Source organism: Bos indicus, chromosome 8 (assembly GCF_029378745.1).
Source record: "Bos indicus isolate NIAB-ARS_2022 breed Sahiwal x Tharparkar chromosome 8, NIAB-ARS_B.indTharparkar_mat_pri_1.0, whole genome shotgun sequence".
NCBI lineage: Eukaryota > Metazoa > Chordata > Mammalia > Artiodactyla > Bovidae > Bos > Bos indicus.
The window spans coordinates 67,679,038-67,748,060 of record NC_091767.1 but is presented as its reverse complement, the minus strand read 5'-3'; the positions used below and the strand labels follow the sequence as shown (position 1 = coordinate 67,748,060).

Genomic DNA, 69,023 nt, shown 5'->3' with positions numbered 1-69,023 from the left:
TTAGAACCCTAAGTTATGAGAACTTATGAGTATATCATTAGAAGTGGCTCCTGGGACTGTTTGGTGCCCATACTTCAGAGGTGGATAAAACATAGACTAATGGGGGCATAAACTTGAGCAAACTCTGGGAGGTAGTGAAGGACAGGGGTGTCTTGCATGTTGCAGTCCATAGGCTCACAAAGAGTCAGACATGACTTAGCGACTGAACAACAACAACAATAGGGGGTCCCTCTGGTGGCCCAGTGGTTAACATATGGTGCAGTGGTCCATATGGTTAATCCATATGTCTGATGCAGGGGACATGGGTTGTATCCCTGGCTGGGAAACTAAGACCCCACATGCCATGAGGCACAACCAAAATTTTTTTAAATATTTAAAAAAATTTAAAAACCTTAGACTAATAGGCCCAGAGGTAGTCTCAGCCATATCTATTCCTAGCAGATAGAATTTTGGTATCTTCTGCAACTGCCTTCCTGCCTGGTGGTCTCTGTTTCTCTAAAAAGCAAGATGTGCATGTCCACCCCAGTCAGAACCTTTGGGCCATGTGGCTGTGGCAGCTTGTAGGTTTACTTGGGAGAGACATCATGTCAACAGATGACCTGCAGGAAAGCCAGGTCTTATAGAAGATCAACCACTAGTCTAGACCCACCACTGTCTCAGTTCTTCCTCCTGGGCTCCAAAATCTCTGACCAGACTTCAGTCTGCCTACCTAGTGTCATTTATCACCCACTGTTCCCTTCATTGCTAACTAACCTCTGCCCTTCACTGTCCCCTCTTACCCATTTCTATGTCTGCTCCCTCCCTCACTCAAACCCCATCCTGAGTGCCTGCCTCTCTCCCTTCTTTCTCTAATCCTTTTTGAACTTCTAGGTAGACATGATGAATGGAGGAAAATAAACAACATCCCACCCTAAAACCGGTTGAACCTAACCACAATAACAAAGGATCGCTGTCAGCAACAAGAAATAAATAGACATGACCTCACGTCATACAATTTTTAAAAGTGGTCCCCAAGAAAATCGATAAAGGAAATACTTGTCCATGGCTCATCATAAGTCCTTCCTCTCCCATACACACCTCCAACAAATGATATGAGACAAATGTAATAAGTTAATAAAATCCCAAGAAAGCAACCCCATTTAGAAAGAGGCAAAATTAGTGAGTGACTGAGTACCCAGCTCAGGACAAAAGGAAAGAGATGCTCTCTGGAAGGAAATTTTCATATTTTACTGCAATAAAATAACCATATCTAACATGTTTTGAGCAAGTGTGGCAAGATGTACATGCTCAGTCACTTCAGTCACATCTAATTCTTTGCAACCCCATGGACTGTAGCCCATTGGGCTCCTCTGTCCATGGGATTCTCCAGGAAAGAATACTAGAGTGGGTCGCCATGCCCTCTTGCAGGGTATCTTCCCTACCCAGGGATCAAACATGCATGTCCTATATTTCTTCCATTGCAGGCAGATTCTTTACCGCTGAGCCACTGGGGAAGCCTGTGACATGATGATACACCAGTATATGCAACATTCTATTTGAGACTCATAAGAATCTTATGATATTACTAGCTGCATGATTTACAGAAAAAAATTAGGACCAGTTGATCCTAAGCATTATACTGTCTCAATAGAGGCAGAAAAGCTACCCCTTGGATTCACCATTTATCAGAATTCCAGTCTAAGTCACAAGAATGATCTAAAACACAAGGGTGTTTCCCCACAAGAGTAGAATATATCCTTGATCCATACAGGGTGATCTATAACAGAGTATTTTTTTTGTCTCAGAAGAAAGACTAGGCTTCTAGTTTTCCAAAGAACCTTCACCCACTCCAGCTGAACTTTTTGATTTGACTAAGCCACCAAGGTAATGAAAAGCAGTAAGAAAATGATATTTCTCAAATTTGGCTCAGAAGGGAAGTCAAAAAATGTATCAATAAGATTAAGGGGGGACTTCTCTGATGGTCCAGTGGTTAAGAATCTACCTTACAATGCAGGGGATGAGGGTTCAACCCCTGGATGAGGAACTAAGATCCCACATGCCATGAGGTAACTGAGCCCATGAGTTGCAACTAGAGAGAAACCTATGCACCACAATGAAAGATCCTGTATGCCACAACTAAGACTTGAGGCAGCAAAATAAATAAATATAGTTTAAAAATAAAAATAGAGGGAAGTGGAGTTGCATTTAAAAAAAAAATATGGGCAACATGTTAAGAAGAATTTACCCCCACTTCTCCATGACTGTCAGAGTTTCCCATACTTGGCATGAGCACAGGAGCAAAGTGAACATGTCATGGTGACTGTGAAAATCTATCACACAAAAACCAAGAAAGAAAGCAAGGCTACAGGGGACAGAAAAATAACTCAAGTGACAGAAAATATAACCTAAGGAACAGAAGAAGATTCCCTGCAAGGGCTGCAGGCTATGGAATAATTTGATAATAACATGAATTCTATTTCTTACAAAGGAGTAAAAGACAAGATGTCAAAAGAACAGAAGGACATTAAAAGAGGGATTGCAGAACTAAGGGGACAGAGCACCCAAACAATATCATTACAGAACTAATAATTAGAGCAGCCAAAACAGAATAGACATGGCTGAAAATTTAATTAAAGTCTTGAAATGAAAGTCCTTCCAGAGAGAATGTAAAAGGAAGGAAAGGAAAAGATAAAATGAGTACAGATAAAGCTACAGATATCAAGGGCAGGCAGAAATGATACAACATATGGATGAAAGGTATTCCTGAAATAGAGAACCCAAAAATTGCAGCAAAAATTATTCCAAGATATTTTTAAAGCTAAATGTCCTTAAATGAAGGAAGAAAATCCAGGCTTCCTTTGGACGTCTCCAGAGCACTATCCAGTGCCAGAAAATAAAGGGATAGTTCCATTTTTAGCAGTAAAATCACCAACCAAATCACAAAAAGGCGGAAAAGGTAGCACAAAATAGACCACAAAAAGGACATTTATTTACAGTATGAGAGTTGAACCAAGAAGGAAGCCAGTTGCCTTGCTCAGCTTCAGTTGGGAATGTGAACACTAGGTGACTCAAATTTTTCAGTGCTCAGTGCATTGTCTTCGAATTACTGCAAGTATGCCATGAACATGAATTTGGGGGTTACAAATGTATTTTAGCTAGTAGTGAATTTGCAAATTCAGAACGTGTGAATTATATAGGTCAACTGTATTCATTGAGTACTTCTTGTGTGCTCATTTGCTCAGTCTGTCTGACTCTTTGCAACCCCACAGGCTGTAACCCTCTAGGCTCCTCTGTCCAAGGGATTTCCCAGACAGGAATACTGCAGTGGGTTGCTATTTCCTCCCCCAGGAGATTGTCCTGACCCAGGGATCAAACTCACGTCTCCTGCATTGGCAGGCAGATTCTTTACCATTGAGCTACCTGAGAAGCCTGAATACTTCTTACTTCCAGGTAATCCTCAAGGCCCTTAAGTTACAAGAATGAACAAAAACAAGTCAAAAACAAAAAAACCCTTCTCTCATTGAGCATATATTCTAGGAAGGGAGAGACCATGAATAGAATAAACACAATAATTACAGCAGAAAAAATAAGCAGGGTAAGGGGAGTGCAATTTTAAATTGGTAGTCAGAGTAGATCTTAGTGATTGATGCCTGAACAAACATTTGAAAGAAAAGAGGGAATGGGCCTTGCAGATACCTGGAGGAGTGTTTCAAGTAAAAGAAACAGCCACTGCAAATGTCCAGTGACTGCATGCTAAGTCACTTGAGTCATATCCAACTCTTTGCAACCTCTGGACTGCAGCTGGCCAGGCTCCTCTGCCCATGAAATTCTCCAGGCAAGAATACTACAGTGGGTTGCCATGCTCTCCTCCAGGGGATCTTCCCAATCCAGGGATCAAACCCTCATCTCTTGTATCTCCTGCATTGGCAGGCATGTTCTTTACCATTAGTGCCACCTGGGAAGCCCTCAAATGTCCAGAGGTGGGGACTATTTGAGGCACAACTATGAAGAGGCCAGTGGGGCTAGAGCAGAATGAGAGGAAAGTCATAGAAGGTAAATTCAGAGAGATAATGAGGTCAGAGTGTTGGTCCCTGCAGGCCATTGTAAGCATACTGGCTCTTACCTGGAGTGAGCCGAGGAGCCGCTAAAGGGTTTTGAGCCTTTGAGCACAGGAAGGCTCACTCTGGATGCTGTATTGAGAACAGGTGGTAGGTGGGAAGACAAAACAGTGAGTAAAGGACCATTAGGAGTCTATTACAAAAGTCCAGGCAAGATTAGGATAGTGACAGAAATGGTGAGAAGGGGCCAGATGCTGGATGTATTGTAAAGGAAGGGCTAAGGTGATTTCAGGACAAGTGGGATTTGGATTGCGAGAGTCGGAATCAAGGATGACATCCAGGTTCTTCTTCTGTTCAAATGGAAGGATGACGTTGTTCTGAGCTTTGATGGAGAACCATGTGAAGAAGGGTTTGGGGAGTTAAGATCATTTGGACATGATAATTCTGTTATTGCTATTTGGTATCACTGATGATTAGCCATTGGATGGAATCAGGAGTAAAGGGGAAAAGTCTGTGGTGGAGATACAAGTCATCAAGGCAGAGCTGGACTGTGAAACCACAGATGGGATGAAATCACCTAAGAAGGCATTGTAATAGAGAGGAAACGAGGTCTAAGAACTGAACCTTGATGCACTCCAACAATAAGAGATAAAGGAGAAGAAGAGCAAATAGAAAAACAAATTGAAATATTACCAGTAAATTCAGAGTAAAACTAAAAGTGTGCAGAGCTTAGGAAGCCAAGGGACAAAAGCATTTTCAGGAAAAGGAAATGAATAGCCATGAAGTGGTTACTAAAAGGTCAAATACTATTAGCTTTAAGAATTGGTTATGGATTTAGTAACAGTGAAGTCATTGTTACCTTAAACAAACAAGAGTCATTTTATTGGAGTAGTTGAGGGCAAAAATCTTGTTGGGCATGAGATTAAAGAAAACGGAAGCTCAAGAATTGAAGATAGTGAATAGAGAGAAATACTGCTAGGAGTTTTGAATTCTTATAGGCTAAAAGTCACTTGATAATATATTATTAATAATTATTTTTTAGTGTTCAGTTGACTGACACTGTTTACTAACAGTTTAATTAGGTTCTTCTGCACTTTTGCTGAAAGCAAAGGATTGGAAACCACCTTCTATAAAAATGAATAGGGGTGTGTGTATATGTATGAATTTTTATATATTTACTTTTAATTTCTGAATGTATTAGATGCATTCCCTTTTTCAATTTCTGGGAAGAATACCAAAAAGACTGTTAAATTTTATTAAAAGACCAGTAATTGTACCCATTGCTTTTTTCCCCCATTTTGTTATTTAGCATGATATACACAGATAAAATTGGGAAAATTAAAATTGTTGCTAATGTCAAGACAGCTCTGACCATACAATATTTTTTTATAAACTGCTTCTATTTCATCCCATTCTTTAAGTTTAAATTTTGCTTACTCAGACTAGGGGGAACTGTCTGCCTCATAACCTAATTGGAAACGTCAGTCATCACTGTCAAACCACCAGGCCAATCAGACTCGCTTTCTGTCATAAAATATCTGACTTCATTTATCAATTCAAAATTAATGAATAGATTAATATACATTTCAGGAATATTATTGGAAATCACTGAGTAATATATTACAGGACTTGGGCTTTTTATGAGAGATTACTAAAAGCAGTCAAATCAAGATTAAACTGATATAAAACTAATATAGTCTGTTTTTATAATTTATGAAAACAATAATAAATCTACATGCTGTTGCTCACTACTTAGTTTGAAACAATGCTGTGTAATTTGTAGCCAAAGAAACATGTTATTTATGAAGCAAGAAAAATAAAACTCCTGGTAGTCCTTTGGTAAATGTACGTGCATGCATGCATTGAATCTTTCAGCTCTTGAAAATCATTAAGTAAGAAATATGTATATAACTTTAGAAATAATGTCATTAATATTGTGAAGTGTGATCAAGATTTTCCCCACGTATTTCATGAAAGAGAAAAAATCTACATACTGGTAATGACAAAATGGTGCAGCAGCTAAAATATCATTTTCTTTTATTAATCAGAGTTAGAAAATAGTAAGAAAAAAATAAGCAGAGAACTGACTAAATGGAATAAATATTTCATGATACAGTTTGATAACCTAGATTTTAACTAACTTGTTGAAGGATACACACACATTGAATTTAAAAGAAACCAGGGAAAGCTTTTTCCCCAGGTTTTATCATTTGGTAGCCTTGGAAAACATTCCCATTACATTTAATAGAATCCGTGTCACTAACCTCAACTGTTTCAGCTGTTCCAAGGTGCTTTTCTTTCCAGATAATGACACTTCCCAAAGATGAGTACTGAGAACAGCTGAACATAATTGCTTGTGATTAAATTTGTGGAAAAAAGAGACATTTTTAGCATTCAATATTTCTTACCAATTTTCTCCTCTGCTCTGCTCTCACCATTTTCTCCTACAACAGCAAAGCATTATTTGACAAAAGCCAGACTTGGGAGAAGTGAGGTCATTAAACAGAACTGCCATCACTCTCATTGTCTCAACCCTCCCCAAAGGGGCTAACATACTCCATTTCTATCACTATGCTTCATCCTTAACAGGAAAAATGTATAGAATCAGTAAAAAGAGGAAACTGTCCCATGAGTTTCTAGTGCTTTCATTAATACAGGAGGTTTGGCTTCCGGGAGGTGTTTATATCCTAGAACAATCAATCAGAGTAAAATTGGGGAAGGATGCATGCCTTGGTTTTGTAAAATGGAAAAGGGCTATTTTTGAAAGGAGCAGTAGGTAGAGAGAGCAGAGAGGACCTACCTGATCCAGGAAACTGTGGCGGTTGAAGATGTGGGAATTAATTCCCTAAAACAATCAGTAGAGTCACCCCTGGAATAAAAGCTTAGAGCTCCTGATATCACAAGTTCACTCTGACTCCTCAGAGGATGACTGAAAAGTGGCTTATGCAGAAGAGATAGATAAAGAAATGAGTACATGGTCCTAGGAATTTGCAGTCTTTAGGGTATGACTTTGAGCTTCCCCGATGGCTCAGCTGGTAAAGAATCCACCTGCAATTCAGGAGACAGAGGAGACCTGGGTTTGATCCCTGGGTCAGGAAGATCTCCTGGAGGAAGAAATGGTAACCCATTTCAGTATTCTTGACTACAAAACAGAGGGGCCTGGTGGGCTACAGCATCTGGGGTCACAAAGAGTCGGACATGACTGACCATACATAACTTTGTAGGGTGCGACTGCAGAGGCAGTCCATCAGTCTTTGGGAAGCAATGGAAGAGAAGGGAGAACAAATAAAAGAAGAAAAAAGCAGAGAAAGTTCTTGGAGGGAAAAAAGCAAACGGATGGCATTAAAAGTTCAAGATTAGTATCCCAATTCCTTCCCCCTCCTATTTAACCACTAAGTAGTATATACACGCCCACTCCAGTACTCTTGCCTGGAGAATCCCATGGACGGAGGGGCCTGGTGGGCTGCAGTCCATGGGGTCGCTGGGAGTCGGACACGACTGAGCAACTTCACTTTCACCTTTCACTTTCATGAATTGGAGAAGGAAATGGCAACCCACTCTAGTGTTCTTGCCTGGAGAATCCCAGGGACGGGGGAGCCTGGTGGGCTGCCATCTATGGGGTCAAACAGGGTCGGACACGACTGAAGCGACTTAGCAGCAGCAGCAGCAGCAGTATACACCAGAATCGGTAACAAGTGCAAAGGAAATGAAGACTGAAAACAAGGTTCATTACAATCAGGAGCTGTGCAGGGAGAAGGAACGGTTTCTAGGCTCCTGCTTCTGTGACTCCAGGTCTCTTGTTGCTTAAGAGGCGATGCCAGCTCCTAAGGCGTGGCGTGCAGGTGCCGTCTTCCTCCAGTGACCCAGAGCGCACGTGTGTTGTTTTCACTACAACTTGACCAAGCAAACAAATATGGAATGTAGACTCTTTTTAATGGTGATGTTTAATGAGTATGACAGTGTTAATAAGCCATAGGTGTGTCAGCAATCATTGCCTGCCGCCTATCATAACACCTCAGGCTGTGAGGTAGACAAGGGCCCTCTTTAAGGAGGTCTGTCTGAGACGCCAGGTGTGGCATAGAGAGTCCTGGACATCACCCCCAAGTCCCAGGAGCTCATCATCATCCCCAAGCTCAATCGTGTCTGACTCTTTGTGACCCCACGGACAGTAGCCTGCCAGGATCCATGGGATCTCCTATGCAAGGATACTGGAATGGGTTGCCATTTCTTTCTCCAGGGGATCTTCCCAACCCAGGGATAGAATCCACATCTCTCGTGTCTCCTGCATTGGCAGAAGGATTCGTTACCCACTGAACCACCTGGGAGGCCCTTGGATGGCATATTTGGCCTCCTTGTGCCAGGGCCATGTTCTGTTTTCCAGAGAACCCCATAGCAGAGGGACTGTTGTGGATTTGTCTTTTTATTTTTTAAAGAAATGGAAATAATAAACAAAAAATGCTCTAATAAAAACTTAAATAGAATCAATAAACCACAGTTTTCAATAGAAAACTTGGCACTAAAATCCTGGAATAAGAAATATTCTGAATAGTAAAGCAAATGCCAGAAATTTAAAGACAGAGAGCTTGAATACTACCCATTAAAAGTCTATGCTTGTCAAAACTCTAACAATTTATCAAAGAAAACTGGAAAAATATTCACCAAAATGATTTTAAGAAGCAATTAACTTTTAATGGTGGACATGTAAGTGATTTTTACTTTCTTTTTTGTAAGTTTCTATAGTCAATGTTTTAATCAAGGAATATGGGTCTTCCCTGGTGGTACAGTGGATGAGAATCCACCTGCTTATGCAGGGGACATGGGTTCAATCCCTGGTCCGGGAAGATTCCACATGTTGTGGAGCAACTAAGCCTCTGGGCCGCAACTGCTGAGTCCATGAAGCACAAGCACCTAAAGCCTGTGCTCCACAACGAGAGAAGCCACCACACTGAGAAGCCTACGAGCCACAGCTAGTTGCCCCTGTTCACTGCAACTGGAGATAGTCCACGCACAGCAATGAGGGCCAAGCACAACTAAAAACAAAAATAAATAAAGAATTTAAAGAATGCAGTCACTAAAGCAAACTGGTTCACATTTCAAAAAACCAGGAATATGTAATTTTCAAAAATATTATAAGATGTCAAAAATGAAAAAGCCAAGGACAGAAAATTTTCAAAGTGTCAAAAAAAAAAATGAAAGTAAGGTTTTTCACTTTATGGTGAGGTAGGGTTCTGGGAGTGGAGAGTCAGGGGATAAGGAGAGGTTTCATGAGCACAATCTTAGTCGATGAGAAGATTCTAAGACACACCAAGCACTCACACGAATGGACAGAAGGGGAGACAGTTTTTCCATGGTTGTCATAATCAAGGCAAAAGTCAGCAAGTTAAGCCACAGAATCCATCAATTTGTAAGACCTTAGTGTGTATCCATTCTGTACCCAGCCCTTGAGTGCTCTGGGCTCCAGGGGGCTTGACCACTGCCCTCCTATTACCTAGAGCCACGTCCTTGGCTCAGTGTAGCCTTCAACAAGTCACATGGCCACCATACCATAGGCACACTTTCTATTTTACTCTGATTTATATGTGTGAATCAACATCTATGTATAAGACTGATCTAGATGGTCGAGGGTTGGCATGACTGCATAGAGGTACATGCATGTATGTGGATGGTTATTTCACATGTGTGTTTCTAAATCCATATATGAGTATCTTTATGCTTGTGTGACTTAATGTAAGTGTGTGTGTCCTTGTGTCAATGTGTGGAGGGAGTATATGTGTATATTTACTTATGTGTGCAAGACTACTGGAGTGGATTGGCATTCCCTTCTCCAGGGGATCTTCCAGACCCAGAGATTGAACCTGGGTCTCCTGCATTGCAGGCAGATTCTTTAACGTCTGAGCCACCAGGGAAGTCCAGTGTACACACAAGCATGCATAAATGTTTCCATGCATATGTCTACCTCTATAGGCTGAATCCTTCAACCCACCTGATAAGTAGACCTTGCATGATATATATTTACCTACATAGGCTTATCAAGGTTGCTGTTAGAGGGATCATTATATCTGTGCTTGATGTAACCTGTGCCCTGCTGCCAGTACTTAGCTCAACTCCTCCTCCTTTAAATCACAATCAAATGAACCTCTCCATCCTTGACTAGGCAGTGTCCAAGGGAAACTGGGACTCTGTGGCTCTCAAACTCCCTGGCAGCTGTCTCCACTCTCACCAGAGTTTTTCCTCTCCCATATCATCTAATTAGACTCACAAGGGAAATTGAGGCTTCCCCTCTCTTCTGCCCATCCCTTCTCTCTCTGCAGTGCTCATTTTACCCTTGTTCTCTCCCACAGAAGCTGTCACTTACAGGTCATGCCTACCTGGGTGGGGGGTGGGGGGTGGGGGGTGGTGGGGAGGGGAGCTGCTGCTGCATCGGACTGGTCACGCGCATGACATCAACAGGCCAGATCTTGTCATGGACACCCTTTCATGAGAAGGACAACTGATTTGAAGAAAGGAGGGAAAAACCCTGACTTCATAATCTGAAGCAAGTTGGGCAAGTGAAAATAGGTGTGCCCTGGTCAATACTTCAAGGCTTCATTGGAGTCAGGATTGGGTCCTCATCACCCTATTGTTACTGCTGTGACTGTTTTTGTATTGTCTGTGGGAGGAACTGTGAAGGCCCCTGGCCTTCTGAGTGGTCATGAAGAAGAAGGTAAACAAGCACTCAAAGTTATAAAAGGTCAGGAACATGTAAAAGAAGTCTTGAGGTTGGGGAAGAAGGAGAGCAGGGCAGAGATGGAGGAAAGAAGAATAGATGTCTTCTTAGCTCACAAATTCAACTTTTTAACTAGCTATTAAGAAATGAGGGACTTCCTTGGACACCCAGTGGTTAAGACTTTGCCTTCCAATGCAGGGGTTGAAGGTTCTAGCCCTGGTTGGAGAGCTAAAATCCCACATGCCTTACAGCCAGAAAACCAAAACATAAAAAGAAACCCAGAAGCAATATTGTAACAAATTCAATAAAAGGATTTAAAGATGGTCCACATCAAAGAATCTTCAAAAGAAAGAAAGAAAAGAAACTGCTGGTTCTCAACACATGCAGTTGTATAGAAGATTTTGCTCACGAAGTCCTTCTGGTGTTGGGGGGAGTCCCTGTCTTGATAGACTTTCTCCAGCTGCTGCTAAAATGTCCACTGGGTTGCAGCTGGGAGAAGGGGGATGGAGGAAAGGCAACGCTGTCCCTGGCACTTCCTTTGACCTGCAGTTCTGAGGTTCAATGTGTCCAGCCATGCCTTGGGGCTCCTGTGAGAATGTAAATCCCCAGACCACTTCCAGCAACTGACTCAGTAAGCCTTAGAAGGCATCAGTGTCAATGGTCTTCCAAGGAATTCAGATGCTGATGGTACATGGGTCAGTCTTGGAGAAAGTCTGCCTTCCACCAGAGAAAGAATTCAGTTACAGCATATACAGTGAAATAGGAGAGACTTGGACTTGGGCCTTAAATGGACAATAAGGGTGCAGACTGAGGGTTACACATGCAGGAGCAGAATGAAGTTTCAGTTCAAAACTGGAATCTTAAGGCAGGAGAGGCTGTGGAGCTAGAAGAGGCTGCTCAGTCTTCTGAGGAGATGAGTACCAGTCTGTTCTGTGGTTTTGGGTCAGCCATCTCCCCTCTCTCAGTTTTACTCACCTGTAAAATGAGAATGTCAGTTCTGATACTTTCAAATTCTATTGACATGAAATAATTTCCCCTTTTGCATTTTCTTTGCTCCTTGTTCAACTACTTCTTTGTTTCCCCTGGTTGGGCTCCTGAGACTGGGAGAGGATTGTGACTCATTTCTTCCCACCGAAGAGTTCTTTTTCTCCCCCTGTGTGGTCTTAGGGGAAACAGATGTGAACTGCTTTGTGGGTGATCTTAAACCCTTAGCTTGGGGACTGCTCTCAAGGGGATAAAAGGCTGATAAAAGCATATAAACAGGATATTAGCAAATGATGGTTTTTTCCAGTAGTCCTGTACAAGTGTGAGAGTTAGTCCAAAAATAAGGCCAAGTGCTAAAGAATTGATGCCTTCGAATTGTGTGGTGCTAGAGAAGACTCTTGAGAGTCCCTTGGACTGCAAGGAAGTCAAACCAGTCAATCCTAAAGGAAATCAACCCTGAATATTCAGTGGAAGGACTGTTGTTGAAGCTGATGCCCCAATAGTTTGGCCATTTGATGTGAAGAGGCAACTCATTGGAAAAGACCCTGGTGCTGGGAAATATTGAGGGCAGATGGAGAAGTGGGTGACAGAGGATGAGATGGTTGGATGACATCACCAACTCAATGGATATGAGTTTGAGCAAACTCTCAGAGATAGTGGAGGACAGAGGAGCCTGGCATGCTGCAGTCCATGAGGTCACAAAGAGATATGACTTAGCGACTGAACAACAACAGCAAGCAGATAAAGAAGAACCAAACTTCATTCATAGCTTCTTTTCTTCTCTAAGCATCAGCAACTCCAATTTCAGATACAAAATTTGTGGGAAACTGGAAGGCTGCCATGGGACTTGATTCAACCACGTTGCCTGAACTTCCGCTGTTGGAGACATAATCCTTTCAACTGTGCCTAGTGCTTTTTATTTCAGTGCCAAATGGCCAACCAAAGGTAGATAGGTCATTTTAACCACTGACAGTTTCAAATAGAGAACTTTATATTTCATATTTCCTCATTTATAATCTCTTTATATAAGCTAATGCACAAGAGAGAGAAGAATATGTGAAAAGAAAATAAATGTAGCAGATTTTTTTTAAAGCAAGACTTAAATTACCATTGTTATATAAACAAAGACTATGCAGTCCTGGGCAACTGCTAGCCATAGATTAGACACTAGGCTCTTAGTGTCCTTGAAGGAAAAGCATACATGAAATAAGGTCACTTACAGCATGCTTAGTGGAGATGCTAGTAGCCATGGCCTCCAAGAACTAGAGGGCTCTTGAATCAAGCTTGTGGAACACCTATTACAAACCACATGTACCTGTGTGAGGACCCACAGAGATCCAGAAGGTAGAGGACAACAGTCCTTGTTCTCAAAGTACTAATAAATGTAGCTCGTTGTGGAGAAAACACACTTACAGACATGGGCGAGTGTAAGCATACTACAAAAGAAACCTCATATTTGTATGCTAAAGGTAAAAATTGCTCAGTGAAGGGAGGCAAGTAAGTGCCTGGGGAGTCAGAGGAGGTTTGTGAAGAAGGCTGGACTTTATCTGGATCCAGTAAAATAATGTTGACTGCTGAGGCTGGCAGGAGGTCTTTGAGGTTGGGAAAATTCAAAGGAGGTTCCAGTATCCTGACAAGACTAGCCAGGCTGAAGAGGGAATTTTCAGTATGCCTGTCTCCTGGGAGGGGCTTCCAAAGTGGCGCTAGTGGTAAAGAACCCACCTGCCAATGCAGGAAATGTAAGAGACATGAGATGGATCCCTAGGTTGGGAAGATTCCCAGGAGAAGGAAATGGAAACCTACTCCAGTATTCCTGCCTGGAGAATCCCATGGACAGAAGAATCTGGTGGGCTACAATCCACGGGCTCAGAAAGAATCGAACATGACTGAAGTGACTGAGCATGCACACACATCCCCTGGTGAGAACTTTTCTTGTCTTACTTGAACAAATGATGGAGAAACATTTCCTGCTCTGGTCTTTCTTGCTGCAGCAGAAAGGAGAACTAGGGGTGCAAGGGAGCCCAGTCCACATGTAATTTGTTGAAACAACATTTATTAAGCATCTACAATGTGCCAAGTATCGTGTTATAGGAGACGGGATGGTGCACAGAACACATGCTTGCCCCATCTGTCTGCTAACTTACCCTTGGTGGGAGAGTCCTAGTCATCTAGGGGAAAAGGAGAGTCAGGTCCTCTTCACAGTGGGCACAAATGGGGTGTGTCTGGGTAGTCCAGTTACATTCCATATAACCTGTCTTGAGAATCCACTGGGAAAATACTTTGTTTTTTAATAGAAAATTAAACAAAGTCACATAGAGGGTGAAACAAAATGACTTCTACAATTACAGGCTTTATAAACTGCAGGAAAATTTCAACAAAAATAAGCTACTTCACTTACCTAAAAGCAAGAACCAAATGCAGTGTTGGGCTTCTCTTCAGACGGTAAAGCGTCTGTCTACAATGCAGGAGACCCGGGTTCGAGCCCTGGGTTGGGCAGATCCCCTGGAGAAGGAAATGACAATCCACTCCAGCACTATTGCCTGGAAAATCCCATGGACAGAGGAGCCTGGTAGGCTACAGTCTATGGGGTCGCAAAGAGTTGGACACGACTGAGCGACTTCACTTTCACTTTCAGTTGTCTGGCTAACTGCACAGACTTTCTCCCACTCTATCTATTTGAGCAAATATACCACACATGCAAGCATTTATTTCTCCATTTCTTACTTAAGTACCCTTATAGATTTTTTTTTTCATATATCTGTCTTTCACTAAATTATAGAGTCCTCAAGAGCAGCAATGGTGTGTTTTAGTTCCCATACCTCCCACTGCTGCAGATCTTAGGAGGCAAAGTGATTTAGAGGGAGGAACCACATGGTCCCAGTCCAGGCTCTCATCAACTGGCTGCATGACACTGATGAGTTATTTCCCTTCTCTGAGCTTCAATATTCTCAGTTACATGAGACTGTTGAGTAGGTCAACTCTAATAATACTGATAACTGCCATTGAATGTGCTCATATAATGTGCCAGCCACTTTACATATGTTCTTTCTAATTATCACAAGGACCCTGAAAAGCACTACCTCCATTGTGAAAGTGAGGATTGTCAGTATCAAGGAGTTAAGCAACTTTTTTTCACACGAGAATAAAGTGGCTAAGGCAGGACTACAAAGTCCAGGCTCTTTACTCTATACCCCACAGTCCAAGATCTTTGTTCATGCTTCCACTTCCATGATTGCCTACTTTCCAACCCCAGAGTTCTTTCCACAGATAAGCTGGAGTAGGAAGTTCAGGTATCAAGAGGTAGAATCAAACTTGCCATGGCTGAAGCCAGTCCTCTGGGCTCTCAGAGGGAGTTTGGCATTTCCCAAATGGAGGCGGGACCATGTCCTTCTCCCTTCCTGTCTCCCATTCCACATGTAAGCAGGGAGTATCAAAGGAAGTTCTGTCTCTAGCCCATGGATTCAATCTTGATCCTTTGAGCTGCATAACAATTCTACCCGAAGTATATGTGGGTTAAGGGAAGCTGGTGGAGGTTGAAGATTATTGTTCCCTATGGGCTTAAATTTTAATCACATCTGCTCATGTTATACACACATACACACATGCACACATGCTTTCCCACAGAATGTTGCAATATGAGTTGTACTCTTAAAGTACTTTTGACTGTTCTGTTTATTTTTCCTATGATGGTGACCATTTTTCCTGAACCCAAAAAATCAAAACGCAGCAGTCCGTCATATGGTAGTCATTCTGGCTTATGGCACAGGAACAGAATCATGTGTAATCAAGATGTCCCAGAAAGTGGGGATTTATGGGGTTCTCCTAATCAGGGGAGAGGTTTTTGTTTTTATCTGTGGCTTTGCTCTGCCCCTCCACATTTTTCAGAACCCAAGAATATTCAAGGGCATGGTTGTCTCTTTTCTAGACCACCTATGGACAAAGGCTGTAAACACTATAAAGATGTTTGTTCTGGAAACTGGAATTTAGTCTGAGAAATTATTTTTTCCCCTTCCTTTTGATATCATACCCAATTTGCCTGCCACGGGTTGGTTTCCTCCACTGTGTCCAGAAGGAGGGTAGGCTTAAGGTCAGGAATGGTTTTTCAAGAAGTCCCTTGTTATCTCTAGAGTTATGTGCCACTGGTGGTGGGGGCGGGGTGGGGGGGTGGGGAGGGGGGAGCTGGGATGATCCCAGGCACAGAGAGAGAAAAATGCAGAAGAGGCAGTCTGCTTCTCTGAATCAGGCAGTAGAATCCTAAGAGTGTGTGTGTGCTAAGTCACTTCAGTTGTGTCTGACTCTTCGTGACCCTATGGACCATAGACTGCCAGGCTCCTATGTCTTTGAAATTTCACAGGCAAGAATACTGGAGTGGGTGCCCTTCTCCAGGGGATCTTCCCAACCCAGGGATCAAACTCATGTCTCCTAGGCCTCCTGAATTGCACATGGATTCTTTACAGCTGAGCCACCGGAGAAGCCCCTAGGATCCTAAGAGGAAGTGGCTGCAAATCTTGGGGACAGAGAACGTTGCAGATGTAGGCTGGAGAATGAATGGTTTTGGAAACCAGGCTTAGAGGCCCATTGAGAGAACCTGTCACCAAAATTGAGCATTGAGTTTGGCAAGAGGAATTCAACTATCTGAGCTATCCAGCTTCCCTTTTCAACCAGCACAAGAAAGCTCTCAGGGCATTTAGAAATGGGTTTTCATGGTGGCAGTGGGTTCATCCACAAGATATTGAGCATCTGTATGGGCTTGGCTCTGCTTGACACTGTAGAAGAGAAAATGAAATGTAAGTCTGCAGAGACCTGCTTCCTTATCCATGAGGCTATTTGGTAAGGCGGGAAGAATCTAGGCTTTTAAGCGAGAAGAACAGAATTCAAAACCCATAAATGTCACTTACATTGCACAAACTTTGGCAAGTTACTTGATTTCTATGAATCTTGATTTCCACATTTGCTAAGTAGGGAAAACTCCCTCATAGAGTTTTTGTGAAGTCTAAATGAGCAACATAGGAAAAGGGCAATCTACATCAGGTCATTTTTAAAATGCTCAATAAATGTGAGCCTTTGAAGATCTCCCAATTGAAAAACAACTACTCCCACAGCTAACAGCATGCTCAACAGCAAACACTGAAAACTTTTCCTCTAGAATCAGAAACAAAACAATGATGCTCATTTCCATTATTTGTACAGGCACATCTTGAAGATGGGCTTCCCTGGTAGCTCAGCTGGTAAAGAATCTTCCTGCAATGCAGGAGACTCCGGTTCAATTCCTGGATCAGAAAGATCTCCTGGAGAAGGATTGGGCTACCCACTCCAGCATTCTTGGGCTTCTCTGGTAGCTCAGATGGTAAAGAATCAGCCTGCAACGCAGGAAACCTCGGTTCAATCCCTGGGTTGGGAAGATTCTCCTGGAGGAGGGCAGGGCAACCCACTCTAGTATTCTTGCCTGGAGAATCCCCATGGACAGAGAAGCCTGGCAGGCTACAGTCCACAGGGTTGCAGAGTTGGACATGACTGAGCAACTAAGCGCAGCACAGCACATCTTGAAGATATTGCAGGTTCAGTTACAGACCACAGCAATGAAACAAATATCACAATAAAGTAAATTACACTGTTTTGGTTGCTCGGTACATAAATTGTGTCTGCACTATGTTATAGGCTCTTAAATGTGCAATGGCATTATATTTAAACAAATAATGTACATACCTTAATTTTTAAAATTACTGTATTGCTAAAAAATATGCTAATCATCATTTGAGCCTTCAGCAAGTTGTAGTAGTGACATCGAAGATCACTGGTCACAGAGCGCCATAACAAACATAAGAATAAGAATAAGAATAATGAGAGACACAAAGTAATCAAATACTGTTGGGAAAATGGCATCAATAGACTTGCTTGACTCATGGTTGCCACAAACCTTCAATTTTCAAAAAATACAATGTGTGAGAAGCACAATGTAGCAAAGCACAATAAAATGAGGTATCCCAATATTCAACATGGCCCTGACATTCTAGCCAGGGCAATTATACATGAAAATGAAACAAAAAAGCATTCAAATTGGAAAGGAAGAAAGAACATTTTCTCTGTCCACAGACAACATGACCCTATATGTAGAGAGCCTTAAACATTATGCACACACACTCACACACTTTTAGAATTAATAAACACACTCAGCAAGTTTGCAGAATTAAAAACAAATTACCATGTAAAATCAGTTGCATTCCTGTACATTGACAATGAACAGTCCAAAAAGGAGATTAAGAAAACAATTTCATTTACTATAGCATTAAAGAGAATTAAATACTTAAAAATCAATTTTGCAAAGGAAACATAAGTCCTGTACCATAAAAAAATATAAAATATTGCTGAAAGAAATTAAGAAGACACCGATAAGTGAAAAGATACTCCACATTCATGGACTGGAACACTTAATATTGTTTAGATGTTAATACTACTATGCAAAGCAAATGTACAGATTCAAGGTTATCCCTATAAAAATTTTGTCATTTAGAAAAGAGAATTGCTAAAGTGAGAAAAAAAATTCATATGCTCATCATTGCCCCCCAAAAACCCTAAACTAAAAGCAGGCATGGGGGAGGTAAGTAGCAAGGACAGGAAGAAGGGAGCAATTAAATAAACGTCTTTAAAGCACACACACTACACAGTGTTCATCATCGGAAGTAGAGTATAAGGCAACGTTCTCCATAGAAAAAGGGGGATCAGGGAGTGGGTGGGTAGCTTTACTTTTAAATAGAAAGTTGGAATGTGCTGGAGGAGAGTCAGGGTGGGGTGGGGCGTGTGGAGTGGAGGCGGACTGGCTGCCAGTGGAGCCCTGGGTGCAGGGCCCCGGACGTCCAGGCGCCCGCAGTGGCCGAGGGGGCCAGGGAGGTACAGGAGAGGGAGGGGGCATGGCACAATGCGACTCCGGCAGTGTTGGGGGGAGGGGGCTCACTTTGCTCCTCAACGGAGTGAAATTCATGTTTTTCCTTTGGAAATAAGGGTTCCCACTCGTCCTGATTTAGAACGTCTCATTGGGCATGGCCAGTGTCCATGGTTTGGGCAGGCCAGGAGCTTGTGGTGAGAGGGGAGGGCCAGGGCGGAGCCAAGGGGCTTCAGAAGGAGGTGCATATGGGGCAGCAGAGCCCCTTCCTGTGGGGACAGTCGCACAATAGGAACGGGGGTTGAGACGGGCCCATGACAGCGTGGGCCTCCTTTCTGCCAGAGGCCCAGGCAGGTCTGCATCTGTGGGGCCTCTGCCTCAGTTGGCCTTACAAGTTCTTCGTGACCAGGTGGGTCTTGTAATGCTTGGTGAGGTGGTCACTCCTCATGAAGCGCTTCTGACACTGGGCACACTCGAAGCGTTTGTCCCCTGTGTGGGTGCGGGCATGCCGCTGGAGCTTGTCGCTCCGTGTGAACCTCTTGCCACAGAAGAACCAGTTGCAGACAAAGGGCCGCTCGCCGGTGTGCAGGCGCACGTGAGCCCGCAGCAGGGATGTCTTACGGAAGGTCTTGCCGCAGTCGGGGATGTGGCACACGTGCTTCTTCTTGCCCTGCTCTCCAGACCTCTTGTCCCCGTCCTTGCAGTTGGGACACGTGCAGGCCATGCGGCGCCGCTTTTCCCCAGGCTGGGTCTCTCCAGCCAGGGCCTGTTCCATCTGCAGCTGGATCTGGGTGGGGCTCAGCCCACTGATGGTCAGGTTGTTTCCAGATACATTCTGCAGTCAGCTGCTGCTGTCCGCCAGTGTTGGTGATGGTGACGGGCACGCCCTGGACCTGGACACCGTTGATGTTGATGGTCTGCATGGCCTGGGCCGCCGCTGCCAGCTGTGCTGCGTTCAGGCTGATGATGCTCCCAGCAGGAGCGATCTTTGGCAGGGGTCGTTCTTTTCGGAGAATTGCAGCCGAGTGCTTTTTGCTGGTCCCACTCAGATGGGCAGCACGGGACGCGGGGCTGCTACAAGTGGTGGTGGAGGCAGTCGCAGCTGTTGCTGGGGGGCTGTCCTGGACAAGGACCGTCTGTACCTCACCAGAAGGCGTACGGATGTAGACCTGAGTAGGTGACGGCTCAGCAGCCTGGATCTGGAAGTTCTGGGAGGGCTTCTGGGGGACGGTGGGGAGTGTGGCGGACGCTGCCTGTACCACCCGCAGGGCCTGCTGTGGAATCTGCACCACCTGCTGCTGCTCGGCCTTGGGGGGCACCACCTGGACCTGCTGGACCACGGCTGGCTGGCCCCCGCCGGGGCTCTGAACAATGAGCAGGTTGTTTCCTGCTTGGATAATGTTGTCTGCAGTGGTCTCGATCAGCACCGTCTCCACCTGCTCGGCCACAGCCACAGGGGGCTGGGCAGCAGGAAGACTCTTCTTCCTGGCTTTCTTGTTAGTCTTAGACAGTGGGGCAGGGGGGCTCTCCGTGAGGAGCTGAGTGGCGGCCCCGGGGTCGCTGGTGTTCACGAGGTTGTTGACAGGCAGAGTAAGGGTCACATTGCCACCGCCACCTGTCAGCTTCACCACATTGGCCCCGCTCTGTGCCGGAGTGGTGGTCGTACTTGACTTCTGGACAGGGGCTGGCTTGATGGGGACGGGCTTGTGACTGGACGGGGACGGGGTGATGATGGCTTGGTTGGTGCCAGGGATGATCTGGATCTGGTTGGTCAGACTGGGCTGCACCTGGATGGTCTGAGGACTGCTGGCCTGGATCTGAGGGACCGCCTGGTACTGGATACTGGTGTTCGATCGGGTCCCTTTGTTGACCACGGTGGGATTCTGGATGGCAAACACCAGCTGCCCCCCAGGGTAGGACGTGCTCAGCTGTGACCCCTGAATCTGAAGTATGTTTCCCTTGGAGGACAAGATTCCAAAACTATTCTTGCTGGGGCTGAGAGGGAGAGGGGCGGGTTTGATAGGGACGAGTTTCCGTGGAGTGGGCTGGGGGGGAGCAGGAGGCGTCACCGCAGCTTCAACAGCTGGAGGGCCGATTTTGCTACATGTCGCGGCAAGCAGCGCTAAGGGAGATGGCTGGGAGTCCTGGGTGGTAGAGGCGGCAGGCTGCAGGTAGTCACTGGGACTGACAGCGGCAGTGGCAGCCATGCTGGTCTGTGGATCGCTCATTATGACATCTTCCTCCCTGGCCTCCGCCGCCTCCGCCGCCACCGAGAGCCTTTAGCAATTCTCTTTTCTAAATGACACAGCATTTCAACTCAAATCTGGATTCATATGAAACACCTTCCCATCCTGAACCTCCTCCCTCTCCTCATCATCTCCCCCACCCTGACCAGCCCGAGCCCTACTTGTGTACAGTGTATATTGTATAATAGACAATTGTGTCTACTACATGTTTAAAAACATATTGCTTGTTATTTTTGAGGCTTTTAAATTAAAACAAAAATCCAACTTTATTTTTAGTTGTAACTGCTTGAGGTATGTTTTATGAATTAAGTGACAGATTTGTTATCCTTTATTAACGATGTACTTTGTTGGTCAGCGCTGGGCTGACAAAAATTTTTTCTTGCTAATAAATTTAGTTGCCTGAGGCAAAATCTGCAAAAAAAAAAAATTAAAAAAATAAAAATAAAAAAATAAAAATTTTGATGACGTTTTTGTAGCAGAAATAGAAAAATTCATGCTAAATTCATATAGACTTTCATAGGACCATAAACAGAGAAAGCAATGGCACCCCACTCCAGTACCCTTGCCTGGAAAATCCCATGGAAGGAGGAGCCTGGTAGGCTGCAGTCCATGGGGTCGTTAAGAGTCGGACACAATTGAGCGACTTCACTTTCACTTTCCACTTTCCTGCATTGGAGAAGGAAATGGCAACCCACTCCAGTGTTCTTGCCTGGAGAATCCCAGGGATGGGGGAGCCTGGTGGGCTGCCGTCTTTGCGGTCCCACAGAGTCGGATACGACTGAAGCGACTTAGCAGCAGCAGCAGGACCATAAACTGTCAAAATAATCTTGGAAGGAAGCAAACTTAAAGCTCTCATATTTCTGTATTTTAAAACTTGCTGTAAAGCTACCATAGTCACAACATTGTGGTGCAGACATAAAGATGGATATACAGAGCAATGGGACAGAATTGAAAGCCCAGAATTAAACCTCTCACGTATTTGGTCAAATGACATTCAACAGGGCTGCCAAGACCATTCAATGGGAAAAGACTGCCTTTTCAATAAATGATGCTGGAAAAACTGGATATCTACCCGCAAAATAATGAAGTTAAGTCCTTACTTCATACCATACACAAAAATTAACTCAAAATGGATCAAAGATTAAAAGGTAAAACTTTGAAACACTTAGAAACGATATAGAGAAAGCTTTATGACATTGGATCTGGCAAAAATTTTTTGTATATAACACCAAAAGCACAAGCAACAAATGAAAAAAAAAGGAGTTAGAATACTTCACAATTGAAGTGAAAGTGAAAAAAGTGAAAGTGAAAAAAAACTAGTAAAAAAAATACAAATATCGTACAATTCCACTTATAGGAAGAATCTAGGGTAATCAAATTCACAGAGACAGAAGATAAAATAATGAACACCAGGGGCTGGAGAGAGGGGCTGGAGAGTTATTGTTTAGTGGGTTCAGAGTCACAGTTTTGCAAGATGAAAAAGGATGATGGTGATGGCTGTGCAACAGTGTCAATGTCCTTATTACCACTGAACTGTATGCTTAAAAACAACCAGGACAGTAAATTGTGTGTGCTCAGTCACTCAGTCGTGTCTGACTCTTTGCAGCCTCATGGATTGTAACCCACCAGGCTCCTCTGCCCAAGGAATTTTCCAGGCAAGAATATTGGACTGGGGTGCCATTTCCTATTCCAGGGGATCTTCCCTACCTGGGATCAAACCCAAGTCTCCTGCATCTCCTGCAATGGCAGACAGATTCTTTACCACTAGCGCCACCTGAGAACCCCAAGACAGTAAATTTTCTGTTGTATGTATTTCACCACAATTTTTTAAAAATCTATCAATTAACAGAAACTAGAGCAATTTAAATACCTTACACTATGAGAAGTTAGAGAATTGAGGCATATTTGTGGGGTGACTTCCCTTGTGGCTCAGCTGGTAAAGAATCTGCCTGCAATGCAGGAGCCCAGGTTCGATTCCTGCATTGGGAAGATCCCCTGGAGAAGGGAACAGCTACCCACTCCAGTATTCTGGCCTGGAGAATTCCATGGACTGTATAGGGGTCACAAAGAGTTGGACACGACTGAGCCACTTTCACTTGTGGGATGAAGCAGTCATAAAACACTTCATGGAGGATTTGTGAATGGTTTGGGTAAGAGGATAAAGGAGTGAGGGGACATTGCAGACAGAGAAGAGTATGAGCAAGAGAATATAAGAGAATGAACGTGGTGCTTGGGAGATGAACTAAAGGGGCCAGCCCCGGTGCATGAACCAGAGGTGTAACGTTGGGAAGTAATGAGGTAATAACCCTAGGATAGGGTTTTAGAATCTGAATGTAGATGGCCTTGAATAACACCTGACGGCAGAGTTGTGGCATGTGGGTCTCTGGCCTGGCCTGGCCTCTCTCTGAGTAGTGAAGGAGGCAAGGAAAGGTGAGATCACATGTTTGCAGGGTATCTCATGATGTTACGAAGAGAAAAGAAGAAAGAGAGACAAATCTAGCATATTGGACACGTGAAACAGATTGTGTTTTAACATCCTTCTCTGTAAAACAAAGTTATTTTCGGTGATGATAATGCAATAAAATAAATATATGTCATGAATAAATTAAAATTTGGACTTACCAAATAAATACTATTGAATGTCTCAATTGTCATTCTGTTTTTACTCTTTGTTTTTTAGATTAATTTTTATTGGAGTACAGTTACTTTATATTGTTGTGTTAGTTTCTACTGTTTTGCAAAATTAATCAGTCAAACCTATTCATATAACCCCTACTTTTTTGAACCTTCTTCCCATTCAGGTCACCGCAGTGCATTGAGTAGAGTTCCCAGTGCTACAGTATGTTTTCTTGTGGTTGTTGTTCTTCAGTTGCTAAGTTGTGTCTGACTCTTTACAGTCCCTCAGACTGTCACAAACCAGGCCCCTCTGTCCTCCACTATTTCCCTGAGTTTGCTCAAATTCATGTCCATTGAGCTGGCGATGCTATCTAACCATCTCATCCTCTGCTGCCCCTTTCTCCTGTGGCCTTCAATCTTTCCCAGCATAAGGGTCTTTTCCAATGATGCTCTTCACATCAGTTGGCCAAGGTATTATTCTCATTAGTTATTGTTATTATATAACTATCATTATATTATTATTGTTATTGTTGTTCAGTTGCTAAGTCTTCTCCGACTCTTTTGCAACCCCCATGGACTGTACCCTTCCAGGCTTCTCTGTCCATGAAATTCTCTAGAATTCTCAAGAATACTGGAGTGGATAGCCATGCCCTTCTCCAGGGGATCCCCAGGGATCGAACCTGGATCTTCTGCATTGCTAGCAGATTCTTTACCATCTGAGCCAATTCTTTAGAGTAATGTTTAATTAGGATTTTCTCCTGTTTTTTTAAATTTTTTTTAATATTGATATGCAGAAGATGCTTGTTATATTTTGGAGATTAATTCTTTCTCAGTTGCTTTATTTGCAAATATTTTTTCACCATTCTGAGGGTTTTAAATCGTAACCACAAAAATTCTGAGAGGGTCACGTGGAATGACAGAATTGAAGTGGCTCACACATTATGTTTCCTCAGCTTTAAAATTATGGTACTATCATTTTTTTTTATTTATCATTTAAAGATAAAACTATATAGTGGGAACAAGTTTGGATGATTCATAGCTTGTGTATTCACTCTGGAAATAAACAGGTATATTTAGGTCACATGTATCTGGAGTTTGTACAACTAGAAGTTGTACAAATTAACTTCCATATGAAATGCAATGTTTGTTAAAAGTAGTAAAAATGTAACAATTTGAAGCTTGCATGTATATTATTAAAACTCAATAGTAACTATAGCAATTATTTCAAATATAGAATTATTGGAAGGAAGATTATTTTGTCATTGATTGAGTAGAATGGGCTTCCCAGGTGTTACTAATTGTAAAGAATCTGCCTGCCAATGAAGGAGACAGGAGACACAGTTTCGATCCCTGGGTCAGGAAGATCCCGTGAAGGAGGGCATGGCAACACATTCAAGTTTTCTTGCCTGGAGAATCCCAACGGCAGAGGAGCTTGGCAAGCTACAGTCCATATGGGAGCAAAGAGTCGGACACTTAGCACACATGCATTAATTAGAATTGTCAATGAATTGTGATTACAAAATGGTGAACAACTTTTAGTCAGTATTGTTATAGTGTTGTTATATTTTTAATTCTGTACAGACAAAATATATCATTATCACCTATACCCAAGGCAGGCAATGGCCACTGAACTCCTAAGCCTTTGGCCTAACACTCAAGGGAAAATCAATTAGATGATGCAGAAGAGGAGTGAGTGAGTAGCCATAGCCATTTCTGCCATACAAAGCCCTTCAGTTATGCCTTGTACCCTTTCAACAACAGAGCACTCCACTGGCCTCAGGAGTTCCTTCCACTTGAAATTCTGTCAACTCATTCAGCAGAGTGCATCATTTCCTGGCTAATTCCTGGGCTAAGAGCCACAGCAGGAAAGCACACAGAGCAAGTTCATCGGTATGCTTTGATTTCCAAAGCTAATGGTTTATTTAACTAGCAGGTTATTTCTTAATTACAAGCCCCTAATTGGCTGAAATTGTGTTTGGATTTTATAAACTAATTTCACGAAGCTTGTATTTCAAAACAATATGTCAAGTTGAGCGCATTCTTACGCAAACCTTTCTAATAAAGGCAAAGGGAATAAGCTTTTATTTATAAATAAGGCTGTAAACAATCAGCTTTTAGATGAGAAGAATAACTTGACACATATTTATTCTACAGATGTTTATTAAGGGCACAATGTACTGAGGGCTTGAAATTTAAACTGATTAAAATAAACTCCCTTGTTCCACAGGGTTCAGAGTCTAGAAGAGGAAGCTGGTATGTAAAAATACATCAACTACACCACCACCACTTCAACAAAACCATAATGTGTCCAAGTCTGTTCAGCATCATTTGGAATCTTGTACATGCCCTGTGTTCCTGTGGCTGTCCCAGATCTCACGGGGTCACACCGGCCCAGCTGGCCAAGTTTCCAGGCCAATTCTCATGCCTCTGGTTCCCATTCCTCTGATTGCTGCCACCCTTTCAGACAGAATTGTTTTTTAATTCCAATGTGATGTCCAGCTCAGGTTTGTAGAATTTTTATTGGATTAGCCAAAATGTTCATTCTTTTTTCCCCCCATACAATGGCTCTAGTAGCGCTTAGTTGTCTTTAACTTCATTTGAAACAATTTTGTTAGATTGTATTGTGACAGCTGTCATATCAGTGTGCATTAAAAAGAAAAAATCAAAATTGGTAAATTGTTATATAGCCATTTTAATATTTGAAGAAAGACTAAAAAAGCAACATTTTTAGCATGTTATACTTTATTAATTCAAGAAAGGTAAAAACACAACTGAAATGCAAAAAAAAGAAAATTTGTGCAGTGTATGGAGAAGGTGTTGTGACTGCTTGGGTGTGTCAAAAGTGATTGGTGAAGTTTTGTGCTGGAAATTTCTTGCTGGATAATGCTCCACAGTCTGATAGACCAGTTGAAGTTGATAGCAATCAAATTGAGACATTAATTTAAAATAATCAATGCCATACCTTGTGGGATATACCCCATATACTTCAAATATCCAAATCAAGCATTGAAAATCATTTGCACAGCTTGGTACTGTTAATCGCTTTGCATTGTGTGCATTCTGGGATGTTTGCATTTCACATAAGTTAAGTGATAAAAACTTTCTTGACCACATATCCCATGCAATTCTGTACTTAAATGAAAAAAAAATCCATTTTTAAAGCAAATTGTGACAAGCAATGAAAACTGGATACTGTACAATAACGTGGAATGGAAGAGATCATGGTGCATGTGAAATGAACCACCACCAACCACACAAAGGCTGGTCTTCATTCAAAGAAGGTGATATTGTGCATGTAGTGGGATTAGAAGGGAGTCCTCTATTATGACCTCCTTGTGGAAAACCAAACAATTCCAACAAGTACTACTACCAATTAATCAACTGAAAGCAGCATTTGACAAAAACATCCAGAATTAGTCAACAGAAAACACATTATCTTCCATCAGGATAACCCAAGACTACATATTTCTTTGATGACAGGCAAAACCTGTTACAGTTTGGCTGGTAAGTCCTGCTGCATCTGCCATATTTACCAAACATTGCACCTTTGGGTTTTCAGTTATTTCAGTCTTTACAAATTTCTATTAATGGAAAAAAAAAATTTGATTCCCTGGAAAACTATAAAAGGCACCTAGAACAGTTCTTTGGGAAGATGGAATTATGAAGTTGCCTGTAAAACAGCAGAAGGTAGTGGAACAAAATGGTGAATATATTGTTCAATAAAGTTCCTGGTGAAAATGAAAACTGTGTGATTTGTTTTTACTCAAAAACCAAAGGAACTTTTTGGCCAACCCAAGTTCCATGATATGTGGCATATGAGTTTTCTTGGTCCCAACCTGAGTTCCAAGACCCCCAGTTGAATTGGGAGCTATGTTGTGAGCCCCAGCTGTGGAGAGAAATTCAGACGTGGCATGTGTGATTAGTACACTGATGGATGAAAAAGTACTGCTGTGGGACAGGGATGGGGGTGGCGTCAAAAGAGATTGCGATCAACTGTGCAGATATCATCAACACCCTTAATTCCTTCAGAATCCAGCACATATTTATTGAGCATCTAATAGGTGCAAGACAATGTGCTAAGCTCTGATGGTATAAAAATAATAAAAATACAGACCAGGTTTCTGTCTGGATATAACAGTCTTTGTAGAAGTTGAATACTAAAAGAGCCACTAAAAGAGTTTTATTATCAAAGAGAAGACATAGCCTACAATGGAAACATGAAACAAGAGGATTTAACTTATAATGGGGATTTGGACCAGAAAGACCTCTCAAAGGAAATGTTATCTAAGCTTGAGTAGGAAATTAACCTGGGGGAAAAGGATAGTAAAAGGGAAGGAAGCAGCAAAACATGGTATGTTTGGGGGAAATACAGGAATTCCACCATGAATGGAGATGGGGATCAAGAGAAGGAAAGTATTGTTAGATGATGTTACAGAGACAAGCTAAGGATAAAGGTAATACTGGAACTAAATCTTTGATGAAAAATAGAGTGTTGTTACAACAAAGTAAGAAGACTAATACAGGATGAAAGAGAGTTGCAGGTGCAAAGATGTGCTTTGGTGGTCATGTTTTGGTAATAACAGGTGTTTTGGTATCACTGGAATGTTTAGCACAGTGGCAAAGAATAAAGCTAAATAAGTAGGCAGATATCAGATGATAAAGCATCTTGATAGACGAATTCTAAAGTTTGACTTCGACGTGCAAAGAACAGCCCTAAGGACATGGGGAGAGGGGAGAAGAGAGCGGGTTAGATGTATAGAGAGAGTAACATGGAAATTTATAATATAATTGGTAAAATAGATCGCCAATGGGAGTTTGCTGTATGACTCAGGGAACTCAAACAAGGGCTTTGTGACAACCTAGAAGGATGGGAGGGGAGGGGGATGAAAGAGGGGTTTGGGAGGGAGGGGACATAGGGGTTCCAACGGCCAATTCTTGTTGACACATGACAGAAAACCACAAAATTCTGTAAAGCAAATATCCTTCAGTCAAAAAATAAAGTGGCAAATGGGGAAAGAGGTATTGAAGGGCTTCAATTAAAGAAAAGTCACAAATAATTTATGCTTCAGGAAATTGACTTTGGTGGTATTAGATAGATTCAAACCCAGTTAAAGGTCTGCTACAATTTCTAGGAAGAGATGGTGAGGTCTGAAGTGATAGTATCAGTGTAGATGAAGGGAGAGAAAAATTTTGAGAACCCTTTAAGAGCTAGAGTTGGCATAACTTAATGATTCATTCTTTGATCAGAAGGAATAAGATGAGAAAACAAGAATGACACTCAGGATCTAGCCTTGAATGATTGAGATGGTGCTGTTAGTATTGGTCAGAAAAACATAAACTATGTTATGCCAACTCTAGCTCTTAAAGGGTTCTCAAAATTTTTCTCTCCCTTCATCTACAAAAAGTTATGACCAACCTAGATAGCATATTGAAAAGCAGACATATTACTTTGCCAACAAAGATCCATCTAGTCAAGGCTATGGTTTTTCCAGTGGTCATGTATGGATGTGAGAGTTGGACTGTGAAGAAAGCTGAGCGCTGAAGAATTGATGCTTTTGAACTGTGGTGTTGGAGAAGACTCTTGAGAGCCCCTTGGACTGCAAGGAGATCCAACCAGTCCATTCTGAAGGAGATCAGCCCTGGGATTTCTTTGGAAGGAATGATGCTAAAGCTGAAACTCCAGTACTTCGGTCACCTCATGTGAAGAGTTGACTCATTGGAAAAGACTCTGATGCTGGGAGGGATTGGGGACAGGAGGAGAAGGGGACGACAGAGGATGAGATGGCTGGATGGCATCACTGACTCAATGGACGTGAGTCTGAGTGAACTCCGGGAGATGGTGATGGACAGGGAGGCCTGGCGTGCTGCGATTCATGGGGTCGCAAAGAGTCGAACACAACTGAGCGACTGGACTGAGATGAACTGAATATTTTACAGTAGGGCTGTTTTGTGCCATGTAACAGGCTACTGGATGTGTTGGGCCAGAGCTCAAGAGAAAAGTCTTTCAAGACAAAGTTACAGTAAAAAAAAAAAAAAAAGAATAGGTAACATTGCTCAGTGAATATGTAAATTAAGAAGCAAGAAAACCAGAAAATGAGTCAGAAAGCATTAGAATGAGGAGATATTCAAGCCACCTGACCAGAAGAGGGAGACTAAAAGAAGTATGTGAAGTACAACACAAAAGCCAAAAGAGAAGGCATTTTCATTATAGGAGGTTAAAACTTCATGTTCGAAAAAAGAAACAAGGAAAAATAAGAGAGACTTCCCTGGTGGTTCAGTGGTTAAGAATCTGCTTTGCAATGCAGGGGACATGGGTTCAATCCCTGTGTGGAGAACTAAGATCCCACAAGCTGTGGGACAGCTCAGCAGGAGCTCCAGAGCCCTGGTGCAGCCAAATAAATAGATGAATATTTTAAAAAAAAGAAAGAAAGAAAGGATAAAGAAAGAGGAGATGAGGAGGATTTGGCAATTAGGGAGGAGGTCAAAAGGCAATTAGGAGAAGGCATTTGTCAAAATGCCTTCAGGAGTCTTACATTTAGAAAAAGTTAAGGGCTCATAGGATGATGTGACAAAACCAGATTGAAGCTGGGGTGAAGTGAAGGAGGAAGCTGTGAGTGGAAAGTAGGGTATTAGAGTTTTATATTACAGAGGTAGAATCTCTCAGCATGTGATCTTGGGAGGTGGTTGTGAAAGGGGAGTTGGAGTGTCAATCACTGAATTAGGGAGGTGAGGAAATTACCAACACGGCCCGGCAGTCATTCAAAATGAAAGCAAAGGGGATGGAGAGAAATACTCTTGGACAGCTGTCTAAGACCTTGAAGAATGTAAAGGATTAAACATGAAGAGTGATGGGGAGTAGTGAAAAAAAATAGGGCAGAGTGCAGCCGAAAGCCTGCATCTCTGAAGAGGGGTTTAAAAAGTAGGTCCAGGAATATACCTTTGCAGCAATAGCAATAAATGGTTGGAAGGCTAACAATGTCACACAAAGATGAGCAAGTTCTATCTGAGAGGGGGCAAGCACAGGGTATCAGCAAGGATAGTGGAAATCTTTATTTTAAGAGTGATTAAAATAATTTAAAATTTGTTTATAATGTAGCAAGTTTTCAGAAGAAAGAGCAGAAAGAGTTAAGATAGAGGACAGAAGTTCAAGAAGAAGTAAGCCAAAGAGGAGAAGGGCAAGTGAGTGAATGAAGAAGCTTTCATCTTGACCAAACTCCAAAAAAGGCCAGGAGGACGGGAATCAATGGAAACAGCTTCAGTTCACACTTTCAGATGGAAATGTGTCATAAATAGTTGATGACTGAAAGCTTAGGAACTTCCCAAGTGTGGAACTTGATGCCTAATTTCTGAAATGATTCTTTCTCAGTCTGTGTTGAGTTGAGACAGTGATAGTTCACACATTTGCTAAGTGTTTCTTCTTGTCGTGAGAAGCGACCTGTATTTTATCACTGGCATGCCATATTCTTATGGCATACAAATCTCATGTATCTCACGGACATAACTCTCTACATGCCAAGCTTGTGCTCTACTTCATAAACTTATTCCTACATTCAGTCATAACTCATGTTAATATCTTACACAGATGTGAGATTTCATAGTCAATTTGAATGGTAAAAGTGCCCTCAAAATTATAAATAGTATGAAGACAGCTTAGAGATTTTTGGCCAACAAATACGACTGAAACCACATTATCTCTTCCCTTTGTTTAACCTGTATAAAAAGATATTTTGACATTTCAGTAAGCTGCTCTTACTTTTTAAAAAATTAATATCTGTATCTTTCCCATTGTCTCAACTTTGGGTGAATTCCATTTCTTTTTCTGATTTCATTAGTTGCCTGAGCACAAGAAAAACCCTTTCATTTTCCTCTCAAGCCACCCACATCTTTATGCTTGAGCAATTTACACACAGATCACTCCCTCACCATGGCTGCCTCATTAAGGGCTACAGAGAGAGACATTCAGAACCTCACCTCCCGGAGGAAGAGTTAGAGCAGTCACACAGCCTGTCCTCTGGGGCTTGCAGGGGAATTGGATTTACCCCAGTCCTATGAGGGGCTTCCCTGGTGGCATGGTGGTACAGAATCCACCTGCAAATGCAGGAGACGTAAGAGGCGCAAGTTCGATCCCTGGGTCGGGAAGATCCTCTGAAGGAGAAAATGGCAACCCACTCCAGTATTCTTGCCTGGAGAATCTCTTGGATGGAGGAAACTGATGGGCTATAGTCCACAGGGTCACAAAGAGTCAGACAAGACTGAGTGAGCACAAGCACACAGCCCTCTGAGAGCTGCCCTCAAGTAATGGCCGAAGCAGATCCAACATGTCAGAATCCACTTGGATTCACTGACATGGTCCTCACCTGGAAGAGACAGCATGTGGGGAGTAGGGGAGAGAAGAGCCAGGTAGATAAACAGAACCTCGTTATTGTCATCATTTGCAAGCTCAGCCTGCTTCATCCTTCCTCAGTGGAGTATGAAATGGGACACACATTATTCCCTGTTGATTAGTTGGCCTGGTAGCATCACATTTGGTACCCAAGGTCTGAAACTCAGGTCAGCAACAATTATCTGAACAGGGGTTTGGGGAGATAATGAGGCAAGGGAGAGCCCCTCCCTGGCTAAGTTGTTATTGTTTAGTCATGAAGTCATGTCGGACACTTGTGACCTCGTGGACTGTAGCCCTCCAACTTCCTCTGTCCATGGGATTTCCTAGGCAAGAATACTGGACTGGGTTACCATTTCCTCCTTCAAGGGATCGTCCTGACCCAGGGATTGAACATGCGTCTCCTACATTGGCAGGTGGATTCTTTACCACTGCCCTGGCTTAGTACCTATATGTAAATTGATCTTCAGTCTTTTTGCAGTTATCTCAGGGATTGGACTTCAAATGAGAAGGACCTTCAGCCTCACTGAGGGTGTCATGATGCCTGAAATTATCACAGGGTAAAGGCACTGGAGTTCCCCAGCTAAAGAACATATAAGCTACCCACCAATCTGTAGAAAGATGACATGGGCTTCAAACTGAATAAAATTTTGTTAATAAAATGAAAGAGTTACAGTCTAGGAACTGTGATATGGCTTTGGAGAATTTTCTGCTGTTGAAGGCAGTGTCCACAATGAAACTACATGGGTTTTAGAATGAGGCAGAAATAAATCAAATTCTGGCTTCTTTACTTCTAAAGCTATGAGAACTTGGGCTAATTACTTAACATCTCTAAGTCTCTATATTCTCATTTGAGTAATATACATTATGAGAGAGAAGAGAAGTTTCAAGAATTAGATCAATTAAAATATATATAACATACATATTATATACATATGGCATTAGGAAAATTATATTTTCTATAGTGCTTCTTATTTTTAGCTTATCTCCTGTTCCCTGGAAAGGCTCTGAAGGAATGAGATTTAGGATATATATTTGTTTGGAAGTTAAAGGGAGTCAGACACCAAGATGGGGCAACTCTCAGTGGGAAAAATCTAAGAACACTTCAGAACAGGAACTGGCTGCTGTACAAAAGAGGTGGTCAGTGAAAGACAAGTAGAGAAAACTTAAGAAATGGAAGGTTACAAGAAAAATCAGTTGAAGGATGTGGGTTTGAGCCTTGGCTTGGCTGCTTTTTAAGTTGGAAGGCCTAGAACAAGTCACATAATTTCTCTCTACCTATTTTTACTTATCCACAACAGAGAAATAATACGAGTACCTTCCTCATAGAGAGGGTAACCAAATTATTTTATCTTTCAAAAAAGGACACTTTTTAGAGTTAAAAAAAAAGGGGCAGTATTGATAATTTTTCTGGAACAACATGAGTAAACCAAGACCTTCTTGGACAAACCTAAATATTTTATTTATTGGGTTGAATGTGTGAGGTGACCTAGTACTTGTAATCGGTTTTGCTTCATGCCTGTCATGTTGCAAACACTCAACAAATATTGCTGTTATTTTTGCTGGTAATTTTATCTTCCCAAGTCCAAGTCCCTAAACCTATCCAAGCCAATTTCCTTGTAAAATGAGGATAATACTATTCAGTTCAGTTCAGTTCAGTTGCTCAGTCATGTGCGACTCTTTGTGAGCCCATGAATCACAGCATGCCAGGCCTCTCTGTCCATCACCAACTCCCAGAGTTCACTCAGACTCACGTCCATCAAGTCGGTGATGCCATCCAGCCATCTCATCCTCTGTCATCCCCTTCTCCTCCTGCCCCCAATCCCTCCCAGCATCAGAGTCTTTTCCAATGTGTCAACTCTTCGCATGAGGTGGCCAAAGTACTGGAGTTTCAGCTTTAGCATCATTCCTTCCAAAGAAATCCCAGGGCTGATCTTCAGAATGGACTGGTTGGATCTCCTTGCAGTCCAAGGGACTCTCAAGAGTCTTCTCCAACACCACAGTTCAAAAGCATCAATTATTCAGTGCTCAGCCTTCTTCACAGTCCAACTCTCACATCCATACATGACCACTGGAAAAACCATAGCCTTGACTAGACGGACCTTTGTTGGCAAAGTAATGTCTCTGCTTTTCAATATGCTGTCTAGGTTGGTCATAACTTTTTTTCCAAGGACCATCTGCTATGATTTTGGAGCCCCAAAAAATAAAGTCTGACACTGTTTCCACTGTTTCCCCATCTATTTCCCATGAAGTGATGGGACCAGATACCATGATCTTAGTTCTCTGAATGTTGAGTTTTAAGCCAACTTTTTCACTCTCCACTTTCACTTTCATTGAGAGGCTTTTTAGTTCCTCTTCACTTTCTGCCATAAGGGTGGTGTCATCTGCATATCTGAGGTTATTAATATTTCTCCTGGCAATCTTGATTCCAGCTTGTGCTTCTTCCAGCCCAGCGTTTCTCATGATGTACTCTGCATAGAAGTTAAATAAGCAGGGTGACAATATACAGCCTTGACGTACTCCTTTTCCTATTTGGAACCAGTCTGTTGTTATATGTCCAGTTTGAACTGTTGCTTCCTGACCTGCATATAGGTTTCTCAAGAGACAGGTCAGGTGGTTTGGTACTCCCACCTCTTTCAGAATTTTCCAGTTTATTGTGATCCACACAGTCAAAGGCTTTGGCATAGTCAATAGAGCAGAAATAGATGTTTTTCTGGAACTTTTTTGCTTTTTCTATAATACTACTATTCCCTATTACATAAAATTATTGTGAAGGATTTAGTAGAATAATGCTTATGAAGCACTTGCTACAGTGCTTAGCATATAGTAGATGCTTAATTAAAGTAGCTAATATTATTGATTTCAGGGTTGGGGATGAGTGAGATGGATAGGAGAATTCTACAACTTCTGAAATTACTTTCTTTAGTCAGTAGAATTGGTAATTCACACATTTTTTAGGTGTTAGTCCTTGCTATTAACGGAAGCCCAAAAGGAAATTTAAATAAACCTTCACTTTAGTTAATAGTGGTGAGTATAATGTAATGAAAGGTGCACTGATTTTCAAGTCAAAAGATTTTGTCCCAGTTCCAAATTCATATTTACTAACTGCATGGCTTTAGGCAAGTCACTTAACCTTTTTAAGTCCCAGTTTTTTAATCTATTAAAATAAAGATGTCTCTTAGTGTTGCTATGTGGATCAGCTATAAGTAAACTGTAAAATATATGAAAATAGATGAGATTGTGTTTGATAAGGACACATTTTACATTAGCTCTACTCTAGCTAAGGGGGCTTCCCTGGTGGCTCAGAGGTTAAAGCATCTGCCTGCAATGCAGAATCTCGAGTTCAATCCCTGGGTTGGGAAGATCCCCTGGAGAAGAAAATGGCAACCCACTTCAGTATTCTTGCCTGGAGAATCCCATGGAGAGAGGAGCCTGGTAGGCCACAGTCCACAGGGTCCCAAAGAGTTGGATACAACTAAGCAACTTCACTTTCACTCTCACTGTAGCTAAGGAAGTACTTCCTAACCTTCCTCGTGTCTTTTGAAAAAGTAAGGCATAAAGAATAGATCATCTTCCCCACCCAGAGCTAATGCTTCCTACTTTCAGTTCTCATCTACTTGTTACCGCTGGCCACTTAATATATTCTTAACACGTTGAGGAGCACTCTAGACTTCAGAAAATCATCCTAATGTCATGTTCAGTTATTCTCTTCATCCCTACTTCACTTAGTTAATGCTTCTAGACCACCATCACCCCTGTGGAAAACATATTACATTTTGTTGTCGTTGTTCAGTCACTAAGTTGTGTCCAACTCTTTGAGACCCCGTGAACTGCAGCAAGCCATGCTTCCCTGTCTTTCACTGTTTCCCAGAGTTTACTCAAACTCATGTCCATTGAGTTAGTGATGTTATCTAACCACCTCATCCTCTGTTGCCCCCTTCTCCTCTTGCCTGCCATCTTTCCCAGCATCAGGGTCTTTTCTACTGAGTGGGCTCTTTACATTAGGTGGTCAAAGTATTGGAACTTCAGTTTCAGCATCAGTCCTTCCAATGAATATTTGGGGTTGATTTTTTTTAGGATTGACTGGTTTGATCTCCTTTTAGCCCAAGGGACTCTCGGGAGTCTTCTCCAATCCATAATTCAAAAGAATCAATTCTTCAGCACTCAGACTTTGTCATGATCCAACTCTCACATCAATACATGACTACCGGAAAAACCATAGCTTTGACTATAAAAAACTTTGTCAGTAAAGTGATGTCTCTGCTTTTTAATACACGTCTAAGTTTGTCATGAATTTTCTTCCAAAGAGCAAGCATTTTTTTTTTTATTTTGTGGCTGCAGTCACTGTCCACGGTGATTTTGGAGCCCAAGAAAATAAAATCTGTGACTGTTTCCACTTTCCCCCATCTATTTGAAGTGATGGGACTGGATGCCATGATCTTAATTTTTTTTTTTTTTTTTTTTCTTCCCTGTTTTTACCTAGTTGTTTTTCTCTTGATGGTTTTAAGATGCTCTCTTTATTCTTTTAAATTTGTTGACATTTTAATTGTGATGTGTCAATGTGGACCTCTTTGGTTTCCTATTGTTTGGGATTCTCTGTGCTTCCTGCACCTGGAATTCTCTTTCTTCTCTCAGATTGGGAAGTTTTTAGCATTCTGTTTTCAAATAAGTTCTCTGTTCCTTTCTATCCATGTTCTTCTTCTGGGACCTCTATAATGGGGATGTTAGCATGCCTGATGTTGTCCCAAAGGTATCTTAAATTATCATAATTGTATCTTAAATTACCATCCTTTAAAAAAAATTCTTTTTTCTCTTCAGCTTAGGTGATTTCCTTAATTTTTTTTAATGTTGAGTTGTAAGCCAATGTTTTTGTTGTTACATTTATAGAATGCTAGTTAAATTACTTCCTCTTAGCATAAACATTAGCAAATCTAAAATTCACATTTCAATCATGATTAGGTTTGGGTTAAGTTCATCATAGATGCTAAAAACAGCATTTCCTAGTTAATACCATCAACTAGGCCATTTCTTTCACACTTCCAAGCACATAAATCTTGGGAATGTGCATGCACACACACACACACACAACAAGGTCTTTGCCAAAAAAAAAAAAAAAGGTCAAATGAACAATAAGGAATTTCCATATATAGCTTATTATTTATGGAGTTTTTGATTAAAGGAAGGTTCTAAAGAAATTCCAAACCTTGTGCTGGCCCTTAGTCTTCCTCATCTCTTTCACTGTATTATTTTCCTCCTCATTTTCTCCATAGATTAGTGTTGGACCAGTAAGAAAAGACCTCTGATCAAATTCCAGGCTCTCTTACATGTAAAAGTTTGGAACATTTCTGACACGCTCACTAATAAAAAGGCAGAGCTTAATCCTAGTCAATAAATTGAACTTGGTCTTGGTGTTAAAATTCTTTCTTAGTAGCTCATCTAGATAGAACTGGAGATAAATAGCTATGCAACAAACATGTTTGGAAGCAATTTACATTTTTTTGAAAATGCATCAATTTTATGTGGTTGTATTAGAATTTAAAAGCCTAGTTTTAGTGGCTTGGGTACTGAGGTACCTGAGAACAGAACCACAGATTTTTAAAATTCTCCCAACAATTTTGGGCATTGACTTTCACCATCCAAATTATTTGGCTGGAAAATAGGAAAAGCAATGTGTTTTCTATATCACAGGTAGGAGTATAAAGCCACAAGTTGTGCATTTGGTAGTGGGACAACCTGTCCCAGCAGGCCACTTTCCAGAATGCACATTGGTATAGAGAATATCCAAAGACAGAATTAGCCTGTCAACCTTTCAGCACTGTGGACAGTTCATCAATGCAAGGTAGAGAATCTGGAGCTCTAAGTCTGTCCAGCAACTTTCCAGTATGAAACCTTCAAAGAAACAATGAGGAGAGGTAGAAACCACTGTCTTCAGGGTACATAGAAAGTGAATTCAAAGAGGTTATGGGATTTGCTTCATCACTTAGTACAATCAGGTAAGATTCACAACCAAGGGTCCCAACATACCAAATCTACCCATATAAACATACTGTGTCAGGGAAGAAGAAATTTTCCTCTACCCTTCTAGGTTTTTCTGGCTGGTCTAAGAACTAAGTTGACAGGACTTTCCTAGTTGCACAGCAGATAGAAATCTTCCTGCCAATGCAGGGGATATGGTTTCCATACCTGGTCTAGGAAGATTCCACATACCTCGGAGCAACTAAGCCCACACTCCAGAACTACTGGCCTCCATTCTAGAGCCTGCAAGCTGCAACGACTGAGCCTGGATGCTACAACAACTGAAGCGTGTGAGGCTAGAGCCTGTGATCCACAACAAAAGAAGCCACCGCAGTGAGAAGCCCAGGTATTGAAATGAAGAGTAACCCCAACTTGCCTCAACTAGAGAAAGCTCACCCAAAGCAACGAAGATCCAGTGAAACCATAAATAAATTAATTAATTTTTTAAAAAATGAATTAAGTTCATATGAGACAGATTAACAGGAGAAAATCAAACAAAAGGTTAATAGCATGTATACATGGGAGAGACTCATGAAAGCTGTGTGTGCATTGTGCTCAGTCGCTTCAGTCATGTCTGACTCTGTGTGACTGCATGGACTGTAGCATACCAGGTTCCTCTGTCCATGGGATTCTCCAGGCAAGAATACTGGAGTGGGTTGCCATGCCCTCCTCCAGGGGATCTTCCCACCTGGGAATCGAACTTGTGTCTGCCTGCATCTCCTGCATTGCAGGCAGATTCTTTACCCACTGAACCACCTAAATAACACCAAAATAGCTAAAATCATAGCATTGAATATCATCTTCAACAAAGACAAAGGTTAAGAGTAATTGTTTGGGACTTCAAAGAGAAAGAAGCTCACATGGAGGCAGGAAAGCAAAGATGATGTGAACAAAAGTTTGCTGTGCCATGCAGAGTTGATGGGCCACTGGGCAGACTCGGATCTCTAAGCCTTAGCCCATACTCCTTGCAGGTATCTCTGGTGATAGTTCTTCTCAGGGAACAGTTCCTCTAACTTTTTTTAGTCATTTAGAGGAAAGGTCAGTGGTTTTGTTTGTTTGTTTGTTTGTCTTTAATTTTTTGGACATGCCGTGCAGCATGTAGTATCTCAGATCCCCAACCAGGGATTGAACCTATGTCCCCTGCAGTGGAAGCAGGATCTTAAGCACTGGACCACCAGGGAAATCCCAAAGTCAGTGTTTCTTTCTGAGTCTTTTGGGGCTTGATTTTTCTCAGCTTGAAATCATCCACATGCCAAAGAGATATTTTGGGGTAGCAAGTTTTGCTCTGCTACAGATGCAAAAAAAAAAAAAAAAGTGCTAAGAGGAAAATGGGAAGAGGATTCCTAAAGGTCCAGTTTCACCCATATGTGAAGGGTTTTCTGGAAATTGTCCAAGAGGGAAATGAAATGAGGATTTAGCAGCCAAACACAGGCAGAACCTCAGTTAGATTATACCTTTCTGTTATAGTATGGAGAGTATAAAATATGATAAAAAATATTTGTTTATGAGCAAAACAGCATTGGCAATGTTTTGTGTAATAATTAATTGAGAAAATTTCCACAGAATAATACATTATGTTTATCTCTTGATTACACAGAGACATGTGTGTGTGCATATGCCTATATAGACATGTGTTCTTACTCTCTCATGAAGTCACACACTGACTTCAGAATCCTTTGCTTTAGGGTCTCGCTCAGGGGTCCTCTTTATCCTTCTTTTCCTTCTCTCTCCTCTCCCACTTTGTTCCCAGTTTAGTTTCCTAACTCAAAGGATCTCTCAGTTGTACAGACAAAATTACGAAATAAGCTGTCGGCACATGGACATTGATAACAGCTTCAAGGCAACATTACTGGTGTGAGATGACCAAAGAGGTCATCTGTGGAACTCAGTAGGAAAGAAATAAATGGAGCTAATGCTGGAAAGACTTGTTAAAACAACTGAATGCTGCCTTGGAGTCGCACATGTCCTAGGCTCTGAGAATATATCTGTGACCAAGACAGAGAAGAAGCTTGCCACCTTGGAGTTTTCATTCTTATGGAAAAAAAACAGGTAACAAGCAAGTCAGCACAAAATATAATACATTCTAGAAACTTGTGTTTCTAGGACAAACTCCGGAAGACAGTGAAGGACTGAGAAGCTTGGCATGCTACAGTCTATGGGGTTGCAAAGAGTCTGACACGACTGAGTGACTGAACAACAAAAAAGAAACTCATATATTCCATTAAAAAAAAAAAAAAAACCTGAAATAATGAGATAAAATTACTTGGAGGCAGGAGGTGTAGAATGGGCTTCCTAGGTGACTCTGTGGTAAAGAATCCACCTGCCAAGCAGGAGACATGGGTTCAATCCCTGTGTTGGGAAGATAGCTTGGAGAAGGAAATGGCAACTCACTCCAGTATTCTTGCCTGGGAAATCCCATGGACAAAGGAGCCTGTGGAGCTACAGTCCATGAGGTCAAAAAGAGCCAGACATGACTAAGCAACAAAACAGCAGCAACAGCAGCATGGGGTATAGGATACTTTGAATAGAGAGGCCAGGGAGACCTTCTAAGGAGATGGCATCTGAGCTGAGAAAACTTATACCAATGGTAACCATTAATAATTGAAAGCAGATGTGCATGTTTGCATGCTCAGTCGCTTCAGTCATGTCCAAGTCTTTGTGACCCCATGGGTTGCATCCCACCAGGCTCCTCTGTCCATGGGATTCTCTAGGCAAGAATACTGGAGTGCATTGCCATGCTGTCCTCCAGGGACTCGTCCCAACCCAGGGATAGAACCCAGGTCTCCCACATTGAGGGTGGATTCTATACCACCTGAGCCACAAGAGAAAGGGGAAGGGCTAGTAAAGCATGCAGATTTCTGGGCATCACACCCAGAAATTTTGAATCCATACTTCTGGAATCAGGCCCATGAACTTGCAGGTGCCTGAAGAGTCACCCTATGGAAAACACTGCTACAGTCATGTCACGGACTCTCTTAGGATGTCCTCGAGTCTGCTGTCAAAGATTCGATGTGCCTAAAACAGGCAAAAATAAAGCCCATAATAATAAAAAAAATAAAACACAGAAACTTAAATTTTAACTAAAAGCCACAGAAATGGGGATGCTAATTCCTAGAAATGAAATTTTTTTCAAATTTAAAAATATGAAGCATATAATCAGATAAAGTGTAGTTGTAACTATAAATTTTTAAATTTTATTTTAATTGGAGGATAATTACTTTACAATATTGTGATGGTTCTTGCCATACATCAACATGAATCAGCTATAATTATGTATGTGTCTCTGCCCTCCCGGACCACCTCCCACCTTCCTCCCCATCTCATACCTCCAGGTAGTCACAGAGCACTGGCTTTGAGTTCCCTGCATCATACATCAAATTCCCACTGGCTATCTATTTCACATATGGTAATATACATGTTTTAATGCTATTCTATCAAATCATCCCACCCTCACCCTCTCCCAAAGAGTCCAAAAGTCTGTTCTTTATGTCTTTGCCTCCTTTGTAAAATCATTAGTACCCTCTTTCTAGATTCCTTATATATGCATCAACATATGATATTTGTCTTATAAGCCACAGTTATCAAGACAGTATGGTACTGGCACAAAGACAGGAATATAGATCAATGGAACAAAATAGAAAGCCCAGAGATAAATCCACGCACCTATGGACACCTTATCTTTGACAAAGGAGGCAAGAATATACAATGGATTAAAGACAATCTCTTTAACAAGTGGTGCTGGGAAATCTGGTCAATCACTTGTAAAAGAATGAAACTAGAACACTTTCTAACACCATACACAAAAATAAACTCAAAATGGATTAAAGATCTAAACGTAAGACCAGAAACTATAAAACTCCTAGAGGAGAACATAGGCAAAACACTCTCCGACATACATCACAGCAGGATCCTCTATGACCCACCTCCCAGAATATTGGAAATAAAAGCAAAAATAAACAAATGGGACCTAATTAACCTTAAAAGCTTCTGCACATCAAAGGAAACTATTAGCAAGGTGAAAAGACAGCCTTCAGAATGGGAGAAAATAATAGCAAATGAAGCAACTGACAAATAACTAATCTCAAAAATATACAAGCAACTCCTACAGCTCAACTCCAGAAAAATAAATGACCCAATCAAAAAATGGGCTAAAGAACTAAATAGACATTTCTCCAAAGAAGACATACAGAGGGCTAACAAACACATGAAAAGATGCTCAACATCACTCATTATCAGAGAAATGCAAATCAAAACCACTATGAGGTACCATTTCACACCAGTCAGAATGGCTGCAATCCAAAAGTCTACAAATAATAAATGCTGGAGAGGGTGTGGAGAAAAGGGAACCCTCTTACACTGTTGGTGGGAATGCAAACTAGTACAGCCACTATGGAGAACAGTGTGGAGATTCCTTAAAAAACTGGAAATAGAACTGCCTTATGATCCAGCAATCCCACTGCTGGGTATACACACTGAGGAAACCAGAAGGGAAAGAGACACGTGTACCCCAATGTTCATCGCAGCACTGTTTATAATAGCCAGGACATGGAAGCAACTAGATGTCCATCAGCAGATGAATGGCTAAGAAAGCTATGGTACATATACACAATGGAGTATTACTCAGCCATTAAAAAGAATACATTTGAATCAGTTCTAATGAGGTAGATGAAACTGGAGCCTATTATACAGAGTGAAGTAAGCCAGAAGGAAAAACACCAATACAATATAATAACACATATATATGGAATTTAGAAAGATGGTAACAATAACCCTGTGTACGAGACAGCAAATGAGACACGGATGTATAGAACAGTCTTATGGACTCTATGGGAGAGGGAGAGGGTGGGAAGATTTGGGAGAATGGCATTGAAACATGTAAAATATCATGTATGAAACCAGATGCCAGTCCAGGTTCGATGCACAATACTGGATGCTTGGGGCTAGTGCACTGGGATGACCCAGAGGGATGGTATGGGGAGGGAGGAGGGAGGAGGGTTCAGGATGGGGAACACATGTATACCTGTGGCGGATTCATTTTGATATTTGGCAAAACCAATACAATTATGTAAAGTTTAAAAATAAAATAAAATTTTAAAAAAAAGAAAAAATAAATAAATAAAAAAGAAGATTATAAACAAACTCTCTTAATTTTTTTTCTTATTACTTTATTACTTGTTAGAAATATCACTGGTTCTTCATTCAACAAGCAAAAATTGTAGAATAGCACAAAGGAAAAAAAAAAAAACCTGAAATACAAGTTCAGTTCAATTCAGTCACTCAGTCGTGTCCAACTCTTTGTGACCCCTGTGAAATGCAGCATTCCAGGCCTCCCTGTCCATCACCAACTCCTGGAATTCACCCAAACCCATGTCCATTGAGTCAGTGATGCCATCCAGCCATCTCATCCTCTGTCATCCCCTTCTCCTGCCCTCAATCTCTCCCAGCATCAGGGTCTTTTCAAATGAGTCACCTCTTCACCTCAGGTAGCCAAAGTACTGGAGTTTCAGATTCAGCATCAGTCCTTCCAATGAATATTCAGGACTGATTTCCTTTAGGATGGACTGGTTGGATCTCCTCGCAGTCCAAGGGACTCTCAAGCGTCTTCTCCAACACCACAGTTCAAAAGCATCAATTTTTCAGCACTCAGCCTTCTTCACAGTCCAACTCTCACATCCATACATGACTACTGGAAAAACCATAGCCTTGACTAAAGGGACCTTTGTTAGCAAATTAATGTCTCTGCTTTTTAATATGTTGTCTAGGTTGGTCATAACTTTTCTTCCAAGGGGCAAGTGTCTTTTTATTTCATGGCTGCAGTCATCATCTGCATTGATTTTGGAGCCCCCAAAAATAAAGTCTGTCACTGTTTCTCTTCTATTTGCCATGGAGTGACGGCATCAGATGCCATGATCTTAGTTTTCTGAATGTTGAGTTTTAAGCCAACTTTTTCACTCTCCTCTTTTACTCTCATCAAGAGGCTCTTTAGTTCTTCTTCACTTTCTGCCATAAGTTTGGTATCATCTGCATATCTGAGGTTACTAATATTTCTCCCAGCAATCTTGATCCCAGCTTGTGCTTCATCCAGCCCAACATTTCTTATGATGTACTCTGCATATAAGTTATATAAGCAGGGTGACGATATACAGCCTTGACGTACTCCTTTCCCGATTTGAAACCAGTCTGTTTTTTGATGTCCAGTTCTAATTGTTGCTTCCTGACCTGCACACAGATTTCTCAAGAGGCAGGTTAGGTGGTCTGATATTCCCATCTCTTGAAGAATTTTCCACAGTTTGTTGTGGTCCACACAGTCAAATGAGTTGGCATAGTCAGTAAAGCAGAAGTAAATATTTTTCTGGAACTCTCTTGTTTTTCAATGATCCAATGGACATTGGCAATTTGATCTCTGGTTCCTCTGCTTTTCCTAAATCCATCTTGAACATCTGGAAGTTCACAGTTCATGTACTGTTGAAGACTGGCTTGGAGAATTTTGAGCATTACTTTACTAGTGTGTGAATGAGTGCAATTGTGCGGTAGTTTGAACATTCTTTGGCATTGCCTTTCTTTGGGATTAGAATGAAAATTGATCTTTTTAAGTCCTGTGGCCACTGTTGAGTTTTCCAAAATTTCTGGCATATTGAGTGCAGCACTTTCACAGCATCATCTTTTAGGATTTGAAATAGTTCAACTTGAATTCCGTCACCTCCACTAGCCATCTATGGGGTTGCACAGAGTTGGACATGACTGAAGCGACTTAGCAGCAGCAGCAGCAGTCACTAGCTTTGTTCATAGTGATGCTTCCTAAGACCCCCTTGACTTTGCATTCCAGGATGTCTGGCTCTAGGTTGGTGATCACACCATCATGATTATCTGGATTGTGAAGATCTTTTTTTGAAATCCAATTTAGTAGATTGTTCATCAGCATCATTCAGGATAGAATAGAAGGGCAGTATACATATAATAGAATGTTATTCAGCCTTAAATATTAAGAAAATCCTACCATTTGCAAGTACATGGGTTAACCTGGAAGATATTATGCTAAGTGAAAAAAAGGCAATCACACAGAAGTACAAATACTACATGATTCTAGTATGTGCTCACAGAGCAGAGAATATGGTAGTGGTTCCCAAGGGCTAGGGGGTGGGAGAAATGGGGAGTTGTTATTTAATGGGTATAAAGTTTTAGTCATGCTAGATCAGTAAGTCCTAGAGATCTACTGTATAGCACAGGGCCTATAGTTAACAATACCGTACCTTACACTTACAAATTTGTTAAGAGAGTAGATATCATATTACATGTTTCCTACCAGGCTCAGACTGTAAAAAGTCTGCCTGCAAAGCAGAAGACCCAGGTTTGATCCCGGATTGGGAAGACACCCTGGAGAAGGGAGTGGCTACTCACTCCAGTAATCTTTTCTGGAGAATTCCATGGACAGAGGAGCCTGGTGGGCTACAGTCCATAGGGTCACAAAAGAGTTGGACATGACTGAGCGACTAGCACTTTCACTTTCAACACACTTCACAAAGCAACAAGAAAACAATGGGACACAGAGAAACTCTTGGGGGTGTTATATCTATTAGCTTGATTGTGGTGATGGTATCACAGATGTTTTCACATGTCCAAACTCATCAATTTGTACACATTAAATATGTTCAGTTCCTTGTATATCAATCATACCTCAATAAATATGTTTTAAAATATCACACATCATATGCAATTAGTAGTGAGGATAAACTTTATTTCACTGAACATTTTTCATTATATACCTACACACACACAAACACACACACACAGTCACAATTTGAAAGTGTCTATACTAATAGACTAATGACAAAATACGTAAACAGAACTTCACTGGAGGTTGAACTAATAAAGAAGAAAAGAGCAAGCATCCTTTGCAACCTCTCTATTTTTTTGTTGTTGTTCTTCTTCAATATATAATATCCACAGTCTTCAGAGTTCATTCTATGCCCTTTCCTCCCCACTCCCCATCTGGCTAGGCAACCTCATCATTTCATTTGGCATGTAGTCAACTGGTGACTGGAGAAGGAAATGGCACCCCACTCCAGTACTCTTGCCTGGAAAATCCTATGGATGGAGGAGCCTGGTAGGCTGCAGTCCATAGGGTCACAAAGAGTCGGACATGACTGGGCGACTTCACTTTCCCTTTCCCTTTCAACTGGTAACAGTGCCTAGAACTCTCTCTCGGGGTGCAGACCCATAGCTATCCAACTGCCTCCTGCGTATTTCATTTGCTTCTCACATGAACAAAATTGAACGCATCTCCTCTCACTGCTTGATCCTCCTCTAATACTCCTTCACTCAGCTTTGCTACTCCAGCCACCACTTACCCAAAGTGAAACCTGGGACTCATACTAACCTCCCTCCTTTCCATACCCTATCTTTTTCATACCCTATCCTTTCTGAGTTTCCTAGAAACAAAGCCTGGGGTGGGGGTGCGTCTCTTGTAATGACTTAGAGAGTCTCTACTCTCAGGAGAAGGGGAGTGAAAAAAGCAAGACAGAACAGGGGAAAAAGATAAGCAAAGGCATGGTTTCAACTGGAGACCAGCTTCATTCACCCTGGTCCCCCAGGGAGCTCAGGAGGACAGTCAGCACCAAAATGTCGATCCACCTTGAGGCCAGGAAGCCACCTTCTGTATCCTGATGTCAGTCAGTCATTGGCCACAAGCTGCCAATGGGGCTAGGGATATGTAATCCCCTAGATAAAATGCCTCTTGTTCCAACAGTCCCTGCTCCACAGAAAAGGATCATTGTGATGGATTAACAACCAAAGCTTACAGCAACTGGGGGAAGGATCCACCTGCCAGGTAAAGGGGATCTGGCAAGATACCAACAGTAAATGTGATGACTCTCATAACCAGTGAATCTTTCAAATTCATTGATTTATCTCCTAAATGTGATTTTAATCTACTTCTCTCCACCTCCAATGTCCTACAAAGCATTTTCACACCTCTGTCCTTTTGCTTGGTCTGGTTCCTCTGCCAGGAATTCTTGTTTCCCCATGGGAATGCTTGTGAATATTTCCAGTTCCAGTTCAAATGTCAACTCCTTTCTGTAGTTTTTGCGGATTCACCTCTGCTTCTTCTACAGAAATAGGCATTCATTTGTGCCCCTATTTAACTTCATCTATTCACCAATTATAGGACTTAATGCTCAGACACAAACAACTACAGCACAGTGAATTATTAGCCCCTTTAGATAATGGTACCACATCTCCTTAGATCGGAGATCATGTCTTATTCATTTCTGTATCCATGGTGCAAATCACAGCCCTGACACACCCCAGGTGCTGAGTAAATGGCTGAATATAACTCAGTGTATGGAACTCATAACAGGAGTTGAAGCTGAATAGGAGGTATTTGTCAATGGAAACCCTGAGTTGGGTAGAAAAGAAATCTAGATACTGATACATCACTTCTTCCCATGCTCTTTCCAAATGCTACCCATCCATTAATGCAAGCTCAACCAGTCTATTCTCTATTCTATCTCTTCCTGATCTATTTCTTTTCCTATATCTTAGAAAATTTGACAATACCATCCTATTTCGCAGAGGATAATTTATGGCAATCTCAGAGTAATTTTTAATTATTTCATGTGTGACTTCTTGAAAGCTAGGGCCTTATCTTATAGCTCTATGTATTGAATTGTGTGCAGTGATAAAAAACTGAGGGCTCAAGGAATTCTTTCTGAATTGATTATGGCAGGAAATACTTGGCTGTGGTGTTTGGAAGAAGCAGTCAAAGCAGAAGAGAGTTAACACAGAAGGTAGACCATCAGCATCAATTACTACCTCCTGGCCTCTGACATAACTGCATTGGGTATGGTCGACTGTATACTCCCTAAGCCATCTGATCTAGGAGAGGAGACGCACCTGATTTCTTTGTTGAATAACACAGCTCTCTACTGTAGGAAGGGCTGCTGTGGCCACATGGCCGTTGTTCAAAGTTAGAACACAGGGCAGTCCTTTCACCATTGAAAAGACAGAGAGAGAGAAAGAGATAATCCGGTAAACTTGGAAAACAGCAATGCACTGTGGGATCCAAATTGATTTTTTTCTCTCATCTGAGTCTGCATGCTGCAGGGCTGGGATCAATACGATATGAGTCCTCTATTAAAGGCAACATAAAACATATATTTTTGAGGTGGGGTGGTAGAGAGAAGTCTGCTGTTTGTAGGACTGAGAGCCTGAGGGAGTCTGGAGCAGGAGGATACTGAGGGCAAGTCCTTTTTCTGGTACCTCACCCACACCCTCTCTCGGTGCCATGATTCCCGCTGCCCATTGCTCATAGAGATAGGATGTTTACCCAGTAGTCTCATGGCTAAACCTGAATTGCTCTGTTAAAGAAGGAGAGGATATGCCAGGGTTTTGTTTGTTTGTTTATTTCAGCATCTACATATTCCTGCTGAGTTTTGGCTTCCCTGTCTAGAGAAAATTAGGATAATAATACCTAATTCCAGAAAACATTGCACTGTCTGCACTAGAAAACAAGTACCCAGCAAGATTCATGTGCGTCATCAGTGTTTAACACACATGAATGTCCCTTTGCCTTTCTCCTGTTCTCTTTGGAAGTTCAGCTCTGATTTGCTCGTGTTTCCATGGAACTCTCGGTCTCCTTCCTGAGTTCAGCCTAGGTTTGAATTGTTTTGCCCTATTTTGGCTTTGCTTTCTTTGGAGTCCTATAGCATATGGAGTTACAAACACCAAGCAGCAGGTGATGATGTGTCCTTGTTTATTGCCCTCTTGTTGCTTCATGCATAACGTGGACTTCCCTGGATTAAGGTCCAGGAGCACCTTCAGTTAGCAGACGTGGTCCGGTAGAGAACATCAGCTCCATGAGTGTATGGACCAAGCTCATTCCGTATTCCCAGACCTATGGGATACACAAAAAATATTTGTTTAGATTCCACATATAAGTGATATAAAAAATGATATTAATACTAATGAACTTATTAAAAAAAATAGACCCATTGACACAGAAAACAAATGTATGGTTACCAATGGGGAAAGAGGTTATTGTTCAGTTTCTCAGTCGTGTCCGACTCTTTGAGGCCCCATGGAGTGCAACATGTCAGGCTTCCCTGTCCTTCACTGTCTCCCAGAGTTTGCTCAAATTCATGTCCACTGAATTGGTGATGCCATCCAACCATCTCATCCTCTGTCATCCCCTTCTCCTCCTACCTTCATTCTTTCCCAGCATCAGGAGGGATAAATTAGGAGTTTGGGATTAACAAATACACACTACTATAGACAAAATAGATAACAAGCAAGGACCTACTGTATAGCCTAGGGAATTATACTCAATATTTTGTAAAAACCTATAAGAGAAAAGAATTTGAAATATACACAGGTACATATTAATATATATATATATATGATCTGATCTGATATATATATATATTAATATGTACCCGTGTGTGTTAGTTGCTCAGTCGTGTTTGACTCTATGTGACCCTATGGACTGCAGCATACCAGGCTTCTCTGTCCTTCACTATCTCCTGGAGTTTGCTCAAACTCATGTCCATTGAGTTGGTGATGCTATCTAACCATCTCATCCTCTGCCACCCCTTTCTTCTTTTGCCTTCAATCTTTCCCAGCATCATGGTTATTCTAATTACTGGTATTTTTAACAGTCATGAATTGAATTTAATCTGATTTTGTTGTAAACAACCACAACCACAGGAGAGAACACACTGACCTGAGAGACAAGAAACTGAATTTGAAACCCATCCTGTTTCCTCTCTACCCATGTGGCTGAATTAAACTGCTTCCTTTCTCTGAAGCTATTTCCTAATCTGTAAAATACTGTTATCTAATGTCTGTTTGGTATCTAATATCCAGTCTGGAAGCTAAAGTCAACTTGTTGGCATAGCTAAGACTGAAATTTTTGCAACTTTCCAGGCTTCTTTTTTTTTTTTAAGTTTGTATGCAAGAGTGATGCTTTTAATTGCCATGGAAAATATGTCATCAGATGACAAAGTAAGCTCAGAAGGAAAAACATGGCATTCTTTATACCAAGTAGTACCTAAATCACTGGATTTGAAAAAGATCCACTGCTTCTTTATGTTCTGCTGTAGTTTTTATCTCAAATCTCTATATATTTAGTTTTCACATCACAAAAGAGTGCTCCTAGAAGCCTAGAGACTTCTACAGCAACATGTTCATTTTATAAATAGTATAGGGCAGATCAGAGGTAATAAATGACTTGTCTAATGTCACAACACCAGTTATAAAGCCAGGACTTGGGTCATCTCTTTAATTTCAAACCAATGCTCTTTCTGGCATGCCATACCATCCTCTTATATAAGCACAGTTGTATCTACACTCCAAGGTCTGTGCTTGTTATGAGCCTATGAAGATGTAGCCCCAACCTAAGAAACATATGAATACTATGTGTATCTGTTTGTTTGTTTTAATTGAAAGTAGCCATGCTCATTAAAAAGCTTTTGGGGAAAGAAAATTAAAAAATAGAAAGAATAAAAAATATAGAAACCGTATATTACACCAACATTTAAACCTAATTACCAACTCATAGGGTCTCTTCCCATTTCTTTTTAATACACATATTTGTACATAGTCATATACATACAAGACATGTAACTGTACATCTTTCTCTTGTCATTTAAATTATGTCATATGTTTTTCATGTTTTTCTGTTCTAGTCTTCATAAATATCATTTGAATGGCTATATAACATTCTGTTCAATGGATTAGGATTTAGGTTGTTTACAGTTTTAAAATATATATGAGCCACTGTTGCTTTAGATCAGGGGTCCCCAACAGCCAGGCCATGCACCAGAACCCCTTGTCAGATCAGTGACAGCATTAGATCTGAAAGAAAGTGCACAATAAATGTAATGTGTTTGAATCATCCCAAAACCATTCCCACCTCCCAGTCTGTAGAGAAATTGTCTTTCATGAATCTGGTCCCTGGTACCAAAAATGTTGGGGACCACTGTTTTAGAGTATTTCTTTACTGTAAAGTCTAGGAAGTGGAATTGTTAGTTTAAAAGGTACTGATCAACATTTTAAGACTCTTGATACACTCAGTTAAACTGCTTTACAAGATGGTTTGTGCCAATTTCCACTGCCACATATAGTGCATTAGAGTGATTCTATTTTCAAAAAAAGTACATACATCCAATAAAGAACAAAGAACCTTACATATATAATGAAAACATGTACAGAATCTTCCCTAGTAGAGAGTAGAAAATGTCCAAACCCAGGAAACGATTGCTGATGATACTTTTTGGGGATCACAAAGTGAAAAGGATAAGTAGCAAAGCAAAGAAATATTTTACAGGCACAATTTGAAAGTCTTTTCATATATTGCTTTGTTCCTATGAAGTTATTGAACTTTTCTAAAGATTTTTTTTTTCTTTACAGTCTCAAAACAAATGAAGAAGCACTTAGATAAACTATCAGTGGAAAAAACAGTAGTAATTTGTCAGGAAGAATGAGTATAATTTGAGGGGATGGGGCCTCCCTGTATTTCCAATCACATGGATTGACCAATAAGAGGCAACTTCTATGACCCCTGCTCCTCCTCCTCTGCGACACTTTGTTTTAGGAAAGCTCTGTAGGAAATAGTTGGAAACAGCGGTAAGCCTGCCATAGGCTCCCCTCTCCACCAACATCTGGGCTTCTCATTCACCTTCCCCAGAGCGCTGCCCTCTCCTTGACCTCCATAGCTCTGCAGGCTGATTAGCAGCACTGCGCACTGGGAAATGAGACTCTGGGGAACTAACCCAATCCACCCACACATGCGGCGTGGACTGCCCCATGCACCTACACCAGAGTTCATGCAAGGGGACAGGAAAAAAGCATCACAATGTCAGAATCTACACTAGGTCCTCTAGTTGGGGCTCTGCTTAATTTTATACACTGGCTAGGAAGAAGGAAGAGAACGGAGTGCTTCTACTTTGCACACAGTTTGAAAATAGAGTTGCATAGATATGTCCTTAAATCACAGATACACATATTTCTAATTTGATCCCTGTCTCTACCATGTATTTGTGCTGTGCTGTGCTCAGTTGCTTCAATCATGTCTGACTTTCTGTGACCCTATGGACTGCAGACCACCAGGCTCCTCTGTCCATGGGATTCTCCATGCAAAAATACTGGAGTCGGTTGCGGGGTTATTGTGCCCTCCTCCAGGAGGTCTTCCCAACCCAAAGATTGAAACTGAGTCTCTTACATCTCCAGCCTTGGCAGGCAGGTTCTTTACCACTAGTGCCACCTGGGAAGCCCACTATGTATTTCAGTTCAGTTCAGTTCAGTTCAGTCGCTCAGTCGTGTCCGACTCTTTTCGACCCCATGAATCGCAGCACGCCAGGCCTCCCTCTCCATCACCAACTCCCAGAGTTCACTCAGACTCACATCCATCAAGTCAGTGATGCCATCCAGCCATCTCATCCTCTGTAGTCTCCTTCTCCTCCTGCCCCCAATCCCTCCCAGTATCAGAATCTTTTCCAATGAGTCAACTCTTCGCATGAGGTGGCCAAAGTACTGGAGTTTCAGCTTTAGCATCATTCCTTCCAAAGAAATCCCAGGGCTTATCTCCTTCAGAATGGACTGGTTGGATCTCCTTGCAGTCCAAGGGACTCTATAGCTAATACACTGAAGTGGCTTACACATAGCATGTATGTTTATTTCTTTATTATATGACATTTCCAATTCAGAGTTAGAAGACGCTGGTACTTTCAAAGGATAAAAAATGTAGAAACTGCAGAAAAATGTATGTTTTTTATTATATAATTCTAACAGTTTATGATTATTTCACAGAGTGATAATATATTTTGCCTGTGAATGCATAAATCAAAAGAACTCTCATCACAAGTCCAAGTTCAGGTTCAACACAGATGAGTTTTTCTAGATGCTATAAGCTAAGGGAAGCCCTCAGAGATCAAGTTCTCTAGAAAGTGTGTACTGCAAGGAGTGCAAAATCTAACCTCAATACTGACCCTTTGGTCACATAGAATCACAAATCTCTCATATGTGGGAAGAGATAATATACAAGATCCCAAAGGAGCAAAAGACCCCTCTTCCAAGCTACCAACCAATATCTTTCTCACTCCAGGGTGACAAGGCTGACCTTTTGCCCAGCTCAAAGTGCTCTGCAAGCTCTCTTCTCTGCTGGTCACTCAGAGGAGGCAGGGGGCTTTGGTGGTAAATAGTGTCCAGAGGCTGACACAAGAACAGGAGGACCTGGGAATGGTTATCTGGGGGCATCAGATGCTGATGGCCAGCTAAGACTACTTCCAAGAAGCCTTTCACTTCCACCTACATTCCAAGGAATTTCCTGCACATCCCTCTCAGCAGTGCTAGATCTCTAACTTGTAGGAGATTCCTCAGGAATTGCCATATGGAACCTGGTCTTTAGGTCAGCCCGAGTTCTAATTGGCTCTGGTTTCTACTTGCTCCTGTGTTCTCTGTTAGCAGCTGAGCTTCATTCACAAGGAGGAGGAAATTTTCCTGATCTTCAAAAGCATTAAGGAAAGAGAAAATCAAAGAGCTCACATCTGAGCTCAGGGCCAAGTACTCCACTCTTCTAACTGAAGAAAGGAAGGAACATGCCCATGCTTCAGTGCTGGGAGTCAGCGTGAGGAACTCTGCCCATGGCAAAGGTCATGAGGAAGGAGGCTCGGCATACGCAAAGGCAGGATCGAGCCTCAGGAGTCCCCCTGGAAATTCTCGAGCATCTACCCCCAAAACCAGAGTCTGCCTTCTTTACTGCTTTGTGCTATCACCTACACCTCTGACTTTACAGGGGGCTGTCCCCCACCACCTCTCTCTGAAAAAGAGTTAACTTACAGCTCCAGTTAATAAAGTTCCTGGGCGTGACAAGAGTGTTTCAACCTACAAACTCCTTTGGAAGTCCTCTAGCCTGCCTGAATAGGTTCTTCCGGCCACATGTGATTGTTCATAGCCTCCCAGCCGTGAGAGGCATGAGATGTTCTAAACTGTCTAAATATAGATTCCTTTGAGCAGTTAAAAGATTGATTAGAAATTGTATTGGTGAAGGGTTTTTCACTTGTTGGGCCAATGTTTGCTGCTAAGTTTCCATATCCCTTACCTACTGTGTCCCTGGCAGTGTATTGATTAATATAATTGGTGTATAGGAATGTAAGTAGTCGGAGAAGGCAATGGCACCCCACTCCAGTACTCTTGCTTGGAAAATCCCATGGACAGAGGAGCCTGTTAGGCTGCAATCCATGGGGTCGCTAAGAATTGGACACGACTGAACGACTTCACTTTCACTTTTCACTTTCATGCATTGGAGAAGGAAATGGCAGCCCACTCCAGTGTTCTTGCCTGGAGAATCCCAGGAATGGGGGAGCCTGGTGGGCTGCTGTCTATGGGGTCGCACAGAGTCGGAAACGACTGAAGTGACTTAGCAATGTAAGTAGTAGCTTTAATGCTTGCAATCTTGGACCCTTGAGTTAATTCTTTTCTTGTTATAGCCCACCGCACCTTTGCCCTATAGGAATGCAACTTTATCTAATGCTTTCGGAGGGTGGCGCCTGACTTTAGAATAATCACCTTTAGAGAAAAATAAGTTTTCTGAAGAAAGGATCTTAAAATGTTGACAGGCCCCCTGGCCAGAAGATGATGTAAATCACCTAAACTTTTGCATATGATAAGTTTGAAAGCCTGGCTTCAATAAGGATCAAGGACTGCTGACCTTCCCCCATTATCCTCTATGCACAACTTAAGGTATAAAAACTACTTTGGAAAATAAAGTGAGGACCTTGTCTTGATCTCCCCATGTCATTCTTTCTCTCACCTTCTGGCTGAATTCCCACCTGGATCGTGGAGGCTCGTCAAGCCTACTAATTATGCCTGGGCTTCTAAGATCTGACCAGGGAGGCCTTAGTGTCTCCTCTCCTTCAGGAGAATGGGAGGACGCCTGCGGCCTATGTAGGTGATGCAAATTCCTTATTTTGGAATTTTATTAGCTTTCCATGTAAACCAAGTTATTCAGCCTCTTTTCTCCACTGAATTTTCTCACTGAGCTATCCTTATTTAACCATTCTTTATATCTTTAATTCTATCGTATCCTGATTGCCAAAGCCATCTCCCCTTCAAAACTTCTGACTCCACCGGGGCTGGACCCCAGTACTTCAGGGAGAGGACTCTGAAGAAGGGCTCCATTGGTCCCTCAGCTGAAACATGCCCTCAAAAAGAAGAAGAGGGATTTTGAGAAGAACTAAGAACAAGGACTTGCACGTGGAAGGAACATGTACAGATCATGAAGCACTTCTTTATACATCAGTTCCTTCTAGAACCACAATCATGTATCCTTTTCATTTTGCTAAATGAGTAAACTAAGGTTCAGAGAGATTGTCTAAGGACGTGGATGCCCCCAGATCTGACTAGTTCCAAAGCTCATGCTCCTTCCCTGGATATACTGGAGCATGGTGCAAGCCGTGATGAAACAGACTTACCTGAAGGTTGTTTCACTAGTGGCAGGAACATCTATGTGCCTAAAACCTGCCCCTTTTGGACACAACTTGTACTGAGAGAGAACCACAGACATTGCTGTTCCCAACCACCATTCTCTATTCCAGTAACTGGAATAGCCTCCAAATGCTTTCAAAGTTCCACTCCTGAAGTCTCCCAGGATTGAAATTCAGCAAGCTAAAGACATCTTCATGTCTAATTTGGCCATGGCTCTGTCAATGAGATTAATTTAAGAAAATGCAATGAGATCAACTCAAGAAATGCATTAGGACCAGGCACCCCAATCCTAATTTTTTTTTCCTCCTAATTTTATTACATGTTTTAAGATTTCTGCTTGTGATGGTCTACAAAAAATTCACACTGTCCCAAGTTAAGGGCAGTACTTTGCTTTCCCTCAATTCCCCAAAGACCACACTTCCTCTCTTAAAACTTAGTACTGTATCTGGTGGCCCTAGTCCTTGTGCTCCTGGGTCTCAAAAGCTAACTTGATTGGTTCAAAGCTGTGTCTTATAACTTCATCTTCTATAAATCACCTGCCAGAACAAACATCCCCTACAGGAATCATCTCTACTTATGGCTGCAGCCAAGCTCCCATTTTCTCACTTACCTCTATGTCTGGACACATTCTGTTAGGATAAGAAATTTTAAGAAAAATGTCTCTAGTTTTGTCTTCTAACTCAGGCTGAAGGGAAATTGTAGGCATTCTCCACTGCTATCACATCCCACTGCCCTCAGGTCCTGTAGACTGGAGGTGTCACTATGAACAGAACATAAATGAGTGGCAGTAAACACACAGACCCACATACATGACTCACAGACCCATACACATGGCTCACAGTCCAAGGTTGTGGACTGCTGGCAGAGCACTGAACTCATCCTGGGTCTGACATGAATGAAGGTCACCCAAAATCAGCACTGTTCTGGCAGCCCAATCTTTCTAGATTCTGTGAAAGAAAGACTCCACCACCCACCAGGACCAATCTAGACTTTGGACTTCTTGCCTGAAACTTGGAGCCAGAAGAGAGCTCTAGAACAATGACCAAAGTTCCTTGGCACACCTGATCAACCCAAGAACATAGTTTGAATATGTGTGTATGTGTGTGCTTGTGTCTATCTGTGTGTGTGTATATACATGCATACATTTAGGACACAGTTTGGAGAGGTAAAAGGTAAGTGCAAAAATCCCTGTTCAAACAGCACTGCCTTCAGACTGGGTCAGTGGAGCCTGTATGTGTGTGTGTGTGTGTGTGTGTGTGTGTGTGTGTGTGTATACCTACATGCATTCACTTTGGAGGAGGGATGAAGAGGACCAAAGGGCGCTACAAAGGATAGAAATGGGCATCAGGGTCATGTGGGGCCCTGTGTGGACTCTGGTTCTCTGCTTGACTGCTCTGCCCACTGCCAGATCCGTCTTCTCCCAAACACTCCAAAGCATGGGGTCCCCTGAGGTACAGGTTTCAGGCAACAGCCCCCATTTACCCAGGTCTGAGGGTGGTGCTGTCTCAGCAACACTTTGTGCATTTAACTTTTGCATCCCCAAACTGTGTCTTGAGTGTAACACATTAAGCCTATTGCTGGCCCTAGAGTAGACACTGAATATGTATTTTTCAAATCAGATAGAATCCTGAATCTTAAAAGATATTGTAAAAAGTAATCAAACCCAAATTGGATCCCCATAACCACAACAGGCCCTGATCGAGATCTCATTAATACTCTGTCTACTAATCCTCAAGAATTAGCAAATACAACTCTATCCTGCTATGAAGCCCTCCCCACCTCCAGGGCTCAAGTAAAGACTCAGAAAGACAGCCAAAGAAGCCTCGCTAAACATATCTTTGAATCCACGCATTGAGTAACATTTCTAATAAGCCCTCTCAGGCTTAATGGGGCTTTCTGATGATTCCCCATTCCAAACTCCCCTATATGCCTCACCATTTACTTCGTATAATTCCCTCTAGTAGATAATCAGGGTATTGCATTCAAAGTCACTTAAGTTTGAATAGGCTTTTCCAGTGCCCTTTGATTACTTAAATGTCTCATACCTGCTATGTTGTGCCTTTATAAACGCTCGCTGCTCTAGTATAGGTTGGCTTAGACTCAAATGCAAAGAGGCTCATGTTCTCTGTAGAGAGAATCTTCTCAAAAAAATCTACAGCAGTCTCCATGGGGCTTTAAACCACCCATCATTAACCTGGTGACCAGACTTTTCCTTCGATAGCCATCTCTACTTCTGAACCATCCTAAGCCCTAGAACTCCTGAGGAGTTTCTAAGAATAGGAGGGATTTATTCCATAGCTTACTTTACCTTAGGCAAACAGTAGCTGTATATCCTCATGATTTCCCTTTGCGTCCAAAGAAGTGAAACCCAACTGGTAACTCTCCCAAATCTGCCTTCCTGGGAGGGCAGACCCCACTGAATGTGACCCCACACTAGGGCAAGTTCTGAGCCATTAGCAAGCTTATTGTCATGCTTCTTACCAAGAAAAAAGCACCTGACTGAGGAGGTTAATGGAAAGAGAGACTTTTTTTCAATAAGAGAGAGACTCTTTAAAGAAGGAGGATAGCAAAAATCAGTTGAATCATGGGTACAATAGGTCCAAGAGCCAGGGGCCTTTAAAACTGGCTGAAGCACCCACAGACAGACAGCACCTGCATAGGCAACTGCTCCATTGCTGAAGAATGCTGCATGAGTCAGAGCATCTACCTCACCCACACTTGCTGCGGGCCCTCCCTCATCTCAGATGTTCTCTTGGTCCTAAGCTTACATTCAGCCCTGTGCTGCCTCCTTGCTCTTCCTGAGTCAATCATGGGGAGGAAAGAGTATCCCTAGAACCCGATGCATTAGTTTCCTGGGGCTGCTGCAACAAACAGACAGGGCCTACCCTGGTGGCTCAGTGGTAAAGAATCCGCCTGCCAATGCAGGAGGCACAGGGTTCAATCCCTGGGCCAAGAAGATCCCATATGCCTTGCAGCAATTAAACCCATGCACCACAAATACTGAGCCTGTGCTCTAGAGCCCAGGAGCCACAACTACTGAACCCACATGCTGCAACTACTGAAACCCTTGGGCTCTACAGCCCGTGCTCCACAGCAAGAGAAGCCACCAAAATGAAAAGCCCTTGCACTGCAATGAAGAATACCCCTGCTCACTGCAACTAGATAAAAACTCCCACAGCAATGAAGACTCAGCACCACCAAAATTAAATACAAATATTTTTAAAAAGCAGACATTTATTCTCTCAGAGTTCTGTAAGCTGGAAGTCCAAGATCAAGGTGTCAGCAGGGTTGGTTCTTTCTGGAGGCTTTGAGGGATAAACTGTCCTGCCTCCCAGCTTCAGGTGGCTGCCAGCAGCTCTTCACATTCCTTGGTTTTGAGATGCATCACTCCAATCTCTGCCTCTGTTGTCATGTAGCTTTATTCCCTGTCTTCTCTGCATCCCTGTGTCTGAATCTTCCTCTCCTCTTTCTCATAAAGATACCAGTCATTGGATTTATAAATCACCCAGGTGGAGATTGCTCCTTGGAAAGAAAGCTATAAAAAAAAAAAAAAAAAAAAAAACCTAGACAGCATATTAAAAAGCAGAGACATCACTTTGCTGACAAAGCTGTAGTCAAAACTAGGGTTTTTCCAGTAGTCATGTGAGATGTAAGAGTTGAACCATAAAGAAGGCTGAACACCAAAGAATCGATGCTTTCAAGTTGTGGTGTTGGAAAAGACTCTTCAGAGTCCTTTTGACCGCAAGGAGATCAAACCAGTTAATCCTAAAGGAAACCAACCCTGAATATTCATTGGAAGCACTGATGCTGAAACTCCAATAGTTTGGCCACCTGATGTGCAGAGCCAACTCAATGGAAAATACCCTGGTGCTAGGAAAGATTGAGGGCAGGAGGAGAAGGGGGTGACAGAGCATGAGATGGTTGGACAGCATCACTGACTCAATGGACATAAGTTTGAGCAAACTCCATGAGATAGAGAAGAACAGAGAAGCCTGGTGAGCTGCAGTCCATGGGATTGCAGAGCTGGACGTGACTTAATGACTGAACAACAACAACAGGTGGTGTTAGTGGTAAAGAATCAGCCTGCCAATGCAGGAGACTCAAGAGAAGAGGTTCAATCCCTGGGTCGGGAAAGTCCCCTGGAGTAGGGAATGGCAGCTGACTCCAGTATTCTTTGCCTGGAAAATTCCATGGACAGAGGAGCCTGGCATGCTACAGTCTATGGGGCTGCAGAGTCAGACATGATTGAGCACACACATACTCTCTAATCTAGTATAATCTCATTTTAACTAATAGCATCTGAAAAGACACCCTTTCCAAATAAGGTTGCATTCTGTGGTTCCAGGTAGACATGAATTTGGGGAGGAGTTGGGGACACTGTTCAACCCGCTACATCCCGCCTTGACTTAAACCTCCTTTAGCCCCACTGCTTCTGGTCATTGCTGACTACCAACAGACCTTTCCCCAAAGATCCAAGACACTGCTAACTTTCCTTAACTCACCAACAAACAAGGAACAAATGCACTTGCTCTAATTTATTCTCTGCCTTTCTCAGAAGTGTTTCTGACCTTTCTCTGTAGCCCATTGCTGGAATCATACATTGTCTTAACCACCAAAGCACATGTAAGTCTGTCATACAGTTCCAGCTGAGCACATAATGATAAATGAAGTATATGAATGAATGGAAGCCTATTCTAATCCTACTCTAGGTAAGACAATGAAGTAGGTAAAATTTATTCTCAGAACTCTTGTCCCTAAAGGTCCAAGGCCCCCTTCTACTCCAGGTTTGAGGTTTTCAACCACTCAAATAATGTCCCATCCCCGCATCTTTTTGATACCCTTTGATACCTCCCCTTTCCAAAATGTTCCTCAGGCTACAAAAAAAAGGGGCTAAAGCCATTTGACACATTACTTCATATTATATTCTTCATAGACGGCTATGAAATTTCTATTTTAACAGAGACTCTTGATACCATAGTCACAGTAATCAAGTGATCTGGGCACATTGGCCAGGCTAGGGATTTATAGGCAATGATATGGGTCACTACCAGCCCCTTGCATCCCACCTTGGCCAGCCACAGCACCAGCCCCCAAGCAAATTGTTCTGGACTTTACCTCCAGAAACAGGCTCAGGCCATGTTCACTCATCTTTCTCCACCTTTTCTGCCTGCATGCCTGCTTGTCCAAGTGATCTGTGTCTAGTTCTCTTTCCTTCAGGTGACTTTATACCAACTTTTCCATTTTTTTTTTCCCTCCCAGTCCTTCATCCCCTCTCTAGTCCTTGGACAACATTTCTTTTGTCTTTTAAAAGAGGGGGAGAGGGTGTGGCTTATTGTTTTTGCCACTTAGGAAAAAAAAATATTGTCCCTTAGAAAAAATTGTTGTAATTCTCATCATCAGGGACAAGGTCAACATGTTCATTCTATCTGACCTTTAATATCACTTTTGAGACAGAGTCTCTATTTTTATTTTCTTTCCAGAGACTTGGTGATGTACAGCTACCAGTTTTTATTCACTGTCCTTTTTGTCAATTCAATCTCAAGAATTAATTTTGTAATTGCCATTGAAGGAAAGGTCAAAAACAAAACAAAGAAAAGGACCTGGAAGAGCTGTTCTCTGAAATGCATTTCACCCAGCAAGACCTCCCTGGTTCTGTTTTCTGGCCCTGCTCCCAAGGGCTTTGTCCCAGACAAAGGGGCAAGCCAAAAGATGAGCCCCTAAGAGGAAGAGAAGAGCTGAGGAATCAACCAGCAGCGGTCAGGCAAAATGGCATGTGTGAACGGCTCTGGTGAAACAATGGCAGTGTTTCTTCTGAGCGGCTTCCTGGAGCCCTTCATCACCAGGCCCAATGCAGCTATTCCGGGAATGCTGCAGGTAAACTTTGCCCTGGTCTTCCCCACGCAGAGAGCAAAAAGGGGCAGTGACTGCACAGATGCCACAGCTGTGTCCATTATTCATCCTCTGATGGGTGACCAAGGCAATGTTTTTTCATCACCCGGTGAATCCAGTTAATCTACTACTTTAAATAGATCATTGATATTGTTGTTAAGTTGCTCAGTCATGTCCAACTCTTTGCAACCCCATGCACTCTAGCCAGCCAGGCTCCTCTGTCCATGGGATTTCCCAGGCAAAAATACTGGGTAGGTTGCCATTCCCTTCTCCAGGGGATCTTCCCAAACCAGGGATCAAACCTATGTCTCCTGCACTGGCAGGTGGATTCTTTACTGCTGAGCCACCAGGGAAGCGCAAATAGATCTACGCACAACTAGATTCCATGCTATGTCATTGTTGGCTGAGTTGTTAGCCATCTTCCTGGGTCTGGTTTTAAAAAGAGAAGTATAGAGATGAAACCTCTAGTCGGTGTTTTACCAACAGCCAAGTTATTGCCCATATATACTGCCTGACATTCCATCTGTAAGCCCACTGTCAAAGACCTCAGACCCTCCTATGTCCATCACAGAGGCCTTGTTTATTTCACAGAGGAATCATTAGGTAGAATGACTGCTGTTGAGAACCAGAGTAGGCCACTCCCAAATGAGCCTCAGTGATGTATAGATTACTTTGACAAAAAGGTATTTGAAGAAACATCCAACTTAAGAGGCTAACTCTCCTATTTCCTACAGCTGCTGCTGCTGCTAAGTCACTTCAGTCGTGTCCAACTCTGTGCGACACCAGACAGCAGCCCATCAGGCTCCAGCATCCCTGGGATTCTCCAGGCAAGAACACTGGAGCGGGGTGCCATTTCCTTCTCCAATGCTAGAAAGTAGAAAAAAATATCTCTCATGTGAGAGGTGCATTCCCTGAATCTAGAGGTAGAAGGATACCCTTATGGCAAAGATAGGGAATTCAGAACCAACCTACAAGCCTATATAAACAAACCTTGTTACTTCTTTATTACCTAAAACCCAAACTCTATGTAGTTCTTCACTAATTGGGCCCCTAAACCTAGTTTCTTTATCCTGTTACTTCCTTACAAATGCTGTTGTTTCCTTGTCTAAAAAGTATAAAAGCTACCTGTTTTGGACATGCATGAATTAAAATTTGTTTCTTTTTCTCCCATTAATCTGTCTTATGTCAATTTCATTATTAGTCCAGCAACAAGGACTCAAAATAAAAGAAAAGAAAAAAAAAAAAAACTCAAGATGGGTAAAGAGGGGAATTTTCCCATCCCCAACACCATATAATTTATCCTCCAAACTAGGACACTTTTGAGAAAAAACAAAGATACCTCTCATTATTATAGCAGCATCATAAGATAAACCAGAATTATTCCAGGCAAACCAGGATGTTGACTAATTAATTCACCGGGTCATGCAGTCAGTTCAAGTGGAAAGTGTGGAAGGAGCATGGTGACCTGGACTTGGTGCCAGAGTCCCAGACCACCTTATCTCTGGGGTTGCATCTCCTTAAACTAGAAATAGAACTCCTGGCTTGAGAGCCCTAAACAACTGTTTCACATGAAGGCACGCAGCAAACCACTCAGAAAAGTATGCACTCATGGTAAAAATTAGAGATATGAGATTTATAATGGAGTCAGAGTTGGAAGCAGGAAGGGGAGATTTGGAGCTTAATCTGAGCTTAAGTAAGTATAGACAACAGGATGTAACATGAAAGGGAAAAAAAGTAAGGCATCCCAAACAAGGAGTTCTTAATGATTCAGAAAAAATGCTAAAACAAAAGCACTGTCCTACATGCGGAGGGGTGCGGGGGGCGGGGGAGTGGGGGTGGTGCGGGGCAAGGAATACAGGAAGTCAGAAAATCAGATTAGCTTGTAAAAGGCCTCCAAGTGGAGAGGAAGTACTGCATACTGCATAGCTGTTAAGAGTGAAGGGCATGCCTTCTAGACAGCCTGCACTGGACCCTAGCACTACACTTTTTATGTGTGTAATATAAAGAGACTATGCTCTTGTATCCTGAGAAAATCATCATTCAAAAACACACATGTACCTGAACGTTCATTGCTGCACTATTTACAACAACCAGGACATGGGAACAACCTAAATGCCCATTGACGAATGGATAGAGAAGATGTGGCAAGATGGAATATTACTCAGTCATAAAAAGGATTGAAACTGAGTCATTTGTACTGATGCAGATGGAATTGGAGTCTGTCATAGAGAATGAAGTCAGAAAGAGAAACATATCATATATTAATGCATGTATATTGAATCTAGAAAATTGGTAGATATGAACTTATTTGAAGGGAAAGAACAGAGACACAGAGGTAAAGAATGGACATGTAGCCACAGTGGGGAAGGGGAGGGTGGGATGAACTGGGAGAGTAGCACTGACAAACCATTTGTAAAATAGATAGCTAATGGGAAGCTTCTATGTAGTGTGGGGAACTCAGCTCAGTGCTCTATAGTGACCTAGAGGGGTCAGAGGGGAGAGTGGGAGGGAGGCTCAGGAGGGAGGGGATATATGTACACATATAGCTGGTTCACTTTGTTATACAGTGGAAACTAACACAGCATTGTAAAGCAATTATACTCCAATAAAAAAACAATAACAAATTTTTAAAAGAGTCTATGCCTAGATGGGGAAACAGTGGAAACAGTGTCAGACTTTATTTTTCTGGGCTCCAAGATCACTACAGATGGTGACTGCAGCCATGAAATTAAAAGACGCTTACTCCTTGGAAGGAAAGTTATGACCAACCTAGATAGCATATTCAAAAGCAGAGACATTACCTTGCCAAGAAAGGTTCGTCTAGTCAAGGCTATGGTTTTTCCTGTGGTCATGTATGGATGTGAGAGTTGGACTGTGAAGAAGGCTGAGTGCCAAAGAATTGATGCTTTTGAACTGTGGTGTTGGACAAGACTCTTGAGAGTCCCTTGGACTGCAAGGAGATCCAACCAGTCCATTCTGAAGGAGATCAGCCCTGGGATTTCTTTGGAAGGAATGATGCTAAAGCTGAAACTCCAGTACTTTGGCCACCTCATGCAAAGAGTTGACTCATTGGAAAAGACTCTGATGCTGGGAGGGATTGGGGGCAGGAGGAGAAGGGGATGACAGAGGATGAGATGGCTGGATGGGATCACTGACTCGATGGACGTGAGTCTCAGTGAACTCCGGGAGTTGGTGATGGACAGGGAGGCCTGGCATGCTGCGATTCATGGGGTTGCAAAGAGTCGGACACGACTGAGCGACTGATCTGATCTGATCTGATGCCTTGATTTCCTTATCTGCACAATAGGGATAATGAAAGTATCTTTTTAAATTGTATTTATATATTTTGGCTGCACTGGGGCTTTGTTGCTGCTCATGAGTTTCTCTTGCTTCAGAGAGTAGGGACTACTCTCTAGCTGGGTTACACAGGCTTCTCATTGCAGTGGCTTCTCTTGCTGCAGAGCACAGGCCCTAGAGCATTTGCTTCAGTAGTTGTAGCACACAGGCCTAGTTACCCCTTCACATGTGCAATCTTCCTGGACCAGGGATTGAACGTATGTCCCCTGCGTTGAAGGCGGATTTTTAACTACTGGACCACTATGGGGATCCTGAAAGTATTGTTGTGGTGATTAAATGATTCATATATTCAATGTACTTGGAATTGTTAGAGGTAATTAAGAGTCACTAAGGATTCTAAGAAGGCAACTGGCAGAAAGAAAATACTTGGGAATGATAATCAGTGTTCTGGGTTTAGAATGGATGGAGAACAGGTAGAGTGGAAAGAAAGAATGACCAGGAGGCTATACTGGTCCAGGCCATGAGTAGATTGCAATAGTTATGGCCCAGATAAGGCCTTGCCATAGAAGTAGAATGGTAGGGCTAGGTTTGGTACTTGCAAAGAAAGAAATTATAATATATTAGGGAAGAGTTCGTGCCAAATCCATAGATTCATTAAGCTTAAAGTCTCCCTTAGACCTGGTCTCATCTGACCTTGCTCTTAGAGGAACTCAGCTTTCCCCAACACTGAATTAAAACAATTATAAAGTTAAGTGCCTGGGTAGGAGATGATGGGCTATTGAAGGGGATTATAAGTTTTAGAGTAAAAGAGATGTTTAATTCTAGATGACTGTTCTGGATGGCTTAGGAAACTTGCCAGTCTGATCCAGGAGATGATATTTTTGAGATCCCTTCAACGAGTAACATGATTTTATTTTCTCTAACAAATGTCCTTTTACATGGTTTAAAAACAAAGAAAGAAGAATGGGGAGGAGAAGGTATGATTGGAGGCAAAGATATAGATATGGCTCATGTAAGAATCCTCCAGTAGCATCTAGCACTCCATCTTTCTTACACCTCCCTCCCATTGTATTCATAGTGAAGATATTGCAGTTTCCTGAAGGAAACATGCCTTTAAACAGGATAGGCTCTGCCTGGTATAGCTTCCCTTCCTTCCTCCTCCATCTTCACCTGGGAAACACTTCCTTATATGTCAAGTCTGAGTAAGGAATCACCACTTCTAGGAAGCCTCCCAGATTATTTTCCACTTGTCTTCACTCCAGATCCATTTTCTGACCTGCCCTCCTCTGTGCCCATTCTTCCCAGGTGGCTGACCCCTAGAGACTGCATTATGGAGGCTCCTTTGACAGTTGACTTTCATCTGAGTTTTGCTGATGAGAGATTCTAGTAGGAAATTGCAAGGTGGAAGGAGGAAGAGGTTGGAGCATTTTTCTCTGCTCCCCAACTCCTGTTTTGTGTGTGTATGTGTGTGTGTGTATTAGTCGCTGAGTTGTATCCAACTCTTTGTGACCCTATGGACTGTAGCCCACCTCCAATTTCTTCTCTCCATGGAATTCTCCAGGCAAGAATACTGGAGTGGGTTGCCATTTCCTTCTTCATGGGACCTTCCTGACCCAGGGATTGAACCTGGGTCTCCTGCATTGCAGGCAGATTCTTTACCATCTGAGCCACCAGGGAAGCCTCTTGTTTTGTGTCTGATATCTGTCAATAACCGCATCCTCTGAGGCTGCATCACCAAGCCCTTCTCCCATAGTACTAGCTCTCATGGGCTTTGGTAAATGTTCTTTCTTTGATCTTTCAGCCTAGAGTGTTAGCAGCTTCCCATGGTTGCTGGACTCCAGGTACCTCAACACCTCTTTTTTTGGCCTGCTGCCCATGCCTTTCTAAAAAGTCCATTCCAGAAAGTTCACTCTGTTGAACCATATAGAGTGAAGCTGATATCCTACCAGGACCCTGATCTTATTTTTCCCTCTTTTATGTACCCTTCCTTTCTTCTTCTGTAGCATCTTCTCCTTACATCCACCACACTAATTATTACAGGATGCTGTAATGGCTAACTTGCCTGTCCATCTCCTCATCTGGATTGTTAGCTCTTTAAAGACATTTTTTTTTAATTATGCTGCCTGGTACATAGCATTCAGTGAATACCTAGGTCCACTTGCCTCTGATTTATGATTTCTGAATTAATATTGTAATACCTTTCTCAAAAATAGCTGAAGAGGGAAAAACACTTGATTTAATACAAACTCAATAAGTAATAATATAAACATAGATTTGTATGACTTTTGCATTTTTCAAAGTGTTTTATGCCCATTGAGTTGTCATAACAGCTTTATGAAAAATACATTCAGCTAAACGATGCTGCTGTAAAGTCTGTAAGTGGAACCTATGGACAGGAACCAGGTCCAGGAACCAATAAACCTGGATTCAGACACTAGTCCTGTCTCTTTTCCATCCCGTAACCTCACACACTACCTTAATGCTCTGTACCTTAGGATTTTACTTACAAACAGAGAACAATAGCCCCCACCTCATAATGACCTTTGAATAAAATAATAGGTGGGAAGCATTAGAATGGGATCAGATATATAGCAAATATATATTATTAGGCAAAAGCTTAATAAATATGACCTCCTTATTCTTGATAAAATGCTAATCTCATGAAGGTGTCCAAGAAAATACTTCTCAGTTTGGCAACACCAATAGCTTCTTCTCTTAAAATAAATCTTCTTCTCCTTCTTATCTCAGGAAGGTAAGTAGAGAAAAGTCCCTGAGAGGGCTTGAGTCTAAAGTCTCCTAAACTCATAAAGTGAAGTGGCTCAGTCATGTCCGACTCTTTGCAACCCCGTGGACTGTGGCCCACCAGGCTCCTCCATCCATGGGATTCTCCAGGCAAAAATACTGGAGTGGGTTGCCATTTCCTTCTCCAGGGGATATTCCCGACCCAGGGGTCGAACCCAGGTCTCCCGCATTGAAGGCAGATGCTTTGACTTCTGAGCCACCAGGGAATCCCCTAAAGCTCCCCCCAACTTCACACACCAAGTTTGTCTTCACGCAGACCTTCATACTGCTTGGGCATTCCTTTAACAGATATTCTTAAGCATGTTCTGACTGGCTGACCCCTTGATACATATCACAATCCATCACAAGAGACAAGGAGGTAGACATATTTGGAGGCACTCTGTCCTGAGTCCAAGTCCTGGCTCTGCTCCCCTGGTAGGCATGAATAAACCTGGCAAATTTTCTAAGCCACATTTTCCTTACCTGAAAAGTTTTAAAAATAATACCTACTCAAGGGCTGTGGTTAAGAGTGATTTAAACAATAGGTGTTACATTGTGGCCATTCCTAAGTGTCACTTGGATCCTCTCCCTTCTAATGGAGAGGACCTCGTGGAGAGGACCAAATGACAGAAAGGGGCCGGGCCACACAGAAGGGGCTTCCTCACTCTGTCTGCACTTGAGATCCAGAGCATTTCTATTATGAGCATTGCCGTGTCTCTACTTCCTTATCACCTAAAGAAAGGGAGAGCAGCAGAAGCGAAGGAATTCAGTAAACTTTTATCACCTGGGTCCTCAGATTGTGGTTCCAGTTACATTTTTTCTTCAACACATCAGTCCTAGAGCAGAACCAAGCTAAGAGATGAAGGCTTCCAAGTGTGGGGTTTCTGAGCCCAAGCAATTGAGGAAAACATCCACATATAAAGTGACCCAGTGTGTGGGTATTAAAGCCCAGGAACATATAGGTGAGAAAGGATGGTGGACTGGAGCTTCTTTCCAGGGAGGACATAATGGGAGAGCTCAGAAACTTGAATGGGGTCTGAGGACTAAATGATAATCATGTTATTAAGATAAATAAGTTTCAAGGATCTAATACACAGTATGATAACTGCGGTTAACAATACTGGATTGTATGTTTGAAAGTTGCAAAGAGGGTAGATCTTAAATGTTCTCACTGCACACAGAAAAAAACTAATTATATGGACTGACAGAGGTGTTACCTGACATTGTATAATCATTTCACTATACACATATATATATATATCAAATCATTACATTGTACATCTTAAACTTACTTGGGCTTCCCAGGTGACACTAGTAGTAAAGAACCCACCTGGCCATGCAGGAGATATAAGAGTTATGGGTTCAGTCCCTGGGTTGGGAAGATCCCCTGGAGGAGGGCATGGCAACCCACTCCAGTTTCTTGCCTGGAGAATCCTATGGACAGAGGAGCCTGGCAGGCTACAGTCCATGGGGTCACAAAAAGTCAGCATGACTGAAGCAACCTAGCACAAATGTACTTGCACAATGGTATAGGTGAATTATATCTCGAGAAGCCTGGGAAAATTGTCCTCATGCACCAATGTCAGTTTCCTGATTTTCATGGTTGTCCGTGACAGCTTAAGATTGTTGTTGTGCAGTCGCTACGTCATGTCCGATTCTTTGTGACCCCATGGACTGCAGCACATCAGACTTCCCTGCCCTTCACTATCTCCTG

At 42.1% G+C, this 69,023-nt stretch overlaps 1 pseudogene; it reads right to left on the bottom strand.

Annotated features, from left to right (window-relative positions):
• Positions 1–18,252: 18,252 nt before the first annotated feature.
• On the bottom strand, positions 18,253–20,880 carry LOC139184585 (transcription factor Sp2 pseudogene; annotated as a pseudogene).
• Positions 20,881–69,023: the final 48,143 nt, after the last annotated feature.